Source organism: Lissotriton helveticus, chromosome 7 (assembly GCF_964261635.1).
Source record: "Lissotriton helveticus chromosome 7, aLisHel1.1, whole genome shotgun sequence".
Classification (NCBI taxonomy): Eukaryota; Metazoa; Chordata; class Amphibia; order Caudata; family Salamandridae; genus Lissotriton; species Lissotriton helveticus.
This window is the reverse complement of record NC_136068.1, coordinates 894,978,831-895,050,919: the sequence shown is the minus strand read 5'-3', so window position 1 is coordinate 895,050,919 and position 72,089 is coordinate 894,978,831.

The following is a 72,089-nucleotide window of genomic DNA, read 5'->3' as shown; positions in this document are numbered from 1 at the left end:
TCTACCTTGACATTTTTTTTTATAGAATTCTAACGGAATAAGATCAGGACCTACCGCCTTGCCCGATGGTAAATATTTAATAGCTCCCTGCATTTCTTCATCCGTAAAACTAACCTCCATTGCTGTGGAATCTTAGAAAATGTCTCGAAGAGGGCTAGCTCTAGATAATCCCTTATACCTTTAGGGCCCCTAACAATGTTCTTGCTATATAGATTTTGATAGAACCCATGAAATGCTTTGCAAATATCCTTAGGGGTGTTAGCAACCGTCCCATCTGATGCTTTATTCTCCACGATATCCTCCCTGGTAGCTATAATCGGGAGTGACCTATTTGCCAGTTGCATATTGACATGATTAAACATTTCAGGATCATCCACCCTAGGTCTGTAGACTGAACAGACGGTAAAAGTAAGTCCTTGCATTTGACACTCCACAATTACCCATCGACCATACTTATCAGATAGACATTTTTCAACCATTAGCCCCTTCTTTTAGCGAGTATTGCCACCCCCGAGTCCTAGTCCCTTGCGAGGTACATGCTATTAGGTGCTATCCCAGCTGATCTAAAAGAATCTTTTGCGACCCCTCAATATGCTTCTCCTGTAAACACACTATATCAACCCACAGGGTCTTGAGATATTCTCCTACCATCCTTCTTTTAGCAGCATCATTTAACCCGCATACATTAATAGTTTCTATTCGCATATTATGTATAATTTATCATACTGCCTACAGCCTAGAGGTTGTGTATTGTCCCTGTTCCCATTTTTTTGATTATCTGGATTCCAAAGATGCTTTCCTTACTAGATGGTGATTTTTTCCCCCTGTTTTCCCCTCCCTTTGCCCCCACTTAGCACCCCCTGCCCACCCTGTTCCTAAACCCAAGCCCCTCCATCCTCCCCCCACCTATATTGTGAAGCAAGCAGACCTAAGGTCTCTGTGATGGAGCCTGAAAGTCGACCCCCCTTGCTGCCCTCCTGTCTATTTACTAGATGCCCAACATTTCATCACTATCATCCTTTTAACTATTCTTATTGGACTATTTTTTTAGGCATTTTTTGTTGCAATTCTGTTTTAAACAATACCTCCCCAGTGATTCAAGTGACCGTTTAGAACCCCTCCTAAGTTCCCAACAGTGAATACCCAATTAAACTTCTCTTTAGGGTTTCAAAGAGTCTATATAAGCTTTAGCTTGAACCTCTGAGGTAAAAACTCTGGATGTGTTCTTATAAACAATCTTTAGCCTTGCAGGGTTCATCAAGTATGCTTGCCCTCTCATAGCTTGATACGACTGGAACAGCTCTCTTAATCGCCAACGTCTTTCCACAGTGACATGGCAATAATCTGGCCTCGTGAAGAAAGACTGATTCTCAAAGACCCGTTTGGCATTTGGGCACGGTTTAGAGTAGATCTCTTCACAAAGCAAAAAGTTTCCAAAATAAATTAAGATTGCTCTTGGCAAGCAGTTCCATCCCTGCTTGGATGTTGAAATTTCTTAAGCATCATGATAAAGAGGTGAACACGCTGAATCTAGACCTCCCAATTCCAATGGTGAAGTTCTAGAAAGGCACCCTTTATCAACCTCAAAACATAGGCCCTCATGTCATCACCTTCTAAGCATTCTTAAATGCCAAGGTTGTTGCATCTTTGCCTATTCTCAAAGTCCTCCATTTTCCAATGGAGATCTATGAGCTGCTTATCATATGATTCAGCCTGTACCTGAGCTTTCTCCATATTGTCCTCTAATGTGCTTGTACGTTCTTCTTCATCGGTCAGCCTTACATGTGTATCTGTCCAAGCCTTAGCCATTTCCTGACTGACGGCCGTGGTGATCCCCCCCTTGCTGCCAGAGTACCTTTTCAGCTGGATAAGGAATGCCAAACAGCTTAACCCAATAAAGGATTGGACCCCCCCCCCATGACTTACCGATTGAGGAAGGCCAAGTTTGACCTCCTTGCGGTAGCAGAGGAAAGTTTGATGGCTTGTTGGTACTTGCCCGGTTGTTGCTGGCGGAGCTTTGCTGGATCGCGTCCAAGAGTTGAGGAGGAGGGGCGGATCCGTCTAGAGAGTCCGGGCGGCTTGCAGCGGCACAGCACACCAAACAAGCCAAAGCAGGAAAGATGCCCCAAAGACTAACTGAGGAGCCCGTGGGAAAGCTCCGGACTCACAGGCAAGGGCAAAAGCCCAGGATAACGCGGGGGCAGTGGTATCAAAAGGAGGCAGAGTAGCGGGGCCTGCCAGTACAAATGGTTCGTTCTCCCAGGTTCCCCAGGACTGCTTGAAGAAAGGTGAGAGTGGTGATGTTTATAAAAAAGGGGAAATAAGTGGCAGTGGCACTGGGGCTAATGGGACAAGAACCGGGCATAAAGAAGGCAAAACACCGTGGTAGACATTTTTCCCGCTACTCCACCAGCTCTTAGAAATGGTACCCCTGTAATGGGAGAAAATGGGCTAATCGAGGCAAAGGAGGGAACTGAGACAAATAACGACAAGCAAGATCAGTTGCAGCCCTGCCACACTGATTCTATTTTCGACATACACCCTGCAACTACCTCAGGGAATGGGATCCAAGCTGATTTCGCGGTTGAGATCAGCCAAACTAGCGGAAGCAGTAGCCCACCAGAAAATCCTGATCTGGGTCACACTCGGCTAACAGAGAAAACACAACAAGGCATTACTTCTGGACTAATCCCTGTGCTGGAAGATCCTGCAGTCATCAAGGATCCGCTGAATACGAGCAAACTAATAGAAGGGATCATAGTAAGTAATGACCCAGAAGACATGCTAGATTTAGGGGACACATTTTTCTCAGTGACTGATGGCTCCGAACTCAGCCCTTCTGAAGCAGAGGAGAGTAGCAGCATTCAGCTTTCCAGCTCTACTACCAGCCCCGGCATGCCACAGAAAGATACAGTGGTCAGAAAAAAGAAACTCATGAAAAAACAGAGAGATGGCCAAGCTTTGCGGAAACGAAAAACAAAAGCAGACATTTAATGGCCACCAACACATCCAAAAATAATATGTAAAAAAATTCATTCTGAACATTGCCCTACACACATTACTATATACATACTTCTTCAAAGCATGTTTAAACTCCTATTTTTGTACTAAGTTTCTTTTAAAACCATCTTTAAGACCTATTTTCCTTTAAGGGCGACAATCGTGCCTTTTCCATAAAGTGAAAACACATATATATACACACACGTTACAGTATTCTATAAACTAGAGATTTATTACTGTACACTTCAAACTCATATTTTTCTAGTATATTTCTACAACAATCATCTCTACAACCTATTTTCTGTTTTTGCGGTGACTCAGGATATCGCGATGACGGACGTCATTGTGATCCCCGTGGTTACTTTACGGAAGATGAAAACAAAAGCAGAAATGCAATTGCCACCACCACATTAAAAAATTATAACTATATAATTAATTCTAACCATCACAGTAGATAACTCACTATATAAATAACTCTATAAAACATTTATTAGTATCTCAATATAATCTAATGTGCATTAATAATTTACCGATATATATTTTTTTATTTTTTCACCAATATTCGGAACAATGTTGATAGTTGCGATGTCCTAGAGACGGTACATGGTGTGACCGTGCTGGCAATCATGACGTTGTCGCACGTGATTCAAAAAATAAATTTAGGACACAACTTGTGTCACTAACACCTCCATTTGTCAACCATAGGGTCAGAGTATCTCCACAATGATCCCTTATGTGAGCTTTCACACAGATTTTCAGCCCTGCGAACCGTACCCGAGCAGTAAAATGTTGGCTGCAACTTTCTGTTCGGGTTCCAGACAGCCAATCAGAGCATTCCCTTTGGCTCGTGCATCTGCGATTCCGCGTAAAACCACTACTAAATATCCTTGGCCAGAGATATCACTATTACCATTAAACTTACATTTCTCTACTGAATGGATTTACAGCAAATAAGCAAAAGGCACTTCCTTGAACCCACATCTACCTCCCTGCCAAATTTGGTGCAAGTCTGTTCAGTGGTTCGGGCTGTAGAGGTGGCTAAAGGTTTCTATCAGAATTAACATTACAAACGAAACCTTATTTTATGCTCCAAATTCTCAGTGCCCGCTGCACGGATCACCCCCAAACTTTCCCAATCAATAATATCCACTGTGACACTTTGTGGGCAAAATTTCATGCAGATTGGGCAAACAACGCCAAAGTTATAGCCAAGTCAAAAAATGCTTTTTCTATAAAAACTAGGTACTAACTGTAACTACTTGCTGACGACTGCCAGTAGGTAATATATATAGTCTTATGAGTTTTAAAACATGACCTGTATGTGCTGTGCTGAAGGTGCCCAGCCCATTTTGAGTTTGGATGGGAGCAGCAATTCGGCACACACAAAGGTTTTATGCTGGCTTAGTGCAGTCTTTCATTGGATGTCGCATACATCCTGAAAACAGAACACAGATTAAAACTAAGGGTAATGGTGCTGCTGGGATACCCCTCAGTATCCTCATCAATTTACTAGCTGATTTATTTAGACCAATGTTCTGTTCTAGAAAAAGAGTGAAAACTCCAGGAGTCCTCATTGAGGAGGAGAATTATCCTTCGAACCGCAGATACAACCACATTACACTATTCTCCTGTGTACACTAGGTAACGGCTTGACTATCACAAAACCTTCTATTTTGGACTCCCTTAAACTTCCTTCCACTTAAATGAGTTCAGAAAGAAGCAGAATGGTTCTACTCCCAGAACGAACTCACATGTCAAGACCACAACTGAGACTGAAATGGATTATTGTTACAATCCTGCTATATTGAAAAGCTTCTACAAATATTTCAAATCCTTGAATAATAAAGGCCCCATCTGAATTTGCAAAAAGAACAAGTTGATAGAAGGAATGTTTGAATTAATCTTATCTACTGTCGATCACCGTAGGCCTCATTCCAGACTATCAGTTATCACCTTCTCGGCCATTCTAGACAGAGACCCGCTTTATGCAAATCAATGGGAACAGTCCAGCCCAACCTGAACGTGGATCCCGTGCTCACTATGCCACAAGAACCAAGTTGCACTCTATTGAAGAGGCCTAAATTGGCCAAACCCAGTCTTAGGTTGATTGTGCTTTGATTCAGAGGGGCAATGTGAAGCTGGGGCTTGGCGCACAGTAGGTTATGACGAGGGTGAGTGTATTTCAACAGGTAAAGGTACTTTTCAGGTGCTCCGCAGGTGTCGCATCCGTTCAGTTGCGACTTCAAATGACTACGCGTGAAGTGTGCTACAACAGTGTAGGCACATCCCTGTGTGGGGCACACTGGTTTGGTCTCAGGCACCCTGTGCCATGGAGTTCCAATTAAATGTTCAACAAGTAAAAGATGATTTTTCAAACGAGGTTTATTCCATAAAGTTCATATTTTTTTCATTTGAGTTGAAGAAATGACGTTAAGGTCATGGTATTATACAGTGCTCCAATGCATTTCGGACGTTCTGTCCTTTGTCAAGGAGCTCTGCAAAAGATGCAACAGAAAACAGAGTCAAGAAAAAAGCCTTCACGAAAAATGTGCACTTATTTACATGTCAGTGTGGTTAAAACGACCGCGTGCAGCCCAAATTGAAAATGACCGGTGAAAAATATACTGATACGTGAGAGTTAGAGTCTTCTATTGGCGGGTGAACAGCGTGCTTCCTAAGATTAAATCATAAAACGTGCAAGAGTGACTGTAACGGACTAATTAGTAGAAGGGTGATATTCACTGAGGTGCTGTTTAAATAAAAGCGTGCGTTTGCATTTGAGCAGAAAAACATACATGCAGTGCCACAGCGTTCTAAGCCGTGCGAAAATGCCGGCTGAACAAACATGCCTGATATTTCGGAAACAGCGTGAAAAGGCAGGTGCTAGCGTGGCATGGACTGCCGCGCTGGTTGGAAGGTGTAGGTACTTACTTCAATACCGGGTCGTGCAGCATGCAACGAGTCGGGGTCGGCTGTGTGAGCTCGGCGGGGAAGTGTGTGATTAATGTGTGAAAATAATGACGGAAATCGACAAAGGACTATACATGAAAGGAGTGAATGATGAACTAGCATGGTGATAACGGCGGCCATTTTAAGAAGGCTTAAAAAACTACAGAATCAATGCAAGAATAAAATTCAACAACAGCAGAATGTCAGGGCAAAGCTATGAATGAGTAAATCTTTACAGGTAACAACTGAGTTCTGTGCGGTCGTTAAGACCATGTGGTTTTTGAGATTGAAGCCTATAAATCCACGATGTTTCGCGTTGAAGCAGTGTCTTATTATTGTCTCTCCCTTCTGTTTTTGGGACCAACTCAAGGACTAGGTATTTGAGTTGGGCCACGTTATGGTTGGCCTCATTGAAGTGGGTGGCGACATTAGATTTGGAGTTCTTGGTGCGGATATTGGACTTATGTTCATTAAGTCGGATTTTTATCTTTCGGCTGGTCTTGCCCACATAGATTTTTCCGCATGGGCACTTCAAGAGATAGATTAGATTAGATGAATCGCAAGTCGCATCCACATTTAATTTGATATTGAATCCTCGCATTGGGTGGTTGATGTTGTTGCCTTTAAAACTCAACACCAAGCGAGGACCCGAAAAACTCAAAAGAAGAATCGCTAGTGATTAACATTTCAAGCATCAAACTTACTGCTTTCGAGACCAAAACTTTGCAAAAAGGCATGTCATTCATTCCCACACATGATACCAACCTCTTGGAACTGGACGTCAGCACTTTTAAACTCACCAGAAAACTCCGATTGAGGCACTTTTTTGAGAACATCCTAGAACCAGCCAGAGAACAAAAACCGGATCAACTCATGGGCTTACGCCCACATAGCACCTTTATACCACCATCCAGTCACAAAAGCATTGACACTTTTGAGACCCTGGTCAAACAGGATATTGCCAAGATCAACTTTCGAAAAAAAACCCGAAGGAACATTACCAACAAGGAATTGGATACTCTGAAGAACCTAGCAAAAAACCCCTCTATCAAATGCATTAAGGCTGACAAGGGCGGCGCTCTGGTCATCCTCAATACCCAACTTTACGATGCAAAAACATGGGAACACGTGATGGACCCTCAAGTATATTTACCTTTGGAAGGTAATCCAACCAATGATTACCGTATGGAATTACAACTAATCATTGACCAAGCCATGGCGGATGGGATCATTGATGACAAAACCAAGAGATACCTCACTGTAGAACACCCAAGAAGTCCGTCTATTACCATGCTACCGAAGATCCACAAAAACTTGATGGACCCTCCATTTCGCCCGATTGTTTCTACCAGAGGCTCAATTCATGAACCGACGGGAAAATTCATAGACCGCTATCTTCAACCTATGGTCTTGCACCTACAAAGTTACATAAAAGATACGACTGAATTTTTGAACAAATTAAATTCAATACAAGTTGGTGAGAATGAAAGATTATACTTGTGCACAGCTGACGTCAAAAGCTTATACACTTCGATTCCCCACGATGGAGGGATCAATGCCATAGAGCAGGCTTTACTTTCAGCAGAGATGGATGAGTCTTTGAAACCTTTCATATTGGAACTGATGATATACACTCTATATCACAGTTACTTTAAGTTTGATGACAAGTGGTACCTCCAGATGTCCGGGATGGCCATGGGCAATTGTGCGGCACCGACGTACGCAAATCTTTATATGGGTAACTTCGAACTTTGTCACATCTACAAAAATGCCAACTGGATGAGCCACTTAAAACTCTATGTACGGTACATAGATGACCTGTTTTTTATTTGGAATGATTCTAAAGAAAACCTGGAATCGGCCCTCATTGAACTTAACACGAAAGACGACCGCATTGAGTTCACCTGGAACATCAGTGCTCAGGAGATAACCTATTTGGATGTTCTGATCAAACTTACCCCTCAAGGCATTGCAACTGACCTGTTTCGGAAGCCTACTGACCGCAACAACTCTTTACTTTTTAGTAGCTTTCATCAAAACTCATTGAAACGACATCTACCCTTCAGTCAACTTCTTAGAGTGACACGCATCGTGTCAGATCCAGCAACAAGGATGACCCAAATTGAATCCATGAAAACCAGGTTTAAAAACAGAGGATACCCCGAGGATATCCTACAAGACGCAGTTCAGCGAACCGCCGCAATACCCCGCGAGCAAACTTTACAACGAACTGTGAAACCAGCTGACCATAGGATGGTCCTTGTGTCGAGGTACTCCACCTCAAGTAAATGTTACAAAAACATCATTTTGAGACACTGGAGAATTCTCTCCTCAGAGCCTGATTTTAAGGATCTGTTCAAAGAACCACCCATCTTCGCATACACTAGACCAAGGAACCTCAAAGAAATTCTTTCGAGACCGACTTTGACAGGAGAAACCACACAACACACTGGGACACGCCCTGGTTACCACTGTAACAACTGTAATAACATTATTAAAGGCAACAACATCAACCACCCAATGCGAGGATTCAATATCAAATTAAATGTGGATGCGACTTGCGATTCATCTAATCTAATCTATCTCTTGAAGTGCCCATGCGGAAAAATCTATGTGGGCAAGACCAGCCGAAAGATAAAAATCCGACTTAATGAACATAAGTCCAATATCCGCACCAAGAACTCCAAATCTAATGTCGCCACCCACTTCAATGAGGCCAACCATAACGTGGCCCAACTCAAATACCTAGTCCTTGAGTTGGTCCCAAAAACAGAAGGGAGAGACAATAATAAGACACTGCTTCAACGCGAAACATCGTGGATTTATAGGCTTCAATCTCAAAAACCACATGGTCTTAACGACCGCACAGAACTCAGTTGTTACCTGTAAAGATTTACTCATTCATAGCTTTGCCCTGACATTCTGCTGTTGTTGAATTTTATTCTTGCATTGATTCTGTAGTTTTTTAAGCCTTCTTAAAATGGCCGCCGTTATCACCATGCTAGTTCATCATTCACTCCTTTCATGTATAGTCCTTTGTCGATTTCCGTCATTATTTTCACACATTAATCACACACTTCCCCGCCGAGCTCACACAGCCGACCCCGACTCGTTGCATGCTGCACGACCCGGTATTGAAGTAAGTACCTACACCTTCCAACCAGCGCGGCAGTCCATGCCACGCTAGCACCTGCCTTTTCACGCTGTTTCCGAAATATCAGGCATGTTTGTTCAGCCGGCATTTTCACACGGCTTAGAACGCTGTGGCACTGCATGTATGTTTTTCTGCTCAAATGCAAACGCACGCTTTTATTTAAACAGCACCTCAGTGAATATCACCCTTCTACTAATTAGTCCGTTACAGTCACTCTTGCACGTTTTATGATTTAATCTTAGGAAGCACGCTGTTCACCCGCCAATAGAAGACTCTAACTCTCACGTATCAGTATATTTTTCACCGGTCATTTTCAATTTGGGCTGCACGCGGTCGTTTGAACCACACTGACATGTAAATAAGTGCACATTTTTCGTGAAGGCTTTTTTCTTGACTCTGTTTTCTGTTGCATCTTTTGTAGAGCTCCTTGACAAAGGACAGAACGTCCGAAATGCATTGGAGCACTGTATAATACCATGACCTTAATGTCATTTCTTCAACTCAAATGAAAAAAATATGAACTTTATGGAATAAACCTCGTTTGAAAAATCATCTTTTACTTGTTGAACATTTAATTGGAACTCCATGGCACAGGGTGCCTGAGACCAAACCAGTGTGCCCCACACAGGGATGTGCCTACACTGTTGTAGCACACTTCACGCGTAGTTGATTCAGAGGGGGCCTTGCTTGACAGTTCAGGCTAGCCTGTTCCTTTTGGAGCCCAGCCAATATGGATTTGCATAGGGCTGGGTTTAATCTGAGATGGCAAGGGAGGCAACGAAATAATGGACTGAGATGTGGAACGAGTAATTACTATGCGTAAGATTATTACAAGCATCCCACAGATCACTTTTTGTACTCTTCATTCGCTGTATTTTTCCTGGTACTCACTGACAACAATCCACGTTCAGGTTTTGTCCAATTTGTTGATCCTACCTCAGATTAGAAAGCTTAGCAAAGGTGGTTATGTTTTTTCTTACCACGTTATACTTTCCTTTGAGCTACACAGGAGATGGTAATATCTGGACTTCAAAAAATGCTTAAAATATGGCTGTTCAAATGATGATCCCCCAGTAAGGAAGGACCTTATCACATGTGTATTTAGCACCAGGATCCTTTTTTTTGCAGTCACTCACACTACAAATTCTAAAAGTGAAATAGAGAAAATATATACACATTTTTACAAACAGTAAGTTTCATTGTTATGCCTTTTTAACGCACTATTTAATATTGATGAATTGACTATAAGATAAAAATTTGAGTGTATTCAGGAGGGGAGAAAATGCCCTTTTGTATTTCTCCCAAAGACAATCGTAAATTGCAACAGGTCGTTAATAATCTTGGAACACTACATTGCTATGCTCTGCACAAAGAAACTGCTTTTTACAATTTGCATCCTTTCATAAAAGATCATATGGTTTAAGAACAAGGCTGGACTGGGGAGCCAAAAGCAGCCCTGGCAAAAATGCTCAATCCGGCCTCCCCTCTCTTTCCGCTCTTTAAACAATCTCTCTTTCCATCAATTCCCTGCTTATCTTTCAGACTCTCAGACTCTCTTCAGCCTCTTTGTGCCTGCTAAATTTACCTGGGAGAGCTGGGGAAAGTGGCAGACGCACCAGGAGCTGCACTGGGCTTCCAAAACCGGCCTCCAAGGTCTCCGGGCCACAGGGAATGGCCCTGGAGCTCTCCCCCCCCCCCACCCCCCCTCGAGCTAATGTTATGCTTATGCTTCCCTCCTCCATTATTCTAGAGTTTCCCAGCCAGTGGAGCTAGGCTTTGGTGCTAAGGTGAGCCAGAATTAATGGGGTGCTTTCGTGGTTAGGGGAGGGGGGAGTGGGGCTAGGAAGGACAAGGAGCAGGGATGCCCTTAGACCGTGGAGGTGCAAGCCTCTAAAATCTATTATTGCCTGGTGAGCCTCTCTCAACCATCGTAGCACTGGTAGGACGAGATGCTGACCTCGTTACCTCCACTTTACTCACAGTGCACTGCACATTACTTCACTGGATTCATAGCTTTACCACTTGAGCCCTCAAGGGCTTTTAGCCAACCCCTGGCCTGTGTTGTTTGACGAGGCTTCTCTGCACTCTTGGTTGCGCAGCACAATCTAGAGTTCAGCTTTTAAAACAAATGTATAATCAATAATGAACTATCCTCAAGAATAAAATATATCCCTTTTGGAAAGAGGACTGGTGAAGCGGCAAGCAAGCGATGTAGCCACACTTTCACTGGATCCACAGTGTGAATAAAAATTATTCTTACACCCGTGCCTGTCTATGCTGCCCCACTGCCCCAACTAGCACCTTGCTGTAAACTCACCAGCAGCATTCTTGGCATTCTGTCCTTTTGCCAGCTCTCAGCTTGTCTGTGCACCCCTGGACAACTCCTCCGCTCATCACAAGTATGGCGTGATGTGCCTTGCGAGAGAAGGGGGAGACCAATGCAAGACGAGAAGTGACACAACGGGGGCGTGGCGAAGCCGCGGACCAAGATGGCAGCGCGGCATTAAAGCTCCACACCGTCGCCCTGCATAAATCCGACTACCTCCGCACCAAAGGCCAACTTAGCCTCTGACATGCCAGAAACCTGATCCCCACCCGACTGTGCTCACATTGTGATCTCTTTCAGCTCTGGAATCCACCCAGAACCGGAGACGAGTGGCCTGATCTCATGGGGTGCGAGGCTGGCTGCAACCTGATTCCGTGGCAGGCCAGTAAACTCGCACAGCCGCTCTCCGGATTGTAGCGATTTCATCAGAAGCTGCCTGCTGGAACCCACCTGGCATGCACTGGAGCTGCAGTGAGTTCTTCGCCGACTTTACTTCCCTTGCCTTGGGTCTGTCGGAGCCATTGCAGGACCCCCCCCTTAATACACCCGAGGGGGAGACACACGCTCCCGTAAGCCATCGGCAGAGACAGGGTCTCCGGTGGTATCAGGGAGGCAGCCGCCCAGCTGTGTGTTACGACAGACCAGGAGTGGTGACAGCGGTCACCTCCTGGCCGGCTCAGAACTGCATAGAGGGCCGCGGGGGTGGGGTACAACAGTGGCAGCGAGGCACCCCTGCCGTGTGGACTCACATCATGGTGGCCCTGTAAGCTTAGTGAAAATGAGCCACACCATGAGGGAATGGGTCGGCACGATCCTCCTAGCCCCAGCGATGACTATACCTCCGGGATCCTTCAATTGGCTGCCTACTACACCCAGGGCATGCTTGGCTGATCATGGGCCCTGACCTTGGCCCCATCCATTGAAGGAGATCTCCCACGCATCCGCACTTGCCCACTAGGTGCCCACTGCCGCCTCTTCTGCCCTTTGGCTGACACACCTCGCACTAAGCCATCCACGGAGGGCTGGCCGACTTGTCCAGGGGTACCTGCGGCGCTCATATGCTACCCTTGAGACCAGTGGCTGTGGCCTGTGCGGACAGTTTCATCTGGTGTGGGACACACGGATATGGGCAGGAAGGACCCTAGACAGCAATTGCTCACATTTCCAGTCACAGCAGACGGAGCGCAGGACCGCAGCGCCACCATGGCTGAAGGGGGCCAGTCTTCCTCCGTTGTGCCGGAGATGGGCTCTTCCAATCTGATTATGCTTGCTGAGCTTAGGACGGCTTCAAAGCACTCAACCACAGGTACGATACATTGGACAAACGCCTTGACGCCTTTGGAGTAAAACGTGAGGTCCATGACAGGCACTTGGACAAGGAGGAGGGAAGGATATTGGACCTTGAAGATGGGGCCGCACAAGCTACAAAAAAGCTCGGACGTATGGATTTAAAAAAAAAAAAGAGGTCAGGATTAAAAATGAAGATTGGGAGGCATGAGGCGGCCGCAATAACCATTGGCAGAATGGACACCTTTGTAGAGTCACTACTGATAGACATTTTTGGCAAAGAGAACTTTGCCACAGGGCTTGTTGTTGTTGAAAGAGTGCATCGATCTTTTGGACCCACTCCAATCTTGATTGGCCCCCCCAGGCCTACCATAGCACGCATTATGAACTTTTGGGACAGTGACACTGAGGCTGAGGCTGGCCAGAGAGCGTGGCGTGCTCACATGCCAGGGGTCAAATGTGTCATTCTACCCAAACTTCAACTTGATGGTCCAGGAGGCCAGCCAAAAGGTCAATTGTGTAAAGGTCATGCTCCGTAATTTGGGCCTCCATTATTGGATGCTGTATCCAGCCCACCTGAGGGTGGACGTCAATGGAAGACCCCACTCCTTTGACACCCTAATAAAGGCTCAAGCCTTCTGCGCCTCCTACAAGACCTCTAACACCCAACGGAGCAATGACCGCGGTGGCACTTCCTCGCCCCACAGCGGCTCTGTAGCCAGTGTGGACCTCTTTTGAAATGGTTGATATTTTTGGCTGTACTGTTAAGATCGCCGAATGTACTGCTTGATTGTACGGCCGTAGTTGGCTTCAAAAATGTTGCTACATTATTGAGCTAGTATGAAAATTGTTTCATTACACAGTTCTGGTTATGCGGGGCTACGCCGGAGTGTTGCCTCTCCCCAGGTGCATAGCACATAGTTGTTCTTGCAGATAACAATGCATCAGGAAATGTCTTTGTATTTCCAAATAGGTTTTTCACAGGATGCATTGGAATATTGGTTACTTGGGCATTGCTATGCAAAATGGGTTGCGAGGTTGGGAGGGGGTGGGAGGATGGGAAGGGTTCCGATTTATTAGTTGTTGTTCATCACCAGCTTCACACAAGATATTTACTCACTACTCGTCAAGATCTACTTGTACATTATTACATGGGGCAACAGTCCACAGTTCCTGAATTAGTTGATCATTCAAATTAAGTTCTCAGGACTTGGAACGTAAGGGGGCTCAATAACCCGAAAAAACATAGTAAACGAGTCCTACACTACCTACAGCGGCATAAAGTCGCCATATCCTTTTTACAGGAGACACATTTGCCTTGGTGAGACTCCATGCACTATGCCGCAAGTTGGGGAGCGCCCCGCTACTTCTCTAACTACAGCACCTATGCGCGAGGCACTGCCATTTTAATTCGTAAGCGACTCCCATTCTCTTTGACTTGCTCCCATACAGACAGGGAGGGGCGATATACCATAGTGGTCGGCAGACTGATGGGTCACATGATTACACTGGTGTGTTTTTATGCCCCTAATGTTGATAGTCTGGATTTTTTCCAGGAATTAGACACTATACTTACACGTTTGGGCTCTGGCAATATTTTACTGGGCAGGGATTTTATTTTACAACTGGACTGTAGTGTGGATGGCTCCTCCACGCAGCAGATCCTAAACCCCGGGGTCGGGTGCTGATGGACGATTGTGAGTCATTTAAGCTCTCCGATATCTGGAAACTTTGCAACCCGACGAACCCGGGATACACACATTATTCAGCCCCTCACAACACTTGGACCAGGTTGCATTTTTGGCTGCTTTCTCCGTACCCCATCACCTGGCACACCACAAGTGAGATCCTCTCTAGGTCCTATTCTGACAATGCCCCTGTAGTACTTAAGTTCTGCATTCCCAGGCCTGAGGGGAAGGAGTGCAGATGGAGATTCCCAAGCAGGGCATTAAATGAAGAGCTTTTTGATTCAGAAATAAGGGAAGCCATTGATGACTACTTCGAACTAAACACTGGATCAGTTTACACTTGGGTGATGTTATGGGAAGCCTTCAATGTGTACGTTAGAGGCATAGCCATAGCCAAACACGCTGGGGTCCTGAAGGTCTTGAGGAACACTCTTGCCAAAAATTGAGCAGCAGCTGCTTGCATTAGATGCCTTGTTGCAGTGTACATCGGACACCACCGAGGCCACACAGCGTCGGTTAACGTTACTGATAGAATTTTGGGAGTCAGCTGATAGAGAAGCGCACTACCTCAGCAAATACATAACTGCACGCAGGTATGGTGAGGGTGAGAGGCCGGTGCGCATGTTAGCCCAACTACTCACACCCCAGTATTCTGCAGCACACATATTTGGGCTCCAGTCCACCTCTGGGCTCAGGTTAACAGGCACATCTGATATCTGGGATGAATTCCTGGCATATTTTGAGCACCTATATACGTCTAAGCAGAAGCGCACCCAGATGGAGTGCGAAGGCTATTTCAATGAAATCGCGCTGGTATGCTTAGATAAATGTATGCAAGATAACGCTCTCTTCGAAAGATGAAATAATTGACGCGATAGACGCGCTGAATGGTTCTACTGCCCCTGGCTTTGATGGGCTCTCGGGCGACTTTTATAAGCGTTATAAAGACATTCTGGCCCGAAGCTTCTAGAGGTATACCACGAATCTTTAGAACGGAATCAATTACCTCCTACGTTACGAGAAGCAGTGGTCGTCTTACTACCAAAGCCTGGCAAGGACCCCCTGCACTGTGGGTCATATAGACCACTTTCCCTATAAAATTTTAACTATAAAATACTAGCAAAAATGATCTCTGTGCGTCTTGCACTGCTGATGGACAAAATATTTTCCGCTGTCCAATCGGGATTTATCCCCTATAGATCTTCCTCCCTAAACCTATGCAGTTTCTTTGCTGTCCTAAACAGGATCAACCCTGATATACCGGCCGAACCCATCATGCTGGACGCAGAAAAATCATTTGTCTCTCTGGAGTGGCCATGCCTATGGACTGTCATGCGCAGGTTGGGTATGCTCTTTGGGTTCATCAGGCTCACGGCACTGCTATACTCGGCCCCTACTGACAGACTGCGCTTAAACGGCACGGTCTCCCATTCCTTTTCGCCATCCCGGGGTATTAGGCAGGGTTGCCCCTTGTCCCCCCTGCTTTTTATCCTTGCTATGGACCCACTCGTTCGTCACTTTCAGGAACACCACCTACACAGAGGGATCCAATTTAACACAGGACCATTACTGGTGTCATTATACGCAGACAATATTTTTTTATATGTCTGGAACACGCAAGACAATTTAGACCCACTTATCCGGGAGATCATTAGATTTGGCGGCTTTTCTGGCCTTGGCATAAATTGGCATAAATCAGTTATATTCCCCCTTATGCAGAGTACGCACAGATGGAAGGGAGAGTTCCAGTTGACCTGGTGCTCAGACTCGGTCAAATATGTGGGAATCAACATACATTTAGACACCACTGAAGTCATGCGATCTAACTACGGAATGGCGATCCACTCGCTGGAGCAGAAGGTGGATAAATGGCTTAGACTTCCACTCTCAATTGCTGGCCGTAGAGATCTGATTAAAATAGTTGTGTTGCCCAAATTTCTCTATTTATTTCATAATATCCCTATCACACTCCCAAATCACTTCTTCCACTCCATAAATACCCATCTAATACAGCTAACTTGGGGGGCAGGCGCCCATGGGTCCCCTGGGAGAATATGACACTTCCCTACCATAGAGGTGGTAATTCGGAGTCCCAAATTTAGAGATATATTATTTGGTAGCTCAGTGCAGCTATGCGTACTCCTGGTTTCACCCTGATGCTAGGGTCCCCTATTTATGACCTGAAGCTGACTTAATCCTGCCAGACACTCTCAATGCGGTGTTGCCCCTGGGATACCCCTGAGACCCTCAGGATATTTAGATGGTCTCAACTACAAGTTGGTCAGGATGATGGGATTGCTGATTCTATACTCCCCAAGTCTACCGCTACCAAATCAATGCTGGTTTCCCGTCACTGGTGAGGGAATAGTCCAACGCATCCTATCTCGGTTTAACATGACCTCCATAGGGGACCTTTACATTGTTGGCCAGGCTTTCACAGTCTCCAATGAAGGGAAATTCCCAGATGCATCATTTATGGATACATTTGTACTCACCTGGCTTCATTCTAGTTTACGTGCCAAGATCCCCGGGTTCCCCCTTGGACCTAGCCCGTTCACTCCCTTGAGTGCAGTAACTGACAGCGACAGGGGAACCCAACTGATTTCAAAAATGTACAGAGCATGCACAGAGCTTATTTCAGTCCATGATGCAACTGTACGCGCTGCCTGGGAGACAGATCTAGGCCAACCGATCACTGATGACCAATGGGAGGCATGCTGCCAACAAACCTCCGGGCCGGCGGAAGCCACCGCCGGCCCGGAGGATGCGGATTATCCGCTGTGGACTGAGAAAAGACCCCGGCCAGATTAGGATGGCTGGGGCATATTTTTTCAGTCCGCCGCTTATCCGCCGCGGTCGCCTTCCGACTGCAGTAGAAAAGCTCTAACATGGCTGGCGGTGTCTATCAGACACCGCCAGCCATATTAGGATGGCTGTGCTCCTATGCCTTTCCACGGTGGCATTTCCGCCGTGGAAAGGCATACGGTGTTTACTTTGGGGGGCCCGTTGCGGGCCCCCAGGGGTGAAGGGGAGGTGGGGGTGCACCTTTGCGTGCACGAAGTGGCAGGCACCACGCGGTGCCTGCAGCTTCGTGCATGCAAAGGTAAACATGCCTTTTTTAACATTGCGGCGTGTGCTGCTTCAAGCAGCACCCGCCGCAATGTTAAATATACAGGATGTGACCGCCAGGGTGGCGGTCACATCCTAATTAGCATGGAGGGACCGCCGCTGCCCCTGCGGACGCTCCCTCCTCCTCTGGGGTGGCGGATGGACGCAGGTCCGTCCACCATCCTAATCGGCCCCGAAGTGAGTCTCCCTAAATAGTCACACCAAACTTATCCACTTCAAGTTCCTTCGGAGAATTTATATTACTCCCGAGAAGGCGCACAAAATAGACTTAGACAGACCACATTGCTGCCTAAAATGTAAATCCCCCCCATGCAGACTTCGCACACCTCGCTTGGACCTGCAGCAAAATTAGCAGTTATTGGACCGAAATACACCACGCACTGGGTGAAATGATAGAACTAGATCGGATCCCTACCCCGGAGATGGCACTGAATGGGTATGTTAACAACAATCCAAAGAAAGTCAGGAAATTTACAGCACAATTCCCCCAGATTCATGAAACCCATTTTCTGCAAATTCTAAATTGCGAGAAATAGCGAATCACAATTTAGAATTCGCATAATGGGATTCATGAAATTCTGCGAAAAAAATAGCGAGTCGCATTCGGCCGCAAAAGCCGATTGCGATTTTCCCTAAATCGCACAATAATCGCTAAATCTGACAATTTCCGTGTTGAAATTGCGATCTCGCTATTAGCAAAATCGCAAATTGCAATCTCGCTAATAGCGAGATCGCAAAAACGGGAAGTCGCATTTCGAGCACAGTGATGACATGACAACCAGGAATCAGGCAGTTCCCTCCCTCATTCTGAATACTGAGGCTGATTTGGAAACAGCACTGCCCAGAGCTCCACTCTAAACCACCTCCAGCTTTGAATCAGGATACACCCCACTGCAGCAATGTCACAGGAAGCAGCAGGGACCAGTTCCACAGGGAGAAAGAGAAAAAATAAATTCTCCGAACAGGAGCTTGAACATCTGATTGAGGAAGTCAGTAGAGATCATGACAGACTGTTCGGGAAGGACTCCAGGAGGGTGCCAGAGGCCGACAAACGGCGAATTTGGTTGCGCATCCACGCAAAAATCAATTCAGTTGGAGTCACCCAGCGATCAATCGACGATCTCAAGAAGAGGTGGTACGACCTCCGAGGTCGTGCCAAGGAGAGGATCGCCGAGAGGCTGGGTGAGCGTGTTGCAACAGGAAGGGGAGAGCCAACAGTCCCTCCCAACACCCCACTGGAGGACCTCATTGAGGACACCTTGCAACCTGAGGCATGCGTGGGGGTAACCCGGCTGGACTCCTCCCGACCCACCCAAGAAAGCCAAGGTAAGTGTCATGCGACTGCGACCCTGTCCCCTAACAATGGCCATGACCCTAGAGCTACCCATTAGAAAATCCAGTCATGCAGCCCATGCACACCAGAAAATCCCTACTGCATTGTGGGACATGTATTCTGACCACAATTTATATTCAGCCCCATACAGCCAGATATGTCCTAATAGAGTCAATCCAACAGCCAGTCAGGGAATGCTAGCCTGCATACATGTAGCAACCTTCCATGTGCAAGATACATGTTATTAATCAACGTCCACTTTACATCACAGGTGGCGCTGAAGATACCAGCAGCGACAGTGAGGGGCTGCAAATTGCTCCTAACACGCCTCTCGGCATACATGCGCTCCAATTATATAATTGGCAATGCAACATCCCAGCTGTCCCGAAAATCATTGGCCATGCAAATCCAGATGGTCCAATGCTGCCAGGACGTGGCACGGGCACTTGAGCAGGCAACCACTGCAGTTCAGGCTCTGCAGGCAACTGGCCACGGCCAAGCAGGAGGGGATGACGCTAGTGAGGGAACATCTAGCCACAGCAGCCTGTCTTTGCCACCGGTTAGAGTTCCCCGCCGCAGCAGCAGGCCCACTGCGGCATCACGGGCGAATCCGGAGGAAGATGTAGAGAGGCGAATCGGAGCCTCGGGCCGGAGGCGCCATTGACATTTTTGCTCATCATGCAGGGACATGCTGATGAGAAAAGCATGCCCTCTAACAAATCAGGAGATGTATGACGCAATACACCTCAAATGTATCTTTTGAAAATAATGCAATATTATTGTGAAAACAACAATAATATTTATTCAATAACAGTACATCAGACTCATGTCATTATTTCAATTGTCATGCATGAGTGAAGTGTTGAGTGAGGGGAGTGGGTGCACTAGAAACAGTTAATTGTGATTTGGTGGTGGCGTCTGTGTCCTTCAGCTGGATTTTCCCCGCGTGCATGACGCGCATGTGCAGGTGGGCGGTTGTCCCCTTCCGACTCACTGCCAGATATCTCTACAGGTATCCTGCGCTTGGTAGCAATGTTGTGGAGTATTGCACACATGGCCACGATGCGGCAGCAGACCTCAGGCTCGTATTTGAGGGCCCCACCAGTCTTGTGCAGTATGCGGAAGCGGCTCTTCAAAAGGCCAAATGTCCTCTCAATGCAATTTCTAGTGTGGATGTGTGCAGCATTGTAACGCCGTTGCTGTGGTGTGGCAGGGTTGAGGTATGGGTTGAGGAGGTACTCATGGAGACCGTAGGCGCTGTCATCTGAATGAAAGGAGCAGAGGGTGAGTGCCTGTTATGCGCAGCAACATGGTGACAATGTACCATTTAGTGGCATGTGCACTTACCTAGAAGGTGTCCTTCGCCAAAGTCTGCCATGGCCAGTCGTGTGTGCATGCCGCTGTGCCAGAATATGAATGAGTGATGTGTGCTCCCCGGGTATTGTGCCACTATGTCCGTGATGATTGTCTTAGCGTTGCACACCATCTGGATATTCAGGGAGTGGTAGGACTTGCGGTTCCGGTACATGTATTCTGTTTGTGCAGGTGGGCAGATGTGGATGTGGGTACAGTCTATGCATCCAATTACATGGGGGAATTGTGCAATGTTGTAGAAATCCAGCTTGGTTTGATTCAAGTCCTGTTGGGTGGTTGGAAATGTGATGTAATGGTTTAGCCGGGTCAGCATTGCCTCCAGGAAACTCCTTAGACAGCGGGACATGCTGCTCTGGGAGATCCCCCCTGCGACGGCAACCACTCCCTGGAAGCTTCCGGAAGCCAGGAGGTGCAGTCTGCACAAGACCTGTACATGGGTGGGCAAGGCATTGGTCCTCCTTGTTGGGTGCTGCATCAGGGGGCTAGGTCCCGGATCAGCTTAGTGATCATTGCCCCATTCAGGCGGTACTTGGAGTAGGTTTGATCTGCAGTTTGGCCCAGTAGGGTGATCCGCTGGCGAAATATTCGCTCCTGTATCCTGCATCTGTTCCGTGCTGCTCGCTGAAGCCTTCACCGCCTGACCACCATGTAGAGTCCTGGCATTTCGAGAGTCCTCATGCTCCAGCTGCGTATCCTTAAGTGTGTTTGGTCAGGCCTGCACCTGTGGGTAGTTTGTTGAAATTTTTTTTTTCCTTAATGGTTACCACCTGGTTTGGGTTCTCCTTAAATTGCGCGTCGCTAATAGCGATTTTTGGGTTTTTCGCTTTTTGCGACTTTTCTTGAATAGCGATTGCGATTATTTAACGATTTCGCAAATTATTTCGCAGAATCCATGGTTTCTCGCAATTTCCGATTCGCTAAAGGGCTTCTTCCAGGATTCTGCGAATTCCTTTGCGAACTCGCAATTTTTCTTTAGCGAATTCGCTATTTTAAACTTTTCACTATCATGAATTCCTTTTCTTCATATTGCGATCGCAATTGCTGATTCGCAGCTATGTGATCGCAATTTTGCTTCATGAATCTGGCTGTAAGTGTATTAGAGGCAAAAAGGGAAATAGCGCTAAAATGGGGACTTTGGGCTGTGCCGCACCGCAAGGACTGGTTCACGAGTCTAGCATATTGCAACCTCAACCACGATTTGTATGCTTTCACTTTGGCCAGCGCATCCCGCCCCCGCAACATTTGGGGCCCTCTGAAACACTATAACATGATAACGCACTCACGACCTCCTGTTCAATTGGAGACTGGGCCTGTGCCTGCAGGCATAGGATGAACGGTGGACATATATATGATGCATTTGCGATATGATTGTGTTAATAATAGCTGGGAATGTCTCTTGTATCACAGACTGTCAATTGCAAGATAATGCGCCATTAGACTATATCATGTGAATGTTAAACTAAGAATGTTAGCTTACTCTAAAGCAATGGAGATAAATGTCATGTATTGCTTACACTATGCAACGCGCCGGATATACCCTACTTGGAACTACACTGGAGCGGGTATATGATGAATTGTATCATGAAAATAGTAAATAAAGTTATTTAAAAAAAAGAAGAAGTGACGCGCCTGAGATTACGTCAACAATCCAGGAAAAATCTTATGCTTATACTAAGGGTCTTATTTCGGCTTTCCCCTTGTTAACCATTTTGTGGTGTTGCCTAAACTACTCCTTCACTGCCAAATAATGGAGTGTTAATAAGGAGAAAAATCCATATTAAAATTTAGGGAAAAGACAAAAGAACTATTATGTTCCCAGAGTCGAATACGTTTGTTGTATTTGCATGTTAACTTCACACCCTCTATGAGTTAAGTCAGTTGTTTTCAAAATGGAAATGTTATCAATTAATTTATTCATGCAAAAGTATGAGGCGATTTTTGCAACTACCTTGTTGAGGTATTTTGTGAATAAGGAAATTGCATTCACATCCATCCTGGATATGAAGGGGCAGATGAAACTCGCGTGGCAGGCGCAAGAACGTGCCCACTGCCCGAGATAGGACTGTGCCCCCCGCCACTTTGCGAGCTCCTGCGGGGTCTTTCCTCGCTGCTGCTCCTTCCCCTGTTTGGCGCGGAAGGAGTCAATAAGTAATTGATAAATCTTCTGTCACCTAGGGCTGCACCAGCAGTCACACGGCACGGGTTGCATCAATTTTAATCTGTGCGGAGAGCGCGCCATTGATTTTTCCTACTTACTGGTGCCTATTGATCCGCTTCGTGTCCCCAAGCCATTCCTGCTTAACACTTTTGTGCAGACATTCAAGGAAAAAGCAACCCTTCGGGACAGTCAAAATGTGGCCTTTGTATGTGTGTATCTGTTTCACTGCTCGTCCAGTATAGGAGCTTTAGTGATGCTGTTAAGGCTCGAAAATACATTCAGCAGCATCTGCATTTTGTTTTCATTCATAGAATTCAATGTGAACTGAAAAGATACTAATTATAAATATGTTTATACTTAATATAATTAACTGGTTTGTTGCTATCAACTGTGGAATAAGAATGATTGATTCAGCATAAATGTATGCAAACCTAAACTCCCACACATTGCACAGAAATGCCTTTTAGGCCGCCCCACCCCCAAGTTAGTAACACAGTTCAACCTACTCAGGTGTTCTCCACAAACATTTCAATTGACATACTCTCTAAATCTGTTGTGCAGTCCACACACTCTAGACTAGAGCTTGCTCCCGTTCAAAATGAATGTCATCCCTTTCCTGAACATCAATACCTTGCAGAATATTATGAAGTAGAAGGTAAGCATCAATTGAGCTGTTCCCTATTATAATGACTTCTTTACATCTGAACACTTTATGAAGCCAGTCTTGTGGAGCACAGAGGAGCTAGTTCTGCACATTCCATGACAAAGTGTTTGGGTGTCACGAACTCTCAATCCGTCTCCTGTAGTATATGTTCGACTACTTCTAAAGCGTGCCAATGTTATACTCCTGTAAGGGATACTGCCACATGTCTTATTTATGTGATTTCTGCTATGTAAATGTAAATGTTTTTGAGCTTGTAAAGCGCACTGCTACCCGTCCATGGGTCTCCTGGCACTGTATAACTCTGGGGAACCCGTCCTGGCTTTCCCTGTGGGATAGTCCCTTGCTGGGAGTCCCCAAGGTGGAGCCAGGCATCCCCGGAATTGGTGGGGCCGTTGTGGAGATTAGGCAAGCTAATGCCCAGAGTTGCTGAGTGGAACCCCTGATTAGAGTAAGCACCAAAGCGAGAATTATCGAGTCCGCTGACCAAGGTCCACGACCCTGCCGCATCAGGAATTGAATCCTGGTCCCAGGCCAACTTCTGCTCTCGGGCCTGCCGCCTCTAGCCAGTGAGCCACACTACTCCACATATGTGGAGCAATATTCTTTGCCTTCAAAAGCATCATCCACATCGGTCTTCTTTCCATCAACATTTCCATGTCCGTCTTGAAAAAAAACCACAATTTGAGTAATACGCACCACCACTGGCAGAACCACGTTATCACGTGGCCCCCTGGCGGCAGGGATGCGAGACACCTCTGTGTACAAAGAGGTCCGTAACCACCACACCCCTGGGTGCGTTGTGCCATCAGGCGGCCCACAGGTGTGGCGCTTGAGACACTGGATCCAGCGAGGAAATACTTGCGCTAGTGACAGCAGGTGTTTCACTAGTTTACGGCGCCAGCACAAACAGCTATAACAGTGCTTACAGACCACACCCATTAGCTTACTGCAGCACTTCGAGAACTCCAGGTGGGGGCATTTCGGACAGCAGATCTGGCAATGAATTGACCACGTTATTCAAAATTGGTCACGGTTGCTGCAGATCAGCATATTACATGATTATGGTACACCTATATATGACAAAGAAATCTCCATTCCAACATCGTCGGGGAGAAGGAGTGGACGTTCGTAGGTGTACGGCGAGGGACGCACCTTGAGGCAGTAAGAGCATGAGTGGGAGGATGCATGGGAATACGGCACTTGTGTCTTTGAAAGCACATCTGAAACATTCACCATTTTATCATGTCTAGTATGATAAAATATAATGTTCACTTTTCTTAGAGTGTGACTACAGGGGTCCCTGAACCCTCCTCCCATTGGGCATTAAGGACCTTACATTGGGGTAAGGTTGTGAGTTGGTCTCACGACTAATGACAAATTAATATTTTGATTTGAATTTCACGTTTGCAGTGTCACGTGATATCACATTCACATGCAAGTTCTGCACATGGTGTGTATGCTGTTACCAACTCCCTACTTTTGGAAAAGCACATCCATTTGAATAAAAATTATTTATTTTCTTCACAGGTATCTGAGAACATCAGCATTAGGTTAGAGGTTGACATAGGTCGCCTGTACATAGTGGCAATATCTAAGATCAAATTGGCACGATAGGAGCCCGTTTTTCATCCTTAGGAATGCCGCAGACTCATGAAAGCCAATGGTAGAAACATGTTGACGACAATAACGGTGATGAGGTAATAGTTCCTTTAATCCCCGCACTCCAGCTTTTAATACCAAGTAATACCCTATGATTAAAAGTGATTTGGCGCACATCATTGGTTTTAAACTCCCTTTTTGCACGGCCCCTACTCAAATTATTAGAAGTGCCTTCCTGTCTTCAGGTGTATGCCCGCTCTATCAAACCGTGGTTTTTTGGGAGCGAGGACTGCTTATGATAAAGCAGGACACCTGGCGATGTGTGAGGACAGTCATCAACATTTTTTGAGATGTCTAGAACTCTATCTATATAGTGCTTGTAGGGATACGGTTACATAACATAAGTGACCATTACTTCAGGATAGTTTCTACAGTGTCTATATAATATATGACGTGAGAAGAACGCCATCTTCAAGCTCCAAGGGTTCAATATATCTGGGGCGCGAAAGGGGGACGTAGGAGGCGGGCCAGCATCTGACCAGGGCATTCACCTTCACCATTACCCAGTAGTGCAACCTCCCGTACTGCCAAGTCATGGAACTCCTCTAACAGAAATGAAGGTACATGGAGGGTGGAAGGAGTAGGCGAGGGAGTATTCCTCTCAGCAATATGTTTGAGTGCTGTCTCCACTTGGGACAAACTGTTGCGGATATCGCAGAGCACCCCTGTCTGTTTGGAGATGCAGACTCCCTCAATGTAGGCTTTAAATGCATCCCAGAGGGTGGCATATTGTCGAGCTAATCCTACATTTACCTGAAAATATTCTACAACCACGTCACAGAGCTCCGAGCGGAAAACTTGGTTCAACAGCGTAGTCGAGGAGTACGACCATTGACACTCCGAGCCACAGCTATAAGGAAGGGCAAGCATCCGCTGTACTGGGGCATGGTCACATAGCGTATGTGGTAGTAACCGAATGTCTCAAAGCCATGGAAATCCAGCCGCTGAGAAGAACCAATAATCAAGTTGAGTCTAAACAGAGTGCGGAACTGAGTAAAAAAATGTAACACCGAGTGGAAGGATGACGCATGCACCAGATGTCCCAGAGGGTATGCGTATGTAACATATTGCGACAAGCACTTAGTGAAACTAGTTTAGTACACATGATGGCACTGGAAGAGTCTATGGTGGGATCCAGGGGCATATTGAAAACCCCACCCAATAGGATGATGTCAACATCGGTGCTGGCCAGGAGGGCGGCCACTGTCCACCATCCTTGTGACTGTAACCAATCACAGAGAATCGCAAATTTCAACCTGCCACATTAATGTTTCTAAGGCAGGTTTTCTGCAACCTTCTGCGGTTCTTTTTTTCGTGAACCAAACCTATTAGCATACTTGGGTCGATTCGCAAAATCAGATTACATTCCTAAAATGTTTGTGCTCAATTTGGCACCACTTTTTTGGGAGTGTAATTGCTGTACATTAGGTCCTAGATGTCAAAGTAAAAGAGCTGGAGTTAAGGACGGCTACTGTATAAAGAGATGAGTGCATGCTATGCACCACATTGTAGTCCAACAATCAAAAAATCAGACCCAGAGTTTTAAAGCTGTGAATGTTTTTACCCTGGCACTACTCGCAGTGCAAACGGAGTTGGTTGCGGGTAGTGCACTTGGTGAAGAAGTGAGGGGATAAAACAACCTGCTTCTGTACTAAACTGGTCGATGAGGGCAGTAGCACACAAGGCTGTGTATAGTTCTCTAAATATACAGTTAACTGTGCTATCTAATACATATTCACATTGCAAAAAATGGACACACATTATTTGAGCTCATTTTAGCACTTGAGCTTAAGAGGAGCTGATCTCAAAATGCACTTGCTTTTGTTTTTGTCTCAGGCACTTACCATCAGCATTGAACTGGCAAGAACTGCCTACTGAAAAACATATAAAAAATTTAGACTAAAAACACACACATTGGGAGGAAGTACTACTTGAGCACTGCACTCTGATTTTTATTTTTACCTTGAAGATATTATTCAGGTAGAGCGACCACCGCACTCCATGTCATCACAAACAGGCCCTTTGAGTGACAACCGCTTGCATCTGGGCATTTTACACTTGGTTTTGAGAGAGCGCAAACTGACTTAAATGTATGAGTGCATCACACTTACCTGTAGTAAGCACAAATCATGAGGAGAAATGCCATGGGTGCTAATAGTATCTGTAATTATATTCTAAATGTATAGCTAATATAGAGATTTAAGTAGAAGTGGAACTAATACAGAAATGTGTGACACTATATGATTTTATTAGATGTGATTATTCCTGAATCTATGTCGTGTAGCTGTTAAAATGTAAGATGGTATGTGGTTAAACGAAGAATGTGGTAGGCCTCAGGGCCAGAGCTGGAGGGAAAGGGAAGGTGTTTCTTTTCACGACACAGATTGTATTAATGTTTTGGTCATTGCATTAAATGGGCCATGATTTATAAAAATGTTTACTGAATAATAGAATAAGAGTATTAACATGCTTTAATTAATGAAGAAGTTGAATGCTATAATCATTATGAGAAATATTGTAGGCCTGAAATGTTTTAACATTGATTTACACGTACATGTCTGGGCTGAGAAATGTTGCAAGCCTTTTTTGGAAGTCTATGAGAGTTGGGTTCTTGGCTGCAGATATCTGTCTGCACAGGAAAAGGGGGGATCCAATTATAAATGAATGAATAGAGGTCTGTTCAGTAGACGGCCCAGACATGGAGGAGGGTTTTGGAATGTTTAAGGGGTATCAGCGGGCCGGAGAAGAGTCTGAGAAGCAAGGTCAACTCTAACGTATGAGGCCCAATACAAAGCATCATGGAAAAAGCCAGAAGCTACACCACGTGAGGGGCGTCTCGCAAGGGGCGTCTCAAATGTTGTTGACTGTTTTGTATTAGGGACAGCACCCCTGGGTGGAGTTAGAGCAGATACCTGAGGACCCTTTAGAGAGCGGATGGGTAGGCAGAGAGGGGTCATGACTGGAGAACTATAGGTTTTTCACCAAGAGACTTAGAGTGGGTGACTTCCCTTGGGGGTCATTCACTGCTGACACCTTTATTTAGGTTGGGACTTGGTTAAGTAGGGATACCATCTAGAGCAGGGTAGGGACAGCCTAACCTGTGCGTTTTTCCTCCAACTTAAATGAAGGAGAGATATGCGTCAATGCTGATAGCTTTATTATTCTTAGAACTTGTGTTAGTGATTTCCGTTGCTCGTCTGAGGGCTTTCCGAGAGCACATGTATGTAATTGGACCTGTGTATCTCGTGAATCTCATTCTGAGATGCCTGTATTTGCAGCTTATCATATCTTTACAATAAACTTTTGAAAGCTAGAAGTTGTTTGTGATCTTTGGGAGCAGAGTCCTTTATTGGGTGAACTAACTTGCAGAGAGGTGCACTTTCTTTCCTCATAGACAGGCAACAAAGGTTCAGTCGACCAGATCGAGGTTTAGATCAATAGTGGTAAAGTATCGATCAAAATCTCGCCCTTCCAGTTGGTAGCTATAGAGGATGGTTGCCTTCTTGAGGACGGTGACCTAGGCCAGGTTAGCTTACCCCAAGGCCCCTAGAGATCGATGATCGGAAGAACAGCCCGCCGAAGAAGATCCGGATGACGTGAGACAGAAAAAGCAGCAGTATCGGTCGAGAGTGAGTATAAAGGGTTATGCGTGTTAGATTGCGGTGTTTTGTATTGTATCTATGTTGTAATGTCTGGCGGAGTTGAATGTCTGTAGAGTGACTGTGGAACAGGTTGTGAGCGCGCGCAACCGGTGGAAATCTTAAGTTCAAGGAGAGCTTAAGTGGTTCGGGTGTATCGGACACCCAGAGTAATTGTCAACTAGTGTGAAGGGGGTCATGAGGTACCATTGATCACCCGAAAGACCGAGATAGGGGGACCGTAAGAGTGAGTGCGTGAGTAACGGACGCTGGTCGGAAGTTACTGTGTGTGTAAGCAACCTATCAGAGAGACGATAGACATTTCGTCAGTTGTGTTGACAATTACAGATAGACTGTGGACGTACAGTCGAGGGAAGTGACCGCTTGGTCGGAAGTAGTCATTTTTCGGTGTATGAATGGGACGCATGCATAACCGGGAGACGAGTTGAGAAAGGAGGGGTGCTGCTGCGAAGCGGAGAAAAGTGACGTCAGAAAGTGTCGCGACGTGATTGGCCGACCGGAGAAAGACCGCGCTGTGATAGGCCAGCTAGCAAAGACGTCAGACAGGGTCGCGACGTGATTGGCCGACCGGAGAAAGACCGCGCTGCGATAGGCCAAGCTAGCAAAGCCGCGACAGGATTGGTGGATTGTCATCAGGAAGTAAACAGAGTAGCGAGGCTGGATATTGTGCGCATAATTATGAAGTGTTTTAAATGGTTGAAAGCGGTGTTTAAAAAAGAGAAGCGGGGATCGTATGAAGGGGAAGAAGCCCCGCCGGAGGGTACGCCAGCTCGTTACATGGCAGTGAATGTTGGGTTGCATACGATCCTCTGGATATCAGAGTGGAGTAAGATTACGGAAGGAAATGAGGAACTGACGTTCCCGAAGTACGGGACGTTCAGATTAGAGGTGTTACATCGATTAAAATCAGTCATGACCTCAATGAGACCCTTGCCTAGACCGACCCAGTTTGAAGCCCTTGAAGCATGGATTAGGGCAGCGCATGAAAAGAATATGAACAGACGACAAGAAAGGGTGAAACGATCGGTAAGGGCAGTGCAGGATGCCAGGTGGGATGCGGATGCTAAAAGATGGAGAGTGCATAACTTGGAAGTAAATAAACTGTACCCAGTGTTAGAGGTGCCCGTAAATAAAAGCCCCCTAGAAGAAGATGATGAGAGCGAAACAGAGGACAGCCTGATAAACAGATTATTGACAGACAGGCCACCCCCGTATAATAGAGCAGGGGGAGAGGTCGAGCATACAGAAGGAGAAAAGGGGGGCAATGCAGGAGAGCATAGACCGCTTCCCAGTTCAGAGTGGGATCCTGAGGCAAAGAAAGAGCTGTCCCAGCCTAGTCAGGTGCAACAGGTAGTCGGGAGGTTTGTGGTACAAAGAGCGCCGGAAACGGAGAGCGCCACATCCTACCCATTACCAGATGCACTACAGGTACCTGTTACCATAGGTCCTATAATATCGATATATGACCAAGAGAGAGCAAGAGGGGAAGAACGGGTACGGAAAGACAGAGAAAGAGCAGAGAAGGCAAGGAGGAACGATACGATTAATTCCCCAAGTCAGATGCCGATACCCAGAGAGTGGAGCACCCCGATGCACACAGCAGGGGACCCAGGAGGAGATCCTGGGGGCCCTAGATGGCCAGTGGATCTGAGGGGATCTGGACGAAAATCCTTTCAAGAGCTAAATGAGTACATGAAGCAGTGGGATGAGGCAGTGAAGGCTCAAAAGAGCATCATAGCTGCGGAAGCTGAAAGGGAAAGTCAGGACAGCCGAGCTCGGACTCACTGCGGGGCTGGGGAGAGCAGCCCGGAGTGGGACTGTAGAGAGAGAGAGAGTAGGGGAGTCACCCATTGGGCCCGGAGAGGAGATAGAACAGACCTGGAAAACGGGGGCCCCGGGAGTGGAGGGGTGGCGCGCCCAATACTCAGTGAAGGGGAGAGGAGAGCGCAAGAGTACAGAAACAGCTTTAAGTGTCCACACTGTGTGCCCGGCACCAGAGAACTGAATGGGAGGTGTGAGAGGTCGCACCATAGTCCCTGTGATGACGGGAATGAGCGCAGCCCAGGGAATATGGGGAACCAGGAAGGATCGTATCGGATACTGAGCGATACGAGGCAAAGGGAGAGTAGCGACCAGAGGGAAAATAACAGAGAGGCGCACGGTGAAAGGAGGGAAGAGGAAGAGAGTGGGCAGAGAAAGAGTGGGGGTAACAGGCCCGTGTTCCATCACCTTCCAAGATCGGATGGCCGAGCATGGGACCTGGAGAGATGGGAGCAAGGGAGGGCACCCATTAACTCTCCCGAGCCCAAACGCAGAGCTCGAAGTTGGGATGGTAGGGAGACCAGTGAGCCCCCTTCGAAAGACATATTGCGAGCTGAGATAAAAGCCAAGAGACTCGATGTCGCCAGTTTAAGGTCAGACCTGGATGACATGGTAGATGGTACCCTGCCTTTAGAAAGAATGGAAATGTATGAACAGGATGAAATACTGTATATGGCAAAGGACATTACTCGAAAAGCGAGAGCAGTCCATGAGAAGTTAGTCGAACTAGCAGGCAAATATATGGTGGACTTGTCAAGAACCAAAGCATTACAGGGTAACCACAGGCTACATTATACAGATCGAGACCTAGATGAGAGGAGAACGATTGGGCTGAAAACGCACATAAGGGAACTGATCGCTGGAATAAGGACATGGAGGGCACTAGATAAGTGGGAAGAGAGATGGTCCAAGAAAGGGACCGGCAGGAGAAGCATGCTTGGTATGACACCAGGAGGACAGCAGGGAATAGAAGCTTACCCTTTGCGGGAAGTCGCAAATGGGAACTATGTGCATGTCCCTTGGAGTAGGGGAGATTTAGCTGCTTTTACCACCTCCTTCCCCAAACTACGGGAAAACCCAGTGGAGTGGTACAAGCAAGTGGAGAGATTTGTAAAAATCTCAAAGGTCTTATGGATAGATCTGAACACGCTGTTTGACATTGTAGTACCAGGCGATCTGTGGACAGCATGCAAGGTTAGCGCTGAGTGGCCCACAACGGAGCCAGAGAGAGATGCTAAGACTAATGGGCCGTCCGAGATTGTGATGGCAAAATTCGAGAGAGTGATGACTTGGCTGAAAGAGAAAGTGCCAATGCAAGACATAGATTGGGTCAGAATAGACCGAACCAGACAGGAACCCAAAGAGACAGTCCACGAATATTACGAGAGATTGCTGAAGGCGTTTAAACAGTATAGCGGCTTGGATGTAATGGATCCAAAGGACATAGGGCAATTTGTGTCCAAGTTCGTCCTGGGACTGAGACCGGATATTAGTTTAATGATTCAGCAACACTCGATTTGTTGGCAAAGTAAACCCCTAGATGAAATACTGAGATATGCCAGGTACTGCTGTGATGAGATAGACTCCAAGGCTAAGAAACTAAAAGAAAAGTTGATGGTGGTACAGATGCAGGCAGCAGGAAAGGGGGGACCGCAGCAACAGCAGCAAGGAACAGGTACAGGAGGAAAGAAGCAGTACAGTCAGAACAAGGGCAATGAGGAGAGTTCTACCTTTAGACCCAGAATAGACATAGCTGCCTTGAAGAAAACGACTAGGTGCCACCAGTGTAACGAGGTGGGGCATTGGAAACGCGAGTGTCCCTACAATGTAGAGATAGGAGAACAAGAGATAGAGGAGGAAGAGGTCCAGAGCGCACCTACAAGAGGGGTGACGCCATACCAAGGAAAGGTGCTCAAAGGGGGGGGGGCTCCTCCCCGAGCCCAGTTCCCGCAGCCTCCTCGAGTAGGGACTGTGGGTAAGACCTATAGACAAATGCCCCTGTTTGTGGAAGGCGAAGAGTGCTATTATGTGGACCCATTAACCGGACAGAGAGTGGAAAGAGAAGACTGCACCCTTGGGGCAGCCTTAGAGGTGGATCAGAGGGGACCCTATGTCGAAGCAGAAGTAGCAGGGTGCCCTACGACATTTCTGGTGGACACAGGAGCCACTAGATCCACGATCAGATCAGCTGCAGTTCCAGACCTGCCCATGTCTGGAGAGACCATACAAGTGGTAGGGGTCGCAAATAGGAGAATAACCAGCCAATTGACAGAACCGGTACAGGTGAAAATAGGGAAGTACAGCGATGAACACCAGTTTGTGGTTTGCGATTCAAGTCCTGTGTGTCTGCTAGGGAGAGACCTGTTGTGTAAATTGAATTGTACTATATACTGTACACCTCAGGGAGTGGAGGTATTGACCAATGATGATGACGCAGATTTCAAAGTTGCAAACTCAAGAATATGCGTGGAGCTGTACCCTACTTTGACAGTAGATGAGCTCCCCTGGGACTTGAGGGAGACAGTGGCACCAGAAGTATGGGATTTCACTGGGGAAGAGATAGGTTTGGTCAAAGGGGTGGACCCAGTGAAAATTGTAGTGAAACCGCATGCTGAGTTCCCAAGAACACCCCAATATAAATTGACCCCAGAAACGATTGCAGGCATAAAACCCGTGATCGAGTCCATGATTAAACAGGGAATACTGAAAGAAATCGTGGGTAGTCCATGCAACTCCCCGATTATGGGTCTGCAGAAACCAAATGGGAAATTTCGGATAGTGCAGGACCTTCGAAAGATTAATAACATAGTCGTTTCGTGTTGTCCAGTGGTACCGAATCCATCAGTGATACTGTTTCAGATTCCATTTCAAGCAGAATGGTTCACAGTGATCGATCTTTGTCAGGCTTTCTTTTCGATCCCTCTGGACGAAGAAAGCCATTTTCTTTTCGCATTTAAGCTGGAAAATCGCGTCCTAACATGGTGTCGTATCCCTCAGGGGTATACAGAGAGTCCATCGATTTTTAACCAGCTTTTGAAGAAAAATCTTGAAAGTCTAGTGCTGCCCCAGAAGTCAGTTCTGGTCCAGTACATAGACGACCTCCTCGTGGCATCAGAAACAGAAGAAGCTTGCAGGGAGGACTCCATTGCTTTGTTAAATCACCTAGCTGCCAATGGGCACAAGGTGTCCCCGGGAAAATTGCAGTACTGCCTGACAGAAGTGCAGTACTTAGGACACAGAATAGAGAAAGGCAAACGAAAGGTGTCACCAGACAGGATAGAGGCGATCATGAAAATGAATGCGCCTAAGACACAGAGAGAGGTCAGGATGTTTCTAGGGATGGTGGGTTATTGCCGACAGTGGATCGCGAACTTTTCACTGAAAGCAAAGCCCTTGCAAAAACTGACGCACAAAGAGGTGAGCGATCCGGTACCATGGGACAAAGACTGTTTGATGGCATTCTTACAGCTGCGAGAGGACCTGTGTCGTGCTCCGGCATTGGGAATGCCTGATTACAATAAACAATTTTTTCTTTACTGTTGTGAGAGAGAAGGTTGTGCGTTGTCTGTGTTGGTCCAAATCCATGGGAATGCCCGTAGACCAGTTGCTTATTTTTCGGCTACTTTAGACCCAGTAGCCGCAGCGTTGCCCGGATGTCTCAAATCCGTTGCTGCAACGGGTGTCAGCATTGAAAGATGTGAAAATATCGTCATGGGGCACCCGTTAGAGGTGTGCGTGCCCCATTCTGTTGAACTGTTGATGACCAGGACCAAAACACAGCATCTGACCAACAGCAGGCTCACGCGCTATGAGCAAGTTATTCTTGCTGCAGAGAATGTGACCCTCAAGAGATGCTCTGTTTTGAACCCTGCCACCTTGATGCCACTTCCAAATGATATCGAGGATGATGATGAATGTACAGACCATGACTGCCTCGATGTGACTGAACTATGCACCAAACCCAGACCCGACATCGTAGATGAGCCACTGACCGACCCAGACGAAATTTTCTTTGTCGATGGCTCATGTGTAAGAGACGAAGTTGGGCAGTTGAGAGCAGCTTATGCTGTTTGTACAATTACTGGAGTTGTGGAAGCTGGGTGCCTGGAAGGAGTACACTCCGCTCAGGTAGCCGAGATTATTGCCCTGACACGTGCTTGCTTGGCAAGCAATCAAATTCGAGTCACCATATACACCGACAGCCAATATGGGTATGGGGTAGTTCATGATTACGGGCAGTTATGGTCTCAAAGAGGGTTCATGACCTCTTCAGGCTCTCCCATTCGCAATGGAGAGTTTGTGCGCCTGTTGTTAGAGGCGTTGCAATGCCCAGCAGGTATCGCAGTTGTAAAGTGCACCGCACATACCAGAAATGAGGACTTTGTTTCAAAAGGCAATAGATATGCAGATGAAGTTGCGCGGTATTGCGCGGAGCAAGGGTACTCTTTCACAGAGGTGGAAGTGGGTGGAATAAATGTAAGGACTGAATTAGCCATGATACTGGAAACTGTTGATACTTGGGATGAACTGTCAAACATGCAAGAAAATGCTCCTGATTCTGAAAAAGAAACATGGGAAAAGGCAGGATGTGTAATGGGTGAGTCCCATTTTTGGGTCTCAGCAGACGGCAGAGCAGTATTGCCCAATGAGATGGTGAGTCCAATGGCTAGACTCATACATGGTCCCGTACACTTAGGGAGAGATGCTATGCTGAGAGTGTTTAGACAAACTTGGTACAATCCTAAGTTTAGAATAGCAGCAGAAGCAGTGTGCCAGCGTTGTGTGACCTGCCAGCAGCTGAACGTAGGAAAAAGAACACCAGTTGCACTAAGTCATATAGGAAGGTCTGGAGGTCCATTCAATCGAATGCAGATAGATTTCATTGAAATGCCAAGGTGCAACCGCCTCCGCTATGTCCTGGTGGTTGTTTGTGTGTTCTCCAGATGGGTTGAGGCATACCCTACACGTAGGTGCGACACCCTCACAGTGGCCAAGTTACTGCTCAGGGAACTCATTCCGCGCTTCGGGGTGCCGGCCTTTTTGGAATCAGATAGGGGAACACATTTTAACAGCGAGCTTGTGAAGATGATTTGTGTAGCGTTAAATATCGATCAGAAGCTGCATTGCAGTTACCGACCAGAAGCCTCAGGAATTGTGGAGCAGATCAATGGCACGATCAAGGCCAGAATAGCCAAAGTTTGTTCCTCAACGACCCTGAGTTGGCCTGATGCCCTGCCATTGGTTCTCATGAGCCTTCGTAGTACCCCAGACAGAAGAACGGGGTTATCACCACATGAGGTGTTAATGGGGAGAGCAATGAGGCTGCCATCTGTCCCAGCTACTGCACTGTTAAATATCACAGATGATATGATCCTGGACTATTGTAAGGGGCTGTCTGACGCCATTCGTTCTGTGTCCCTTCAGGTGCAGGCTGCCGAGGTTCCAGCGTGCCAGGGCCCGTGCCATGACCTGTATCCTGGGGACTGGGTCCTGGTGAAAAAACACGTGAGAAGAAGCTGTCTGGATGTTCGTTGGCGTGGGCCCTTCCAGATCATCCTGATCACGAACACAGCTGTGAAGGTGGGAGGCCTGCCCAATTGGATCCACGCGTCACATACGCGAAGGGTTCCAGCACCTCTGGAAGAAACAGCTCCTCTCTCGGATAGACGTCCAGCAGAGGACCGAGAAGCCATAGAGGGGGCTAGCCAAGCTGTAGAGGTGCCAGCGGAAGCAGGGGAAGAGTCTGACCAAGTTGAGGACGGTCAGTACAACAGCGAAACAGACGACGCTACAGAAGGAGAAAGTAGCTGGGAGTACGAGTCAGACACTGACAGGTCTGAAAGAGAGAGAGAACAGACAAGAAGGAGAAGGAGTAGAAGGGCACGTGGAGAAGCAAATTGGCCGCAAAGAAGGAGCTCTAGCCTGAGGTCAACTCCAGAGGTAACCCTTCCTCCGATATCAGAAGACTCAGACCCAGAAGAAGGTGCTCAGGGCGCTGAAGCACCCGACCGAAGAAGGTCAAGAAGAGTGCGTGTGCCTAACAGAAGATACTCCACACCTGAGTGGACATATCTGGCGACAAATGTCTGTGAAACCGGAGACAGGGAGGATCCGAGCGGTGGTGGTGTCCAGTTCTGAGCCCATTATCACCGTGGAAATACGACTGTTGGTACCCGGTGTCGAACAAGAAGGGTCACTAACATTCATGCTCCCCAGACCTCCCCGCCTCAGCAAGTTAAAACACATGTTCCTTTCAGAATTGCAATTCCCCGACTTTGGTACAACGATAACAGCACATGAAGAACACAATCTTCGCTTGGAAATATTGAACTATGCTATTGAAGCTGCAACAACAAACCTGATAGTAGACTGTTAAGGACTTTGTAAATAAAGCAAGCAGAAAAAGAAGATTACCTAGCGCCCAGGAAGCAGAGAATATTAGGGAACTTCCCTTGAGTTGATGGAGAAGGACTAGGGTTGTCTTTTTGAACTGTTGAAGGACTTTTGCGAAGAAGGTTGTCAGCTTCCAGTTGTGTGGATTCTAAAGACAAAAGGATTAAAAAGAGACTGTAAAGGAACGAGAGGAAAAGAACTTTTTGCTAAGATAAGAGAGAGCCATATTGTCTGACGAAATGGAGGCCGGCACCCAGAACCGCAGAGCTAAATGTATAATAGGTACACTAATAGTAGGAGTGATAATATTAATAGCTTTAGTGGTAACAATTTCTTATGTAAAGGGACATGAGGAAGAGGCAAAGGTAACTGATGTGAAATCTGTAGAAACGCTTACACCCACTGTTGCTGGTGAAAAAGGGGAAAACACTCAAGAGAAAGCGTTATTAGCTGCAGAAGCCCGCAGGTTACACGTAGATGAGTCCCAAGGAGACTTTAGGTCAAATGCTTATGCTAAACTCTTATATGAATACGTGGATGCCATGGAGGTTAAGGATTGCTATGTCTGCATGCAGTTGCCGGCGTCTGTAGACGAAGGAATTCGATATCATCACCTCCCTCTGACATATGGCATTACATGTAGCTTATTGCTTAGTATATTTTATGAGAGAGATAGTTTTGAATACTATTTCTCCAATTATGATTCAGTGTTGCCAGAAGTCCCAAATTATAAGCAGATGAACAAATGGGACTACTGGAAGAGTGAAGACAGATTGGCCAAGTTCTTCATTCCTTGGATTACCTTAGATACTTCACATGCCCGTAGAAATAACCTGACATGCAAGGTGTCAGAAGTCGAGAAGAAGTTCATAGGGCAGGTGGATGATCGTTACAGGAGACAAAAGATTTTGAAAAAATCAGGACAATGGAAAACAGATTGGACCGAGGAAGAGAAGGCACACAAGAGAAAGGGTAGTAGTGGTCCAATAGCTTTAGATAAGACGCAGAGAGGAAAGCTATGTCTTCACCGAGCCAAAACGTATTATGAAAATGTATACGTTGGAGAAGTCGACTGTGAACATGCTTTCAATATAGAGTACTATACTAAAGATTTCCTGAAGGGAATGCAAGTGATTCCAAATGTGTATTTTGTATGTGGAAGAAATGCCTACGTGAGACTACCTGACAATTGGTATGGATCATGTTACTTAGCAATTGTCTTCCCCAAAATATATCATGCACAAGACTTAGTGATCATTGAGGGCAAGACATCTTCGAGGGGAAGGAGAGATGTAGGAGATGCCGAAATGGTTGGAGATGTCTTCGGAGCTATGTTCCCTCTTTTAGGTCTAATCCTTAATGATGTTAAAATTAGACGGCTGGCAACAGTCGTCGACAGGTTGTCTGCCAGCACTGCTCAGTCCTTAATGCTGGTAGAAGGAGAGATGCAATCGATAAGGGCTATGGTTCTTCAGAACCGTCTTGCGTTAGATGTCCTACTAGCAAAAGAGGGCGGAGTCTGTAAGGCTTTGAAGGTCCAGGAATGTTGCACTTACATTCCAGACAATTCAAAACCCCTTGAGAAAGTTATTAGGAACATAACTAATATTCACAAGGAGATCGAAGACTTGAGTAGAGAAAATGTCTGGGAAAAGGTGGGCCACGGAATGAGTGAAGTTGGAGGGTGGATTTCCACCTTAGGCAAAAGCTTTGTTTGGTATATACTAAAACCTATCATCATAATATTGATCTGTGGGATTATATTGTGGGGACTGGTGAGGGTATTCAAATGGTACAGAGCAAGAAGGTCAGAAAGGGCCCAAAGAGAGCAGCTGCAGAGATTGGCTGCCATACAAGATAATCAGTACAGGAGTCTGAGGGCTCTGGAAGAGCAGAGGCAAGTTATGCTACCAATAACTGCAGTCTAAATGTTAGTGATGACCCCGAGAGGTCATCAAAGGGGGGAACTGAGAGAGCGCAAACTGACTTAAATGTATGAGTGCATCACACTTACCTGTAGTAAGCACAAATCATGAGGAGAAATGCCATGGGTGCTAATAGTATCTGTAATTATATTCTAAATGTATAGCTAATATAGAGATTTAAGTAGAAGTGGAACTAATACAGAAATGTGTGACACTATATGATTTTATTAGATGTGATTATTCCTGAATCTATGTCGTGTAGCTGTTAAAATGTAAGATGGTATGTGGTTAAACGAAGAATGTGGTAGGCCTCAGGGCCAGAGCTGGAGGGAAAGGGAAGGTGTTTCTTTTCACGACACAGATTGTATTAATGTTTTGGTCATTGCATTAAATGGGCCATGATTTATAAAAATGTTTACTGAATAATAGAATAAGAGTATTAACATGCTTTAATTAATGAAGAAGTTGAATGCTATAATCATTATGAGAAATATTGTAGGCCTGAAATGTTTTAACATTGATTTACACGTACATGTCTGGGCTGAGAAATGTTGCAAGCCTTTTTTGGAAGTCTATGAGAGTTGGGTTCTTGGCTGCAGATATCTGTCTGCACAGGAAAAGGGGGGATCCAATTATAAATGAATGAATAGAGGTCTGTTCAGTAGACGGCCCAGACATGGAGGAGGGTTTTGGAATGTTTAAGGGGTATCAGCGGGCCGGAGAAGAGTCTGAGAAGCAAGGTCAACTCTAACGTATGAGGCCCAATACAAAGCATCATGGAAAAAGCCAGAAGCTACACCACGTGAGGGGCGTCTCGCAAGGGGCGTCTCAAATGTTGTTGACTGTTTTGTATTAGGGACAGCACCCCTGGGTGGAGTTAGAGCAGATACCTGAGGACCCTTTAGAGAGCGGATGGGTAGGCAGAGAGGGGTCATGACTGGAGAACTATAGGTTTTTCACCAAGAGACTTAGAGTGGGTGACTTCCCTTGGGGGTCATTCACTGCTGACACCTTTATTTAGGTTGGGACTTGGTTAAGTAGGGATACCATCTAGAGCAGGGTAGGGACAGCCTAACCTGTGCGTTTTTCCTCCAACTTAAATGAAGGAGAGATATGCGTCAATGCTGATAGCTTTATTATTCTTAGAACTTGTGTTAGTGATTTCCGTTGCTCGTCTGAGGGCTTTCCGAGAGCACATGTATGTAATTGGACCTGTGTATCTCGTGAATCTCATTCTGAGATGCCTGTATTTGCAGCTTATCATATCTTTACAATAAACTTTTGAAAGCTAGAAGTTGTTTGTGATCTTTGGGAGCAGAGTCCTTTATTGGGTGAACTAACTTGCAGAGAGGTGCACTTTCTTTCCTCATAGACAGGCAACAAAGGTTCAGTCGACCAGATCGAGGTTTAGATCAATAGTGGTAAAGTATCGATCAAAATCTCGCCCTTCCAGTTTGCATCAATTGAACCAATACAATTCTTACACTTGAAAGCACTGATTTGTAGCATAATAGCTACAAGGTTAGCAGTAGTGGCCATGATGACATGGAAGGACATGATCACCCTATATGGAAGTACCAAAATCACGCCCAGTACCCAGCCTATGTGTTAATTGCACAGGGATGTACTTAGGCTCTTAGAAGAAGCATACGCTTAATAAAAGGAAGGCTTTGGTTTTCTCAGTTCAGTTCAGTTCATATACTTTATTTCGATTTTAAAAATCACAAAAGTTGATACAAAATACACATAGCGATGAAGATAAAATGTTTCCAATTTTCCTATTAAAATAATTCATCTAATATTGGGACAACCACTCTAAAATTACCAAACTACACTGTTAATATATTAAACTCTAAAAATGCCTTGCCAAAGCTAATGCTTGGGATACCAGCTGTCATTGGTTCTTGTTACAATACTGCTACTTTCTTGACATGCAATATCAATGCTATAAAGTGTGTGGTGCTAATACAAAACCTGAGCATCTACCTTCGACTCATTTATTTCCGGTGAATTACCCTCACCCATCCCAGAAACTTTGCAACAGCGATCACAATGGACTCTTCCATAGATGTGTTGAGAATCCTGAATGCCTTGCTGCTGGACCGGGTCCCCAAGTTCGAACATAAGGGTTTCAACCATCTTAACTTAGGTTTACTATAGGCTGAGCAAGCAAATAAAATGTGTATCACTGATTCAATCGAATTCGGGCAATGTGGGCAATTATTGCTGTTCGAGCCACACCATTTATTGGTAAATGCATTAGTAGGGAGGGAACCCACCCGAAACTGATGATACAGTCTCCTATCATGGGGGGTGCTGATTAGATCCCAGTAACCTTCGTACTTCACTTCATGCTTAAAATCAAGGAATGCTCTGGACAAAGAAGGTACAGTAAGGGCTGCAAATCGCCTCATTGTTATCAAATTCCAATATGCTACCTTGAGCTCTGTTTTAGTTGGAAAGACAGTATCAGCGGGGGAAGTCCATAGACGGCTCATCCCCATCTCACAGAGTAGAGTTCTAACACACCTTAACCATGTAATTGTATTCGTGACATCAGTCTCTTTTACATCTTTTAAAGCCAGGGCATAGTGTGAAAGCTCAGGAGTCACCCATAGCCTTCTCCAGTATGCTACTGGCCTATAATGTGCCACGTCCCTAATGTAATGACAGCCCAGATCCGAGTATAGGGGTAATAACGGGGTGGACTGTAGGAGGCCAATTAAGGACCGCAGAAATGTATTTTGTGCTAACAGCAAAGAGTCCAAGTTGGCATATCCCCACAGCTCGGCCCCATATAGGATTGAGGCGCCAAATTTGGTGTGATAGATTTGTAATACAGGAGCAATAGGTTTGGTATATGAGGATCTCTGCTCCTTTTGCAGTGCACCCGACAGTTGGGTGTGCTTTACTATAAACATTTCGATTTGGGGCTTCCAACTTAATTTTTTATCAATGGTTACCCCTAAATAGGAAAAAAAATTCAGTTTGCACCAGTGTACCTCCCTTCATTTCGACTCTACCCACAATCGTCTTATGTTTGTGCAAGACTATATATTTTGTTTTGTCCACATTAATAATTAATTTATGGTCCTCACAAAACTCCTCAAATCTCAAGAGGGCACATTGAATTCCCTTCCTTGTCTTGGAGAGGATGAGGGTGTTGTCTGCAAACATGAATAACAGGATCCTATGCCCAGCTAATGACGGGGCATCAGTTGGAAAGTTCTCAAAATAGGTCACCACCCCATTTATGTATAAAGAGAAGAGGGTGGGTGCTAAAACGCACCCCTGTCTAACCCCCTTCTCGACAGGAAACTTTTGGGTTATACTTCCCTGCGCATCCCATCTCACCTGCGCGTAGTTAGCAGCATGTAGCTTGACCAGAAGTGCCAGAATATCTAACGGCAGACCTAGCTTCAAAAAAGTGCGCCACATCTTAGTTCGGGGAACGAGGTCGAAGGCCGACTTAAGGTCGACGAAGGCTGCGCAGATGGTGCTTCTCCCTAGAACTACGGTACGCCAGTAAACAAGAATAAACCTGAACACCTGGTCGATGGTACTAGTACATGACCGAAACCCCGCCTGGAGGTGAGACAGGATGTCGCATTCCTCCATCCAGGTCTGAATCCTACTTAGTACCAACCATGCCGATACTTTTTTAATACAATTGATAAGGCTTATGGGCCTATAATTCTCCGGTAAAGTGCAATCCCCTTTTTTGAAAATGGGAAGTATTTCTGCTCTTGCCAAGTACCGGGCATGGGTGCTCTACTAGCAATGGCATTCACTAGGAGCTGAATGTACGATGCCTAGTTGAGTATATCGTGGAGGAACAGATCAGCAGGGATGCAATCGAGCCCTGGTGCCCTGCCTCTTGGTACTAATTGAAGTGCATTTTCCACCTCTTTCTTGGTAAAATATAGGGTGGAAGCGGAGGGTGGCATATCAAGAAAATCGTGCACGTCGCATGCACATGCAAACTGGGTTTTAAAATGAGAGACCGACTGGTCTGGCTCCACATGATCCGAAGGGGCCTTATTTGGGGCCCCACTACCCCACCTCACCAAGTGCCAAAAAGCAGTCATGTTTCTCCCCGAACATGCTTCGAGCAGTTCCGCCCAGTGCTGTTCGTCCCAATCCCTTTTACCATGATATTGCACTAGCTTGTATTCTGCCCTGGCCGTACGTATTTCTGCCCTGTCTTTTAACCTAATTGCTAGCGCTAGGGTTCTGTAGGCCAAGCGACAAGAAGTGCCATACCAGGCGGCGGCTTTAAAGCCTGAGTGAGGCGTGGGTTTTTTACTTTTAGAAATAATGAAACTTTTGAGCTGTAAAAACAGTTCTTCATGGAACCTGCACAATTTTAGCGTTGAGCTCATACTGTGTTACGCAAGTCTGTAAAATACCTAAAGCATTAACTACCAAATTACTTTGCTTCATGTGCTCATCCTTTTTAAGCACATTTGCCCACTTGACACGTCTGGTATCTTTTGTCAGTTGGGCCTCCACATAATCTATACGTGGGGCCAAACTGGCTCCACGAGATAAGAACATGGGTAATAAGGAGAGCAGAAGCGGATTGTGGTCACTCTCGGGTCTTTCACAGACCACCATGTCTACTAGATTAGACCAGAACTCTTTGTTGAGTAGAAAAAAATCTATTCTGCTGGTACGCAGTCCAGTGCTAAAGGTATGTGAACCTAGTTTGTCAGAGATGGATCTCCCATTAGCAGCCCTAATCCCTTGTTCCAAGCAAAAAACTTTTAATTGAAGTGCTGCACACAACCATTTTTTTATTGCAGGGAGTTCTAACGGGGGAATGGACCACCGGGCATCCTCCTCTGCACCAAGGTTTATGTCGTAAATGTTCAGAGGTTCGAATGTGCAGTTAAAATCACCAGCTATTATGACGTTGTTATCACCTCTGTGTTCTACTAAAAACAAATCTAAAGAAGCTACAGTTGGGGAAGCTTTCCCACCTTGCAGGCCTCTTGAATAAACATTAATAAGTAACATATCAGGGACCTTAGCCTGGTGTAACCTGATTATAAGGATGTCCCTACAATTGATGTGGAGCTCCTCTACCGTGTACTGATCACATTGTCTAACCCAGGTGGTCAATCCCCCTTTGGGTCTACCGCGTTGCCCTTTTTCCGCGACCTTCGCAAAGTTTAAGAAGCCATGGCAAAAAGCTTGGTCCGTTGCCCAGGCCTCTTGGAAAAACAAAATATCAGCCTCCTCGATGAATGTAGACCATTCTACAGAGGCTGTTTTGTGTGGAAGCCCAGCGATGTTCCAAGAAACGAGTATGGATCCTGCAACATCACTATTGTTGTTTCCATAACCTGACTGATGGCATACACCTGGTGTCACCCCAGAATCGGAAGCCCCTTCAAGCAAGTAATTTTCTGCAGGTCTCGTGCCCCTGTCCCTTGCCGTACCCATCCTGGATGAACCCGCAGTCTATTCAACTTCCTTCCCATCCAGTATGGGTAGTGGAGAGCTTCCTATCGTAGTGGGCCTAAAGCCCTGTCACCCTCATCCGAATTGACCATTGACTGTGGAGCCGTACTACAATTCGAACCAGAACGTAGTCAATCGATGTCCTCCAAGGTAGAGAGGAGCTCGAATCTGTTTAGCGTTGGAAATACATAGTCATAAGGACCATTTGCCTGGACAGCGTCCCTTGAGCTGGCCCTACCAGTTGGTTGCGGTGAGATAGTACGATAAAAGAAACCTAGAGGCAAAATGTAGATATTATCCCTACTCAAATGCCTAGACCCTGCCCTATCTAAGATAGTTTGGACAAGCAGTGGGAACCCAAAGCTCAACACCACACAATCACCACTAAAGGATTTCTGGGTTTTCCCTACCCATGCAACTCTGCGGATCATTTTAAATTCATGGAATAGGCAGTTACCCAACCCAGTTCTAGTGTTCAACAGGTGGAGGGCTTTGTTCTTTAGCGATGCCCAATGTTCAACACCACCTGGAGAAAGAACGGGCATGCTGGAAAGTATAATGGTATATGGTGTGGCTTCAGGCGGTAAGTTTAGACATTTACTAGGTTCCTCATTTTCACCCTGCAACGTCCCTATATACTAGCGCCACAAACGTTCCCTACTATGGGCGGCGTTGGGAGGAATGGTATGTGAACTACGTGAGTTTACATTAGAGACTGGCACTATAATGTTAGCGCTCCTACCTGCCTCATTGGTAGAATTGCTTGTGCTATGCGCTAATGCCAGTCTAGGTTCGATAGAGGCACCTTGCTTTCCCTCTCTCTGGATAGGTGCTGGGGAAGAAAGATGTTGTTCGATTTTGGACAATCTCATATCTATTTCAGACAGTTTATTTAGTAAGGGATCTAGCATGGCTGCAATTTTCTCTCCTAGTTTAGCTATGATGAGATCTTCGAAGTCGCTAGACACCTGTCTAATGTTAGTCACATCCCTGTCACCTATATGAATCAGGGTGCCTGGTGCCGGAGCGACATTAGGACCTCCCTCGTTACCTGGACAATTCCTTTTTGTTTTGGCCACTTTGCTAGCCTGATATGAGGTTTGTGGCAGGCCACGCACCTTCCGTTTTTTGTTTTGAGCCTCCCCAACCTTTTTCTGCATAGTTCTTTGTTGTCGTGTAAGAATCTTTGCTGGGGGAGAAGAATCAGGGGATAAGTCACTAGCTACCATATGGGAATCATTTAGTTGGGATGTTTGTGACTGGGAAATCACCTGTGGCATACAGTCAACTACTGGGTCAGGTATGAGTAGGGGACTGGGTAATTGGACTCTGAGGGAAGCTCTGCGGGGATCTAATGAGAGTCTCCTTTCAGTAAGCTCAATCTCATGAATGAGAACCGACTCCGCCCGTGTGAGAAATGCACCCAGGGTGCCCACAACCCCTGGGCCTCCCACTCCCTTGCGATTGGCCTTAATCATACTAACTTGATGGAATACAATAGAGCACTACAATACTACAATGCTATACAAATACAAATGACAATAAACAATGAACAAAAGGCCAACCGAATCCAGGGGGACAGAAAGTTAATCGAAATTGGGGTGGCCCAGCCCTGCCTCCTCCTGGCTCGGACGCTCGCGGATGGGCCCGCCCTTGCGAGCCCGCGCGCATTCCGCGCGAGCCCGACACAGTTTTGAGGGCCGGCTGGATGGCGCTGGATGACGCTGCACTTCCCGCGAGAGAGCACTGCTCCCTGGGAAATTAAGTCCCGGCCGTCCGCGCTCAGGGTCAACTGCAAACAAAATTCAATGGCCAGTGGTGTGCAGAAACTCAAGCCCCAGGCAGTGTGGCAGTGTGGCAGGAGAAGAACAGGCAGCAAAACAGGTAAGGGCGTTTACTCATAATACTGTAGTTACGCGATTCTTACAAAACTGGTGCACTTCGCTTAAAGGCCACCGAAAGTTCATGGACTACCTCCTCTCCGGCTTCTCTCCTAACTATGGCTCAGTATTATGAACGACAGGAATAAGAAGCAAAAAGTAAAGAGGATAAAAAAATATAAAGCGTTAAAGACAAAGGTTATGATGGCTCAAGCTTATGGTCCACCTTCTAGAGGTGATAATAGAGGAGGACGTGGATCTTATGGTTTGTGTTTTCCTCCCTCTCCTCGTGTAGATTTGTCTATTAATCAGTGTGCGTATTGCAGACAATTTGGCCATTGAATTTCTAATTGTCCGGTGCTACGTGCTCAGCAGGGTTCACGTGGTTGAGGACAAATGAGAAATCGTTCAGGATATTCTGGGCCTCGAGGAAATACAAATGATCATGCTAGGTTTGACGCTAATACATGTGGACAAGAGGGGGCTAATACTTTTGACAGACGGAATCAATATCAAATGTCCGACTATGAGCCGTCTAATTTGCAAGATTCTGCTAATGCATAGGATTGCCTAGGATGGGGTAAGGAATCAGTTGAAGTTCTAGTAGATCAGAAGGGTCCCTGTGTTACAGCACACGTTTTGGGTTCTACTGATCAGTTTCTGGTTGATACAGGAGCTACTCGTAGCGCCTTGTCTAAACACTTGATTCCAAGGGCTCCCTTGTCTGGCTTAACTATTACATTGATAGGTTTCTATGGAACATCCACCCTTAGCCCATTGTCACAACCACTTGCAATCCATGTTGATAAGTTTACTGCTCCATGTCCATTTGCTTTCTCCAAATACACCAGACAACATTGTGGGTCTTGACATGCTCAAATATTTCAGGGCCACAATACGAAGTTCTCCGGAAGGAGTACGGGTTATTTTAAATGACAACCACCCAATGATTGAGATATCCTGCATTGTTAAAGAGGATATTGCACTAGCTTCACTCCCTAGTAGATTGTGGGCTACTTCAGACACTGACGTAGGGCAAATGATTATTCCACCAGTACATATTAGTGTCAAGGAGGGTGCTATACTGCCGAGATTGCCTCAGTACATAATTTCTCGAGAAGGAGAAGAGGCACTTACACGTATTGTACAAGATCTGATTAAGGTGGGAGTGGTGGAAGAAGTTCCTTATAATGTTTACAATAGTCCGATTCTTCCCATTTTGAAAAAAGATGCTTTCACTAAGATTTATAGATTTATCATTGATTTAAGAGAGGTCAACAAGATTGTAGTACCACAGTATCCTGTAGTATCTGACATAACGACACTGCTTACTTTGGTCCCACCAACTGCAACTACATTTTCAGTAGTGGATCTGAAGAACGCTTTCTTCTCGATCCCTATTCATCCTGATAGCCGATATTTGTTCGGTTTCACTTTGAATAACAGATCATATAGATTTTGCAGAGTTCCTCAAGGTTACACTGAGAGTCCGAGTATCTATAGTCAAGCCTTAAAAAGACAACTCAATTCTTTTATTTTGCCTGAAGGAGTGGCTCTCATACAATATGTCGATGACATCTTGTTGGCAGCTGATACACCTGAACAGTGTGAAAAATTTACTTTGTCCTTACTTTCTTTTCTTGCGACACATCACCATAAAGTATCACGAAAGAAATTGCAATATTGTAGACCGAAGGTAACCTATATAGGTCATCTTCCGTCTAAGGAGGGACATGCACTGACATCAGATCGCATTCAAGCAATTCTAGACACTCCAGTACCTTCCACACAGAAAGATATTCGGGCATTTATTGGGTTAACTTCATTTTGTAGGCAATGGATAGTGGGTTTTTCACACATTGTTAAGCCATTGCTAGCACTTTTGACTAAGAACACTCCAATTCCTCTTCCTTGGACAGATGAATGTCAAAATGCTTTTCGCCAGTTGAAACAAGCTCTTTGCTCTGCACCAGTGTTAGGCACACCAGATTATACGAAGGCCTTTACACTCTATGTACACGTTGCTCGTGCGTTGCCTGGATGTTTCCGTTCAGTCGCAGCGATAACCGTGTCTATACGTCAGAGTGAAGGGATAGTTTTCTCACACAAACTGTTGGTGCTAGTACCCCATGCAGTAGATGCCCTTTTGAATCAGACTAAAACTCAGCATTTAACTAGTGCTCGCTTGACAGGATACGAATTGACACTGTTAGCACCTCATATTACATTAAAGAGGTGTGCAACACTAAACCCAGCCACTTGTTGCCTTATCCTGCGACTCAGTCTCAATCAAAGGAGTCTCACGATTGTATATTCCATACTGAGGAACAGACAAAGGGTCGCATTGATCTGCAAGATACGCCCCTTCCAGATGTCGATGGGGAGCTGTGGGTTGATGGGTCCTGTTTGAAGTTACCAGATGGCACAACCTCAGCCGCATACGCAATCACGACACTTAAAACAGTAGTGGAAACAGCTCGCATACCACAAAAGTCGGCTCAAGCAGCTGAACTGATAGCTTTGACACGAGCATGTGAGCTTAGTACTGACTTATGTGTAAACATTTACATGGATAGCCATTATGCTTTTGGAGTGGTTCATGATTTTGGCCTACTTTGGAAGGAAAGAGGCTTTCTTACATCCCACGGATGCATATAATTCATGGAGAACTATTACATAATCTTTTGACTGCACTTACATATCCGAAGAAAGTTGCCATTATGAAGTGTAGCGCACACAAGAAGATCACTGACAAAATAGGACAAAGAAATGCCTTTGCAGATTGTGTAGCTCGCGAAACTGCAATACAGCGAAGCACTACACCTATGTCCGTAGTAAAATTACAAGCTGAGCATTGGCATGATACTAGAGAGGACGTATTGGATATACAGAGATCTGCCTCTGTGAAAGAACTTGAACAGTGGTCCAAAGAAGGAATGTTGGACTTTGAGGGTTGTTCGCGTAACAAAGATATGAACAAGTGGAAATTGCCTGCAGCCTATTTGCAACCTATGGTTTAAATGGCACATGGGCTGGCACATGTTGGGGCTCTAGCAATCACTAAATTGCTTACACAAGTCTGTGAGCATCCTGAAATTGCCTGCACAGCTAAAAGAGTGGTAAAGTCCTGTTTGATCTGTTGGCAGTACAATCCTGGAAAAGGGACACAAACTCCTACAGGAGGGTTTGCTACACCAACCGCACCTTTTGAAGTTTTGCAGATGGATTAAATCCAGCTTGAGTGCTGTAATAATCTAAAATATGTCCTAGTGGTGGTATGTGCCTTCAGTAAATGGATAGAGGCGTACCCTACAAAGGGTAATACTGCCCTTACTACAGCAAAGGTGCTTCTGAAGGAATTTTTCCCCAGGTATGGTGTTTGCAAAATGTGTGGAGTGACAACGTACCCCATTTTATTGGGCAGGTTGTTGATTATGTCCTGAATGGATTAGGGATAAAACAGAAATTCCATGCAGTCTTCCACCCAAAATCAGCAGGATTGTTGGAAAGGTATAATGCTAGCTTAAAGTTGAAACTGGCGAAAATACTGGCTTCCACGTCCATAAGGTGGCCGGATGCATTGCCTTTGGCACTGTTGTCCATAAGATCAGTACCACACTCACGATCAGGTCTCACACCGTATGAGGTGGTATTTGGAAGACCGATGAACATTTGGGGAGTTCCTAAGCCACGCCCCATACATGATGTACCTTGTGTTCTATTGAATGATTATTTGGCACAGTTAACTGACAGTTTGACTTCTATTCATCAACAGGTTCGAGAAGCTCTTCCTGATAGATCTACAGGTGAGGCCCATGATCTCAGTCCTAGTGACCATGTGATGGTCAAGGTCTTCGACAGATCAAACAGCTTGGAGCCGAGGTGGCGAGGCCCGGAGTAGGTGCTGTTGGCTACAAGGACAGCAGTTCAAGTGATGAACAGAAAGAACTGGCTCCATACCACGCATTGCAAGCGTGAATCACCCGCCTTGGTGGAACCTGCTGTGCTGACCGACCATTGAGAGATTCTGGAAATGGAGAAGGGTCAAGCTATCTCATCTGACGAGTCTACGGAAGTCTTCCCGGACCACGTGTTTCCTGGAACAGTGCGATATAATTTGAGACCGAGGAAAGAATCTGCAGTTTTGAACGAGACTGGTTGAGCTACCGCCCTGGGTTGTGAAACGGAGAGTCAATGAGGCAAGGGGGGGGATCAGCCCTGCATTAGTGTAATGACACCTGTCTTGGCCCGTGGTGAAGAAATCAGCGGCTACTCAAGGGATAAGAGCTCCAACGATTGTTTTTAACAGGTTCTTAGAAAGATCGAGCATCGTTGTCAATTAAAATGAATAAGAAAATAATTTGCGCTGTAGGATTTGTTGTTGCCCCGGTGATTTTGGCAATAACCACTTGGTTCATTGAGAAAGCAATTCCTGCTCGACAGCTTTATGTTGCAACTACTCCAGTTCCACTGGAGCACTACTATTACACTCTTCCTTATCATGAGCAGAAACATCGACAGTCCTATCTGAATAACACATTCATTCAGATGTTGCCTCATACCCATAATGCTATAAATACTAACAATTGTTGGGTTTGTGGGATGATACCTGCACACCAGAAGAAAGGAGGAACACCTTTTATTCCTCTACTGTTTTCTCATAATGGTTCATGTCAAGCTTGGTATGCCCTTTTGTTTGCTTATGGAAAGCCTTCAGTAGGTGGAATCATTTTTTAGTTAAATAAAGAATGTTACCAAGATGAGAACAGTTATCCTCAAGCTAAAGGGACTAAATGGGAATGGGATGAATACCAACCGGACAATATTTCAACACCATATGTCTTCACAAATGTGAGGAATATGAAGAACATTGGACCCTTTGTGATATCTGTAACCAGAGCAAAAGCAGATTTGTGTATTAGCAGTGTTGGGAGAATTCCCGTAGGACGAAGTGAATGTATTACTGTATTGAATATTGAGGGCAAGAATAATAGTAGTTTTACATCGTCTCACAACACCTATTTTGTGTGTGGTAATAAAGGATATTACCAATTACCTATTGGATGGTCAGGGATATGCTACATATCATTTTTGTTACCCCCTGTGTTTTTAGCACCTGTATCATATCATCTTGACCTGAAACTGTATAATGATATTTCAAAGAATAGATATAAACGGGCAATAAATACTGATGAGATTGATCAGACAGACACCGCCCTGCAACAATATGCTGATTTCAATTTGGGTTTGTTTTTCTTTGTGGGTGCTGCATTAAATAGTAGAAAGATTAGAAGATTGACTCGTGTAGTGGAAGCTGTCACTAATCAGACTGCTTTGGCACTTGGGAACTTTACAGAAGAACTTCAAATCGCAAGGATTGTAGCACTCCAGAATAGAATGGTGCTCGACGTGATCTTGGCTGATCGTGGTGGTGTATGCCGCATCATCGGAAGCAGTTGTTGCGTCTTCATTCCAGACCACTCTCCTTCAGTGTATGACGCAATCTCTAAACTACATAAGATTGCTGCCGACATTCACCCAGAGACTAGTCCATGGACATTTTCAAACTGGATATGGACACTCTTTGCTACTTGGGGTTGGAAACTACTGACTTTTCTATGTATACTACTGGTGATACTATTTACATGCTGTACTTGTATACAACATGGTCACATGATTTGCTCTATGTGCATTACTGCTTGTACACCTGCTAAAAGAAGTGCTACAAAAGAACAGCAAATGTTAAGCAAAGAGATTTCTGGTATGATGAATATCAATATACAGGATGCAGATCCAGATTATCACAGACAGACAGATGTCTTCAGCAAGTGCTGAAAGGGTCGTCTGTCGTAGTTTAGCAATCATTAGGTTAAGCATTAGCAGAAGACATCCAGTATTTCAAGACTATCTTGCCCGTTTTACGGAATCCATTTTGTATTTCTGTCGGCCATTTTGTATGCCATGTGCTCTGTCCTACCTTTCTGTTAACTGCTCATGAATTCTGCTTAGAGACAGATTATACTTTAGCTTCTGCCACTCCACGCATGCTCAGTTGAGCTTGCAGCTGTCCCTAGCAGGATGTGTTTACTCCAACTAGCTAACTGTTAGCTCCTCCCACTTGTTGACTGTGCATTTTCTGTATGACCTTGTATGTGCCTTGTAAACCACCAGATCAAACAAGGTAGCAAAAAGGCCCCCTGGTTCAACGATGACCTTAAGAAATCCAAGAAGCTCTGCCGCACCCTCAAGAAAACCTGGAGAAAAAACCCAACCACTGACAACCTAACCACCTTCAAGGACGCCACCCGCAAACACCACCAATTGATCCGATCCACCAAGAAAGCAGCATTCAAGGATCGACTCGACAACAACGCCCACAACAGCAAGGAACTATTCAACATCGTCAAAGAATTTACCAACCCCACCGCCGGCACCAACGACATTACTCCCTCCCAAGACCTCTGTGACTCTTTATCCTCTTTCTTCCACAACAAAATCGCCGACATACATAACAGCTTTGAAAACCAGTCCGAAGAACAGTCCACTCCACCCACATCCGAACCAAAACAGCACTCTCACAACCTTGGCGCCTGGAACCCAATCACCACTGAAGAAACCATACGCCTGATGAACTCCATCCACTCAGGTTCTCCAACCGACCCATGTCCCCACCACATCTTCAACAAAGCAGACTCCATCATCGCACCCCATCTCCGCGATGTCATCAACTGTTCCTTCAACTCCGCTACCTTCCCAGAAAGCTGGAAACATGCCGAACTCAGCGCCCTTCTGAAGAAACCCACAGCAGACCCCTCTGAACTTAAGAACTACCGCCCCATCTCACTCCTCCCATTCCGCGCCAAAGTCATTGAGAAAGCCGTCAACAATCAGCTCGCCGCCTTCCTCGAATCCAACAATTCCCTCAACCCCTCACAGTCCGGCTTCCGAGCCAAACACAGCACCGAAACCGCCCTCATCGCTGCTACAGACGACATCCGAACGCTACTGGACCACGGAGAAACAGTCGCCCTCATCCTACTTGACCTCTCCGCCGCCTTCGACACAGTCTGTCATAGCACCCTCATACAACGCCTCAGCAACATCGGAATACAAGGGAAAGCATTGGACTGGATCATCTCGTTCCTCGCCAGAAGAACCCAGAGAGTCCGCCTCCCCCCTTTCAAATCAGAGGCCACAGAAGTCTTCTGCGGCGTACCACAAGAATCATCTCTCAGTCCCACCCGCTTCAACGTTTACATGAGTCCCCTCGCACCCATCGCACGACAACACAACCTCAACATCATCTCCTACGCAGATGACACCCAGCTGATCCTCTCCCTCACCAAAGACCCAAACACCGCCAAAACCAATCTACACGAAGGAATGAAAGAAGTAGCCGAATGGATGAAGAACAGCCGTTTAAAACTAAACTCTGACAAAACGGAAGTCCTCATCTTAGGATCATCCCCCTCTGCCTGGGACGACTCATGGTAGCCACCGGCCCTGGGCACAGCACCCATACCTACAGATCACGCACGTAACCTGGGCTTCATCCTAGACTCCTCCCTCTCGATGACCAGACAAGTCAATGCTGTCTCATCTTCATGCTTCAACATCCTACGCATGCTCAAAAAAATATTCCACTGGATCCCCACCGAAACAAGAAAGACCGTCACTCACGCGCTGGTCACCAGCCGACTGGATTATGGAAATACCCTTTACGCCGGAACCATAGCCAAACTACAGAAAAAACTCCAACGCATCCAAAACGCCTCAGCCAGACTCATACTGGACATCCCCCGTCAAGCTCACAATTCCTGTCACCTGAAGGAACTCCACTGGCTCCCCGTCAACAAAAGAATAACGTTCTGTCTCCTCACCCACGCACACAAGGCCCTCTACGACCTAGGTCCCGAATGCCTCAACACACGACTATCCTTCTACAAACCCACCCGCCAACTACGATCATCCAATCTAACCCTCGCCACAATTCCACGCATCCACAGATCCACCATGGGAGGAAGATCCTTCTCCTACTTAGCGGCCAAAACCTGGAATTCTCTCCCCACTCACCTCCGCCTTACACAGAACCACCTCTCCTTCAGAAAGCAGCTAAAAACCTGGTTAATCGATAAATAATGCACCCACCACCCCTCAAGCGCCTTGAGACCCTCTGGGTGAGTAGCGCGCTATACAAATTCCTGAACTTGAACTTGAACTTGAACTTGCCTAAGAACAGCAGCTTGTACTTTTACCGCCTTCTTTTGAGCCCCTGTGTGGGTATAAACGGAATTTTTACCATGAACAGGAATCACCTGCTCTAGTGTGCACTGTTCCTATTGAACTAACCGTTCACCAATTTTTAACTGTATTCATAATTTTCAAACTCATAGTAATCCAAAAAAACTCCTGGCTCACAGGAAACACTGGAACAACTGATCGATGAACTTAACATGAGGGAACCCAGAATCAAGTTCACGTATTCAGTCAGTCGAGAGAAAGTCAACTATCTGGACGTGTTACTAAAGAAAAAAGGTAAAAAAATTGAGCACAGAAATTTACACAAAACCTACAGACAGAAACAGCACGTTGATGCACTCCAGTTTCCATCCAAGAAGTCTTGTTGAGAATTTACCCTACTCACAGTTCACGAGGATCAAAAGAATATGTTCGGATCCTGAAGTTGCAGAACAAAAAATCATAGAATTCAAAGAGAGATTTGCTAACAGAGGATATCCAGAGATAATCCTGCAAAAAAATCTGTGTAGAATCCAGATGAAAGAAAGGACAGAACTGTTCACCAAACAAGTAAGATCAGAATCCAAAACCCCGACCTTCGTTTCGAGATTTTCAAATAAATCCATGCAGATCAAGAGAGTTATTAAGAACAGATGGGAACTGCTAATTAATGAACCTGAGTTTAATGGAATTTTCAGTCAACCACCAACTTTTGCATACACGAGGGCAAGAAATCTTCAAGAACTCATCCAGATCAGAGCAAGCACACCTAAAAATTTAGAGTACAAAGGTACTCAGCAGTGCCGAAACTGCATACACTGTAATAACATCATAACAGGGAACACCCTTACACATCCAACCACAGGAGCAAAAATTAAATTAAGGCATACTTCAGACTGTAATACAACTAATATTGTGTATTGTCTTAAATGTCCATGTGGAAAAGCCTATATAGGCAAAACTGAGAGAAAATTTAAACTGAGGCTAACGGAACACAAAAGTACTATTAGACTTAAAAGCACCACATCAGGGGTAGCCATACATTGGGCGGAAAAGAAACACACAATAGCGCAGCTTCGAGCCCAAATAGTTGAAGTAGTAACGAAGCTTGAGGGAATTGATAATGGACAGAGACTATTGCAGAGAGAGGTGTACTGGATCGAATCATTACAATCTCTACAGCCAAAGGGTCTAAATGATAAAATTGATATGAGTTGTTTTTTATAATAGCTAATCGTGTGACCTGGTGCGATCAGATTGATGATTGGTCTGCAATTACTGTAATGGTCACAGGGAGGATAACATTTATGTACATTACATGAAAGTATCATGACAAAGGGTCTATCTGCAAGGCAAACTTTTTTATAATGATGTGACCATGATTAATCATGTTGTGTATGTAATACTGGATAGGAATTTTTGAAATTATGCCAAGCAACCTTAGTTTGTAATAGAGTTTGAAACTGTATAATGGTTGTATTCATGCATATGGTATAACAGCATTAGGAGTTTACTACTACACGTATTGGAATCTAATAGCAAAATGAGAGATTTGACATGCATGTCTTGAGTACTAGACAACAATAGTTATGTCCATAGGATTTATATGGTTAACATATTCAAATTGTTGCGTATCCTGACTTGTATAATGATGATTAAATTAAAGCATGGAGCAGTACACAGGAATTATGTAACACATATGGTATCAGTTAACAGGATGGGGGGAGCGTTGAGTCCAGGTAAAGTTGAATTTAATGGCATACTTTACTGTGATAGTTCGGAATATGTATATAGCAGGGAAACGTTTAAATTTGTAATCAGCTATTGTGGTTATAAATAATGCTATCCATTGATACGAGATTTATGATGTTATATTACCCCATTGTTGCATTCATGATTACACCCAGACTAGCAAAGTATGTACTCTGTATAGGAGGGGTTGTATGTATATACCAGAACCGAGTGTTGCAGATAAATGTAACCACATTCACGCTGTAGATCTTTAGGAGTCACATACCAGCATACCACGACGCATTAAAAACATGTTGTATTTTTCTTTACAACTCGACACTATTGATTCCAACTGCGGTATTTCAGGCTGGAGAAACACGCGGCAGCAGATACATGTAATCTCATTCACGCAAGTGGCGTAGTAGTTGCATCCCAGCAGACCATTATGTACGGAGAATACGTTGCATGCTTCTTTACAAACCGACACTATTGTATTTAATTGCGGCGTTTTAGGTTTGGATAGACTCGTGGAAGGAGGTGACGTTTCATCTGATTTGGGGCTTATCGGCACAAGATCTCCTTGAATTGACTACAATTCCCACAACTCAGCTATATATGACGTAGAACGTATCACGAGATGCAGCTTTAGATGCGGAAGTGGTTTAAGCGGTTGTTTGGAAGGGCGGCGCGGTAGGAGCAGCCGAGGGGATACCAGTGCACGTTGAGAACAGACATTGAACTACATTAAAGTAAGCTTGTATTCACGTAGGGATACCAGATTCTCAGTTAACAATTCGATTGGTGCAGGGTGTAATATGGCATTGTATTTATTGTGCAGGGCGGATGAGGAAAGTTACCACTAGCGTGCACAGAGCTACCACGTAGACTGGGACCTATATATTGCGACAAAGGTCGAAGTTTTGAAGTAAGTGGTGACGTTTCTCATTGCCTTTATGACGGTTTACTCAGCAGTTTACAATGTTAAGCAGGCTTTCGTTTATTTTAGCACTGCATTACCCCGGGACACTGAAGTTCTTTGTTAAGAGCAACTAAAAGAAGCGGTTGTGTTGAAATCCTTTACGGGTGAGTGCGCCCCTATACATGATACTAATATCGTATTATTGAAATGGCCATAGGACTCACGAGTATGTAAATTTAATTTTAGGGAGTACATACGCAGCACTCAAAATATTTCGCTCTGAAGGACTCTTCGGTATATTGAAGTGGCGGTGAGTGACAGCTATTGATGAGAACGGGTTTGTTGAGGGTTTTTTGCAGGCATATATTTTATGATTGATTAACGACCCAGTTGTGTATACCTTTGATGGCAAATAGAGCGGTTTGATAGGTATGGTAGAGTATATTAGATACAGTGGATGGTTAATAGAACGGTTATGATAGGCAAGTTAGCCCTCATAATATATATGCTATATCATCACAACAACACTAACTGAATAGACGTTTATAATCAAATATGTGACATTCAGGTGGGGTCATAATGTAGCATGGCTCATAATCATATATGTATCTGCATCGTGGGATACTATAATTAGACATCTGCATCGTGGGATACCTTAATTAGACATCACTCTAGATATTCGTCTGTAGGATGGAACACTGATTAACTTGCAATGATTTAGTGGTGGACCCCACAGGTATAAAACATGTGAGTGCTTATTGTCAAGATGGTATATATGTTTAGTAATGGGAATATCTTTATTTACAGAAATATTGCCCCTGAGGAAGGAACTGATGTTCCGAAATGCATTGGGCCAGCAACTACATGTGGTTCAACAGTAACTTTGGACTTAATGCATAAAAGGATGAAGTAAAAGAGTTACAATATTCATGTATTGAATGTTAGTTATAAGGCATTACTTGTACACGGGATGTAATAACATATAATTGTCTTACGAATTAAGAAACATGTGAAAATATGTTTCGATGATATGAAAAATATGTGAAATGGTATGAAATAAATGAGTTTTTTTGGATTACTATGAGTTTGAAAATTATGAATACAGTTAAAAATTGGTGAACGGTTAGTTCAATAGGAACAGTGCACACTAGAGCAGGTGATTCCTGTTCATGGTAAAAATACTATTTGCTTGTGTAGCCAACACATAACTATAGTGTTGCACCCTTGTGTTTAAACTTGTTTGAGTTATTAAAAAGTGTTTAAATTGAGTGCGCCTCAGACCCTTTGGTGGGTACTCTATTTTGGGTATAAACGGACCCAGCTCCTTCCAGTCAGTGTGCTACCTCACACTATACCGAAGGGTGTTGTGTGAATGTAGTTCCACCTCATGAGGTTTAATAAACTCTGTTTTTTCTATTCCAATTCTGTGCCAACTTCTTACTATTGGTCTAAGGACTCTGAGCAGAGAAGGGCGAATCCCTTGCACTAGTAGGCCTGAATGAGGCTTGCTACTACAGTTCCAATGGTCGTACATCTGGCCCTAAGTATTCTATAGATACTTACAGTATCCGACGGTAATAAACCAAAAACACAATGCACTGGAGGGTTTTACACAAAATATAACTAGAGTATAGTACATAACCATTATGGATTTTCATTCTATATATTTGTAACTTTAGAAAAAGAAAAGTATAGCATGAGCATGGGAATGTAAATTATGTTTTTAAATTAGCTGATTAGATTGGTGTTGCAACATAACTCCTGGAAAATTGACTTACTGAGTATCGAGCACCAAGAGAAAATAATGGCTTTATAAGGTAACAACAATCTTCATTAGACTGTAGAGGTAATGTGACCAAGCAATTAATAAACTATACAAGTCAGATAGCTCAAACATAAATGAATAGCAACCAAAAACCTCAACAAGAGTCCAGTTAGGATAGAAATCAAAGATTTTGGAGCGTACACTAAACTCTAAACACGGATTATTGATCACAGTTAGGGGTAAGGTGTAGACTTTGAATAGACTTTAATTTTTTTTTCTTCACTTGGGAATATTTTTGATTAGGAAAAACCTATGTGTATACAGCATGAAAATATGAAGCTAGAATGTTTTTCGTATTCTGAATTTTTTGGGACTAAGTTAGATGCACTAATTGAGTTTTAAAAGGCATTGGCACGGGTGTGAATGTTCATAAAGTTGCAACTTTCTTTATTTTCACTGCTTTCACAAATGTGTTCCTAAACCTGTCCCTGCTTTGGGAACTTCCGTGTTTTTAACAGTCGTGGGTTCCATCTAAGGAGGGAGGTAATGTTTCCAGATCTCGATTCCATTAGTCAGCAACTGCCATTTGCTTCTGAAGTTGGCACTTCTTGTGAATCTATGTCCACAAAAAGCTTTGTGAATTGGGCCATAATTTGGCTACAGAGTTTTCACTTCGTAAAATATGAACTGAGGGCCCCACCTGATTCAATTCCTCAAATTGGCTAGCAGGCTGGGGTCAGATTGGCCAGTAGACAAGTGTAAACTGAGAAGGAAAGTGGCTTTCAAATGCACATAGAATGTGTATTAAGAAATCCTCTTGCTACAAGGATCTCTGAAAGTCAAATTTACTGAACAGTCTGCTGTGTGTGTCTAGGTATCTTAGCCACTTTGGCTTGAACCGATAAATACATTGTTTTCTCATTTTGGTCTCTGTGGCTCTGATCTCTCTGTCATTGGCCGTTGACAGTACCTTACAGGACTTGGATTATAACATACAGTTGGCATCTCTTAGTTGACCACGGGTAAGCAGCAGTTAGAGAGGCCATCTAGTGCTTCTTTGAGCGTGGTGGCTTCTAGGGGCTTTAGGCAGAAAACAATTCTTTAGTGCTATTTACTCTGTGAAGAAATGGATAGACCATGCCATTCTGTGGAAAGGCGTTCATGCATATTGCAGGGTCCACATGCCGCACTATGGCTGAGAGGCTGCTTTTTGTCCTAGACTTAGGAAAATGTCAGAAGTGATGATTCCAGACATTTGGTAGTCCTTGCCAAATACATCCCAGTCCCTCCATCCACAAAATGATCAGTTCTATCTGGATTCTTTTCAGCTTTTAATATCGCTAAGGCATGCACTTGTCACAAAGAGGCATTTATTTAGATCTCATAGAACAGCATGATGACTGTTAAAGCATGGCTGATCTGGGTGAGTTGAGAGTTACTGTAGCAGGGTGGACCAGATATGGGAAATCAGACATTCAAACAGTAATCTGGTGTGGCTGACAGCATCAAGTAATGTGAATTTGAGTTCAAAGTATTTTTTTTAAACTGCACTGAATCTGGCATCCCTTAGAAAGGACAAAGTCATATTTTTCCCTTGAGCTCAGGGAAAGAATGCACTGTAAAACACGGTTACAACAAACGAACACGCTTCATCAACAGGCCATTCAGCCAAGGCGAGAATAGGTGATGAGATACTGAAGAAAAGGAAACAACACAAAAACATTTCAGTGAAATTTAGCAAATGAAGAGCATTAATTGTTTTTCTACTCAAATTTACAATAAGAAACTTTACAAATGACTTTTTATGCCATTTAGGCTTCCTCAGCTTTATCCACCCATATTTAATAAATACTAGATGTCCAAAATGGATTCATTTCTGGACGGAGACATTGATATTATCAGACACTAATCCTAAAGACTTACCCTAGGCGCTGGAAGTAGGGGTGCAGGGGTGCTGCATGCTGGAGCTGGAGTTCAGAAGATGGATCAGCAATAAAGATGCTTTTTAATCTTCTTTTTATATGGTAACATTTGCTCTGCTTCAGAGACAAAGGACAAATCCCAGGCATTATCTTCTGGCAGATGGCTGTTTTTGTTTTAACAGTGAGATTTGTGTTTACTTTAGCAGACTGTGAAGTTAGATAATTTTGTAAATTGCTAGTGCATTTTTCTTTGTTTCTTTTAGTAGGTGGTGATACTGGCTGAGTGATGTCCTGAAGGTGGTGAGGTCTCTTGCTTCTTTGCTGGTGCTCCATTTCCTTTCTAGTTGCCAGCAGTTGCATTTTGTGGATTTCAGTTCCATTGTGAACTAGATGACTCTTCTGGTGGGTCCTTTGGGTTTGGCTGACTTGGTGGGGGCTAGAACGTTCCTAGTTTTTTAGGAAGGCAGAAGAACATAAGGGAGATTTTGTCGTGCTATTATCTAATTTACATGTATGCCTGTGTTTTGTGTGACACCACATCGCTGTGCTATAAGGATTTGTTGCCACTGGGCACTGCCACCTATGTATAACTAATGCCTTTAGGGAAGAGTTGATAGACGTGTTTTCATTACTAGGGTTCCTGAAAAGAATGAGTATTAGTTTCATTGTATATTATTTGTACATGGAACACGCAGTCTGTGATGATCCTGTGAATGCGCTTTTGATCCCATGCAGTAAAAACATGTAATACTTTGTAATTTGTTGTCATGATGGCTTTTAAATTGCTGGAGATTTTTTTAAATAAATGTGTGGTAATTGTTGTGTGTAACAAAATAATGACAGGATGATGATATATGAATATAGTCAGCAGATGAAATGGTGTGTGTGCATTGCAGATGTGAGACCGAGTTTTTGTTCACCAGAAGCTGCCCTACTCCCACGAGGGAAAGCTACAAAAGTAGATGAATAGGTAAATTACAGAACATTAATATCCGTTTCAAAAGCAGGGGGTATTTTTACAGCCCTGAGGGCAACCCTACGACATATTTTGAGATAGACGTTCACGCGCATATGCCTAAGGGTGACCACCTCATTCCAGATGATTCTGGAAATCTGGACATCCTCTGCAGTCCTGAGCATTTCACCTACAAATCACTAATTTCAGGTGTGGTGGTCTAATTAGTTCAAAGGATGCTAAACAAGATTCCCACACACATAAATGCGTCAAGCTATCATACAACAGTGGAAGACCGGAAGAAACCGTGTCCTTCATGACCTGCAAGAAAGCGGTCACCCTAGCACACTTGCAGGCGCCTTTTCAGACACAGATTAGAGTAATCGAACGAGTTTAGCGGCAAACATGGGGCTGGCTTACACAAATAGCAGTGGGTGCCTCATATGTGGGTGCAAATTGAACCAAACTAGGTGCAATACATATAATGCACCCCGTAGTCCATATTTTGATTTAGGTTGTCAGTGCTGTGGAAGGGCGGGATTTTGATCGATACCTTATCACTATTGATCTAAACCCCGATCTGGTCGACTGAACCTTTGTTGCCTGTCATTGAAGGAAGAAAGTGCCTCTGTTACCAAGCTAGTTCACCCAATAAAGGACCCCGCTCCAAAAGATCACAAACAACTTCTAGCTTTCAAAAGTTTATTGTAAGGATAGGATAAGCTGCAAATACAGGCATCTCAGAATGAGATTCACGAGATACACAGGTCCAACTACATACATGTGCTCTCTGAAAGCCCTCAGACGAGCAACGGAAATTACTAACACAAGTTCTAAGAATAATAAAGCTATCAGCATTGACGCATATCTCTCCTTCATTTAAGTTGGAGGAAAACACACAGGTTAGGCTGTCCCTACCCTGCTCTAGATGGTATCCCTACTTAACCAAATCCCAACCTAACAAAGGTGTCAGCAGTGAATGACCCCCAAGGGAAGTCACTCACTCTTAGTCTCTTGGTGAAAACCTATAGTTCTCCAGTCATGACCCCTCTCTGCCTACCCATCCGCTCTCTAAAGGGTCCTCAGGTATCTGCTCTAACTCCACCCAGGGGTGCTGTCCCTAATACAAAACAGTCAACAACATTTGAGACGCCCCTCGTGAGACGCCCCTCACGTGGTGTAGCTTCTGGCTTTTTCCATGCTGCTTTGTATTGGGCCTCATACGTTGGAGTTGACCTTGCTTCTCAGACTCTTCTCCGGCCCGCTGATACCCCTTAAACATTCCAGAACCCTCCTCCATGTCTGGGCCGTCTACTGAACAGACCTCTATTCATATTATTTATAATCGGATCCTCCCTTTCTCTTGCAGACAGACATCTGCAGCCAAGAACCCAACTCTCATAGACTTCCAAAAAGGTTCGCAACATTTCTCGGCCCAGACATGTACGTGTAAATCAATGTTAAAACATTTCAGGCCTACAGCATTTCTCATAATGATTATAGCATTCAACTTCTTCATTAATTAAAGCATGTTAATACTCTTATTCTATTATTCAGTAAACACATCTATAAATCATGGCCCATTAATGCAATGACCAAAACATTAGTTCATCTATGTCGTGAAAAGAAACACCTTCCCTTCTAGCTCTGGCCCTGAGGCCTACCACATTCTGCGTTTAACCACATGCCATCTTACATTTTAGCAGCTACACGACATGGATTCAGGAATAATCACATCTAATAAAATCATATAGTGTCACACATTTCTGTATTAGTTCCACTTCTACTTAAATCTCTACATTAGCTATACATTCAGAATATAATTGCAGATACTACTAGCACTCATGGCATTTCTCCTCATGATTTGTGCTTACTACAGGTAAGTGTGATGCACTCATACATTTAGGTCAGTTTGCGCTCTCTCAGTTCCCCCCTTTGATGACCTCTCGGGGTCATCACTAACATTTAAACTGCAGTTATTGCTAGCATAACTTGTCTCTGCGCTTCCAGAGCCCTCAGACTCCTGTACTGATTATCTTGTATGGCAGCCAATCTCTGCAGCTGCTCTCTTTGGGCCCTTTCTGACCTTCTTGCTCTGTACCATTTGAATACCCTCACCAATCCCCACAATATGATCCCACAGATCAATATTATGATGATAGGTTTTAGCATATACCACACAAAGCTTTTGCCTAAGGTGGAGATCCACCCTCCAACTTCACTCATTCCGTGGCCCACCTTTTCCCAGACATTTTCTCTACTCAAGTCTTCGATCTCCTTGTGAATATCAGTTATGTTCCTAATAACTTTCTCAAGGGGCTTCGAATTGTCTGGAATGTAAGTACAACATTCCTGGACCTTCAAAGCCTTACAGACTCCGCCCTCTTTTGCTAGTAGGACGTCTAACGCAAGACGGTTCTGAAGAACCATAGCCCTTATCGATTGCATCTCTCCTTCTACCAGCATTAAGGACTGAGCAGTGCTGGCAGACAACCTGTCGACGACTGTTGCCAGTCGTCTAATCTTAACATCATTAAGGATTAGTCCCAAAAGAGGGAACATAGCTCCAAAGACATCTCCAACCATTTCTGCATCTCCTACATCTCTCCTTCCCCTCGATGATGTCTTGCCCTCGATGATCTCTAAGTCTTGTGCATGATATATTTTGGGGAAGACAATTGCTAGGTAACATGATCCATACCAGTTGTCAGGTAGTCTCACGTAGGCATTTCTTCCACATACAAAATACACATTTGGAATCACTTGCATTCCCTTCAGGAAATCTTTAGTATAGTACTCTATATTGAAAGCATGTTCACAGTCGACTTCTCCCACGTATACATTTTCATAATACGTTTTGGCTCGGTGAAGACATAGCTTTCCTCTCTGCGTCTTATCTAAAGCTATTGGACCACTACTACCCTTTCTCTTGTGTGCCTTCTCTTCCTCGGTCCAATCTGTTTTCCATTGTCCTGATTTTTTCAAAATCTTTTGTCTCCTGTAACGATCATCCACCTGCCCTATGAACTTCTTCTCGACTTCTGACACTTTGCATGTCAGGTTATTTCTACGGGCATGTGAAGTATCTAAGGTAACCCAAGGAATGAAGAACTTGGCCAATCTGTCTTCACTCTTCCAGTAGTCCCATTTGTTCATCTGCTTATAATTTGGGACTTCTGGCAACACTGAATCATAGTTGGAAAAATAGTATTCAAAACTATCTCTCTCATAAAATATACTAAGAAATAAGCTACATGTAATGCCATATGTCAGCGGGAGGTGATGATATCTAATGCCTTCATCTACAGACGCCGGCAACTGCATGCAGACGTAACAGTCCTTAACCTCCATGGCATCCACGTATTCATATAAGAGTTTAGCATAAGCATTTGACCTAAAGTCTCCTTGGGACTCATCTACGTGTAACCTGCGGGCTTCTGCAGCTAATAACGCTTTCTCTTGAGTGTTTTCCCTTTTCTCACCAGCAACAGTGGGTGTAAGCGTTGCTACAGATTTCACATCAGTTACCTTCGCCTCTTCCTCATGTCCCTTTACATAAGAAATTGTTACCACTAAAGCTATTAGTATTATCACTCCTACTATTAGTGTACCTATTATACATTTAGCTCTGCGGTTCTGGGTGCCGGCTTCCATTTCGTCAGACAATATGGCTCTCTCTTATCTTAGCAAAAAGTTCTTTTCTTCTCGTTCCTTTACAGTCTCTTTTTACTCTTTTTGTCTTTAGAATCCACACAACTGGAAGCTGACAACCTTTTTCGCAAAAGTCCTTTAACAGTTCAATAAAGACAACCCTAGCCCTTCTCCATCAACTCAAGGGAAGTTCCCTAATATTCTCTGCTTCCTAGGCGCTAGGTAATCTTCTTTTTCTGCTCGCTTTATTTACAAAGTCCTTTAAGCATCTACTATCAAGTTTGTGCCTGCAGCTTCGATAGCAAAGTTCAGTATTTCCAAACGAAGATTGTGCTCTTCATGGGCTGTTATCGTTGTACCAAAGTCGGGGAATTGCAATTCTGAAAGAAACATGTGTTTTAACTTGCTGAGGCGGGGAGGTCTGGGGAGCATGAATGTTAGTGACCCTTCTTGTTCGACTCCGGGTACCAACAGTCGTATTTCCACGGTGACGATGGGCTCAGAACTGGACACCACCACCGCTCGAATCCTCCCTGTCTCCTGTTTCAAAGACATTTGTCGCCAGATATGTCCACTCAGGTGTGGAGTATCTTCTGTTAGGCACACGCACTCTTCTTGACCTTCTTCGGTCCGGTGCTTCAGCGCCCTGAACACCTTCTTCCGGGTCTGAGTCTTCTGATATCGGAGGAAGGGTTACCTCTGGAGTTGACCTCAGGCTAGAGCTCCTTCTTTGCGGCCAATTAGCTTCTCCACGTGCCCTTCTACTCCTTCTCCTTCTTGTCTGTTCTCGCTCCCTGTCAGACCTGTCAGTGTCTGACTCGTACTCCCAGCTACTTTCTCCTTCTGTAGCGTCGTCTGTTTCGCTGTTGTACTGACCGTCCTCAGCTTGGTCAGACTCGTTCCCTGCTTCCGCTGGCACCTCTTCAGCTTGGCTAGCCCCCTCTATGGCTTCTCGGTCCTCTGCTGGACGTCTATCCGAGAGAGGAGCTGTTTCTTCCCGAGGTGCTGGAACCCTTCGCGTATGTGACGCGTGGATCCAATTGGGCAGGCCTCCCACCTTCACAGCCGTATTCGCAATCAAGATGATCTGGAAGGGCCCACGCCAACGAACATCCAAGCAGCTTCTTCTCACATGTTTTTTCACCAGGACCCAGTCCCCAGGGTACAGGTCATGGCACGGGCCCTGGCACGATGGAACCTCGGCAGCCTGCACCTGAAGGGACACAGAATGAATGGCGTCAGACAGCCCCTTACAATAGTCCAGGATCATATCATCTGTGATATTTAACAGTGCAGTCGTTGGGACAGATGGCAGCCTCATTGCTCTCCCCATTAACACCTCATGTGGTGACAACCCCGTTCTTCTGTCTGGGGTACTACGAAGGCTCATGAGGACCAATGGCAGGGCGTCAGGCCAACTCAGGGTCGTTGAGGAGCACACTTTTGCAATTCGGGCTTTGATCGTGCCATTGATCTGCTCCACAATTCCTGAGGCTTCTGGTCGGTAACTACAATGCAACTTCTGATCGATATTCAGAGCTGCACAAATCATCTTCACAAGCTCGCTGTTGAAATGCGTTCCCCTATCTGATTCCAAAGAGGCCGGCACCCCGAAGCGCGGAATGAGTTCCCTAAGCAGTAACTTGGCCACTGTGAGGGTGTCGCACCTACGTGTAGGGTATGCCTCAACCCATCTGGAGAACACACAAACAACCACCAGGACATAGCGGAGGCGGTTGCATCTCGGCATTTCAATGAAATCTATCTGCATTCGATTGAATGGACCTCCAGACCTTCCTATGTGACTCAGTGCAACTGGTGTTCTTTTCCCTACGTTCAGCTGCTGACAGGTCACACAACGCTGGCACACTGCTTCTGCTGCTATTCTAAACTTAGGATTGTACCAAGTCTGTCTAAACACTCTCAGCATAGCGTCTCTCCCTAGGTGTACGGGACCATGTATGTGTCTGGCCATTGGGCTCACCATCTCATTGGGCAACACTGCTCTGCCATCTGCTGAGACCCAAAAATGGGACTCACCCACTACACATCCTGCCTTTTCCCATGTTTCTTTTTCAAAATCAGGAGCATTTTCTTGCATGTTTGCCAGTTCGTCCCAAGTATCAACAGTTTCCAATATCATGGCTAATTCAGTCCTTACATTTATTCCACCCACTTCCACCTCTGTGAAAGAGTACCCTTGTTCTGCGCAATACCGCGCGACTTCGTCGGCATATCTATTGCCTTTCGAGACGAAGTCCTCATTTCTGGTATGTGCGGTGCACTTTACAACTGCGATACCTGCTGGACATTGCAACGCCTCTAACAACAGGCGCACAAACTCTCCATTGCGAATGGGAGAGCCTGAAGAGGTCATGAACCCTCTTTGAGACCATAACTGCCCGTAATCATGAACCACCCCATAACCATATTGGCTGTCGGTGTATATGGTGACTCGAATTTGATTGCTTGCCAAGCAAGCACGTGTCAAGGCAATAATCTCGGCTACCTGAGCGGAGTGTACTCCTTCCAGGCACCCAGCTTCCACAACTCCAGTAATTGTACAAACAGCGTAAGCTGCTCTCAACTGCCCAACTTCGTCCCTTACACATGAGCCATCGACAAAGAAAATTTCGTCTGGGTCGGTCAGTGGCTCATCTACGATGTCGGGTCTGGGTTTGGTGCATAGTTCAGTCACATCGAGGCAGTCATGGTCTGTACATTCATCATCATCCTCGATATCATTTGGGAGTGGCATCAAGGTGGCAGGGTTCAAAACAGAGCATCTCCTGAGGGTCACATTCTCTGCAGCAAGAATAACTTGCTCATAGCGCGTGAGCCTGCTGTTGGTCAGATGCTGTGTTTTGGTCCTGGTCATCAACAGTTCAACAGAATGGGGCACGCACACCTCTAACGGGTGCCCCATGACGATATTTTCACATCTCTCAATGCTGACACCCGTTGCAGCAACGGATTTGAGACATCCGGGCAACGCTGCGGCTACTGGGTCTAAAGTAGCCGAGAAATAAGCAACTGGTCTACGGGCATTCCCATGGATTTGGACTAACACAGACAACGCGCAACCTTCTCTCTCACAACAGTAAAGCAAAAATGGTTTATTGTAATCAGGCATTCCCAATGCCGGAGCACGACACAGGTCCTCTCGCAGCTGTAGGAATGCCATCAAACAGTCTTTGTCCCATGGTACCGGATCGCTCACCTCCTTATGCGTCAGTTTTTGCAAGGGCTTTGCTTTCAGTGAAAAGTTCGCGATCCACTGTCGGCAATAACCCACCATCCCTAGGAACATCCTGACCTCTCTCTGTGTCTTAGGCGCATTCATTTTCATGATCGCCTCTATCCTGTCTGGTGACACCTTTCGTTTGCCTTTCTCTATTCTGTGTCCCAAGTACTGCACTTCTGTCAGGCAGTACTGCAACTTTCCCGGGGACACCTTGTGCCCATTGGCAGCTAGGTGATTTAACAAAGCAATGGAGTCCTCCCTGCAAGCTTCTTCTGTTTCTGACGCCACGAGGAGGTCGTCTATGTACTGGACCAGAACTGACTTCTGGGGCAGCACTAGACTTTCAAGATTTTTCTTCAAAAGCTGGTTAAAGATCGATGGGCTCTCTGTATACCCCTGAGGAATACGACACCATGTTAGGACGCGACCTTCCAGCTTAAATGCGAAAAGAAAATGGCTTTCTTCGTCCAGAGGGATCGAAAAGAAAGCCTGACAAAGATCAATCACAGTGAACCACTCAGCTTGGAATGGAATCTGAAACAGTATCACTGATGGATTCGGTACCACTGGACAACACGAAACGACTATGTTATTAATTTTTCGAAGGTCCTGCACTATCCGAAATTTCCCATTTGGTTTCTGCAGACCCATAATCGGGGAGTTGCATGGACTACCCACGATTTCTTTCAGTATTCCCTGTTTAATCATGGACTCGATCACGGGTTTTATGCCTGCAATCGTTTCTGGAGTCAATTTATATTGGGGTGTTCTTGGGAACTCAGCATGCGGTTTCACTACAATTTTCACTGGGTCCACCCCTTTGACCAATCCAATCTCTTCCCCAGTGAAGTCCCATACTTCTGGTGCCACTGTCTCTCTCAAGTCCCAGGGGAGCTCATCTACTGTCAAAGTAGGGTACAGCTCCACGCATATTCTTGAGTTTGCAACTTTGAAGTCTGCGTCATCATCATTGGTCAATACCTCCACTCCCTGAGGTGTACAGTATATTGTACAATTCAATTTACACAACAGGTCTCTGCCTAGCAGACACACAGGACTTGAATCGCAAACCACAAACTGGTGCTCATCGCTGTACTTCCCTATTTTCACCTGTACTGGTTCTGTCAATTGGCTGGTTATTCTCCTGTTTGCGACCCCCACCACTTGTATGGTCTCTCCAGACATGGGCAGGTCTGGAACTGCAGCTGATCTGATCGTGGATCTAGTGGCTCCTGTGTCCACCAGAAATGTCGTGGGGCACCCTGCTACTTCTGCTTCGACATAGGGTCCCCTCTGGTCCACCTCCAAGGCTGCCCCGAGGGTGCAGTCTTCTCTTTCCACTCTCTGTCCGGTTAAGGGGTCCACATAATAGCACTCTTCTCCTTCTACAAACAGGGGCATCTGTCTATAGGTCTTACCCATATTCCCTACTCGGGGAGGTTGCGGGAACTGGGCTCGGGGAGGAGCCCCCCCCCCTTTGAGCACCTTTCCCTGGTATGGCGTCACCCCTCTTGTAGGCGCGCTCTGGACCTCTTCCTCCTCTATCTCTTGCTCTCCTATCTCTACATTGTAGGGACACTCGCGTTTCCAATGCCCCACCTCGTTACACTGGTGGCACCTAGTCGTTTTCTTCAAGGCAGCTATGTCTAATCTGGGTCTAAAGGTGGAACTCTCCTCATTGCCCTTGTTCTGACTGTACTGCTTCTTTCCTCCTGTACCTGTTCCTTGCTGCTGTTGCTGCTGTCCCCCCTTTCCTGCTGCCTGCATCTGTACCACCATCAACTTTTCTTTTAGTTTCTTAGCCTTGGAGTCTATCTCATCACAGCAGTACCTGGCATACCTCAGTATTTCGTCTAGGGGTTTACTTTGCCAACAAATCGAGTGTTGCTGAATCATTAAACTAATATCCGGTCTCAGTCCCAGGACGAACTTGGACACGAATTGCCCTATGTCTTTTGGATCCATTACATCCAGGCCGCTATACTGTTTAAACGCCTTCAGCAATCTCTCGTAATATTCGTGGACGGTCTCTTTGGGTTCCTGTCTGGTTCGGTCTATTCTGACCCAATCTATGTCTTGCATTGGCACTTTCTCTTTCAGCCAAGTCATCACTCTCTCGAATTTTGCCATCACAATCTCGGACGGCCCATTAGTCTTAGCATCTCTCTCCGGCTCCGTTGTGGGCCACTCAGCGCTAACCTTGCATGCTGTCCACAGATCTCCTGGTACTACAATGTCGAACAGCGTGTTCAGATCTATCCATAGGACCTTTGAGATTTTTACAAATCTCTCGACTTGCTTGTACCACTCCACTGGGTTTTCCCGCAATTTGGGGAAGGAGGTGGTAAAAGCAGCTAAATCTCCCCTACTCCAAGGGACATGCACATAGTTCCCATTGGCGACTTCACGCAAAGGGTATGCTTCTATTCCCTGCAGCCTTCCTGGTGTCGTCCCAAGCGTGCTTCTCCTGACGGTCCCTTTCTTGGACCACCTCTCTTCCCACTTATCTAGTGCCCTCCATGTCCTTATTCCAGTGATCAGTTCCCTTATGTGCGTTTTCAGCCCAATCGTTCTCCTCTCATCTAGGTCTCGATCTGTGTAATGTAGCCTGTGGTTACCCTGTAATGCTTTGGTTCTTGACAGGTCCACCATATATTTGCCTGCTAGTTCGACTAACTTCTCATGGATTGCTCTCGCCTTTCGAGTGATGTCCTTTGCCATATACAGTATTTCATCCTGCTCATACATTTCCATTCTTTCTAAAGGCAGGGTACCATCTATCATGTCATCCAGGTCTGACCTTAAGCTGGCGACATCGAGTCTCTTGGCTTTTATCTCAGCTCGCAATATGTCTTTCGAAGGGGGCTCACTGGTCTCCCTACCATCCCAACTCCGAGCTCTACGTTTGGGCTCGGGAGAGTTAATGAGTGCTCTCCCTTGCTCCCATCTCTCCAGGTCCCATGCTCGGCCATCCGATCTTGGAAGGTGATGGAACACGGGCCTGTTACCCCCACTCTTGCTCTGCCCACTCTCTTCTTCTTCTCTCCTTTCACCGTACGCCTCTCTGTTATTTTCCCTCTGGTCGCTACTCTCCCTTTGCCTAGTATCGCTCAGTATCCGATACGATCCTTCCTGGTTCCCCATATTCCCTGGGCTGCGCTCATTTCCGTCATCACAGGGACTATGGTGCGACCTCTCACAACTCCCATTCTGTTCTCTGGTGCCGGGCACACAGTGTGGACACTTAAAGCTGTTTCTGTACTCTTGCGCTCTCCTCTCCCCTTCACTGAGTATTGGGCACGCCACCCCTCCACTCCCGGGGCCCCCGTTTTCCAGGTCTGTTCTATTCCCACTCCGGGCCCAATGGGTGACTCCCCTACTATCTCTCTCTCTCCAGTCCCACTCCGGGCTGCTCTCCCCAGCCCCGCAGTGAGTCCGAGCTCTGCTGTCCTGACTTTCCCTTTCAGCTTCTGCAGCTATGATGCTCTTGTGAGCCTCCACTGCCTCATCCCACTTCTTCATGTACTCATTTAGCTCTTGAAAGGATTTTCGTCCAGATCTCCTCAGATCCACTGGCCATCTAGGGCCCCCAGGGTCCCCTCCTGGATCCCCTGCTGTGTGCATCGGGGTGCTCCACTCTCTGGGTATCGGCATCTGACTTGGGGAATTGATCGTATCGTTCCTCCTTGCCGTCTCTGCTCTTTCTCCGTCCTTCCGTACCCGTTCTTCCCCTCTTGCTCTCTCTGGGTCATATATCGATACTATAGGACCTATGGTAACAGGTACCTGTAGTGCAGCT